Source organism: Patagioenas fasciata, chromosome 5 (genome assembly GCF_037038585.1).
Source record: "Patagioenas fasciata isolate bPatFas1 chromosome 5, bPatFas1.hap1, whole genome shotgun sequence".
In the NCBI taxonomy this organism is placed as follows: Eukaryota; Metazoa; Chordata; class Aves; order Columbiformes; family Columbidae; genus Patagioenas; species Patagioenas fasciata.
In genome coordinates, this window is record NC_092524.1 from 65355120 (window position 1) to 65423766 (window position 68647).

Sequence of the window (68647 nt, forward strand, 5' to 3'; positions counted from 1 at the left end):
GGCTTGAGGAAAACAGTATGGCAGCACAACTTGTTGGGTCAGCCTTCCCTCAGATCAGATGGGATGCTGTGTCCTCCTAAGCTGAGAACCTGGTGCCAGGGTGCCTCAAAGCCACCTGGTCTCCTACGCATGGACAAGGACAAGAGGAGACTGAGGGGAGAGCTCATAGCGATTACAGCTTCCTCACAAGGGGAGAAGGTGGGGCAGGCGCTGATATCTTCTCTTTAGTGATCAACGACAGAACCTGAGGGAATGGCAGGGAGATGTGCCAGGGGAGGTTTAGGTTGGACATTAGGAAAAGGTTATTCACCCAGAGGGTGCTGGACACTGGAACAGGCTCTCCAGGGAGGTGTCATGGCCCCAAGCCTGACAGTGTTCAAGAAGAGACTGGACAATGTCCTCAGACACACGGTGTGAACTGTGGGGTTGTCCTGTGCAAGGACAGGAGCTGGACTCGATGAGCCTTGTGGGTCCCTTCCAACTCAGGACATTTCGCAATTCTGTGACCCTAAAGGCAGCACACACCGCTGGCCTGCCTGGCTCAGGGCTGGCGCCTGGGGAGGAGAAGAGCCTGAGTCAGGCTGCAGATTGCAAGAGCTGGAGCAACCATGGTGAACTCCTCTTGACCTTTCCCTAACCTGCCGATGTTTGAGCACAAAACCTCAGGCTTTCATACGCCACACGTTTTCATTCATTTTTACACAAACATTCACACTGTGATTATTCCAGGTTTTTTCTGTTCCCACCCCCTGGGGAATGATGACCCAGGCACAGCCAAGACATCTTCTGCCGGCAGTTACGTGCTGCTCGTTGTCACCGTGCTCCAGCACTCTACCAGGAGGGACCTGCTCCTCTCAGCCTTGCTGTGCTCTTTTCATCAGCTGCGAATTTTATTTCCTGACAAAAAGGAACTGGAGCCCTCTTGTGTTGAGTTTCGAAGCCTGCAACAATCCCTTCAGAAATCCCTTCAGATTAAGTCACCCCAGCTTCACCTGGGTGCTGTGGACAAGCCACTATAAATAGGAACCTGTCTGCTCTGCTTGTCTTTGCATTAGCAGTGACATTACGTACAGTGACACTCTGAAATAGATTTCAGCTTTGAAAGCCACAGACTTAATAATAAAAAGATAAATAAAAACATTCTATGCTATAAAGCCAGCCTACTCTAATCTCAGCTGCTGAAAAACGTGTCTTTTTAATCACTGCAGTTTAATTAAGAGGGTAAAATGCATGCGAACTACATAGGAAGCATATATTAGAAAGGGCAGTGATGACTATAGGATTTGCAATTTCACTTGAATTGCAAAGCTGCATGGAATAAATCAATCTCTTTTCACACCTGCTACAGAGCTGTGCAAAATGATTGATTTCCTCTGAGTGGAAACTCAAAGTGAGTTTCTGTAAACCTGAGACCTTTCAGTATGTGGCTACGGTAGAGCAGCACACACACTTTGGAAGCAGCAGCATCTTAATTGACGAGAATTCCCGGGATTATTTGAAACGGATGTAAATTTGGTGTTATTTTTAATGATTCTATTATAAATTGTACTTTTCTGCCTCTTTTAGTGATATCAGCTTGGCAGTAAAAGCTGATGTTGAAGCCACTTTAAATACAAGTATCAGTATCTTATTTTGAGAAACTCTTATTTCTGCAACCACAATTGTGTCACATTTTCAAAGTTGGGGAAAATCTAGGATTATATTTGCCTTAAGTTTGTGTGTGGGGAGAGATTTTTATTTGCTGTAATCCCCTTCTGATATAAGTTGCTATAAGAAAAATCTAGTCAAAGACATTTAAAATTGTTTATCTTGCAGACTCCATTTAAGGCAACCTGAAATAATTGTTACCTGTGCTCTTAAGTCCTTAAGATGCAAACCTATTTAAAGGGTGGCTACAAAGATGGAGACTCCCTTTTTACAATGAGTCTCATGGAAAAGACGAGGGGTAATGGGTACAAGTTATTCCTATGGAGATTCTGGTTGGACACAAGAGGGAAATTTTTCACTGTGAGAACAATCAGCCTTTGGAATAATCTCCCTAGGGAAGTGGTGGATTCCCCAACACTGGACACTTCTAAGATGCATCTGGACAGGGTGCTGGGCCATCTTGTCTAGACCGTGCTTTTGCCAAGAAAGGTTGGACCAGGTGATCCTTGTGTTCCCTTCCAACCTGGTATTCTGTGATCCTATTAAATGTTGTGGCTTTCACTGCACATTGCCATCACCTCTATCTGTTTGTACAACCCAAGACCATGTGTTCCTTGTGTAAAAGAAAGAATCTAAGCTGTGGACCAAGATTCTCTGAGCAACTAGAACCTCCCAGCCTTCCAGCTTGTAAGACAATACAGGCACATGGCTTTTTATGAACTGCTGAGACACCCTCTCAAAATTCAGGCCTTTTAAAAATTCCTCCACTCGTTCTCTTGAAAAGCGAAAAAACCCAAACATTAATAAAAATGCCCAAAAGCGTAAATCACTTAAAAAAAATAGTCTACATTTGGTTGACAGTGTAGATATATTCAGCACAGGTGAAGGTCATGTTTGATCTTCATTTTGCTTCCTGGTTCTCACCATATGTCAAAGACCACGACTATAATCTGACACAAAGGCGTCTTCAGCAAGTGATGCATTTCCTCTGCTTGTGGTTAAACACAACACCTACAGACAGAACTATATTTTATGTTTCAGGCCTGAAGGAACAACAACTGAAAGAGATAACTTGTAGGTGTTTCAGCTTTTACTGTCTGGATTGCAGAGCACACCAGGGACTGAACAACAGCGTGCAGTTGCAGACTTTCACCCCGGCGCAGTTGAAATGGAAATAATTGATGCCGATAGTACCTTTCACTGAGAGAGAGTTCCTAATACCTCATGCAAACAGCAGCTGTGTGTCTGAGAGGTCTAACGAAGCAAAGGAGGAAGGCTCTGACAGAAGATATTATGGTAATGTACCGTAATGGGGCTTGCTGATTTGAATAAAGTAGCATGTTAAACACTCCGCAGTCTCTTTACTGTGTGCCATGGCTCTATTTACAACCCTATATTTAAGATATTTGCACTCAATGCAATCTGAGACAAGCCAACGTGCCCAGATTACAGTACTTTTCCATCTATTTTCTTTTTAAAAATTTAAAAAGGATACATAGAAACTTCGTCCCTGGTGGAAACCTGACAGCTGTGAACAAGCTTTGCAGCAGCATCCTCATCGTTTACCTCTTGGATGCATCTTTTGAAACGGAACATTTGTCCCAAGCCCAAGGTCAGCACAAAGTCACCTGTCACTTGTAGAAACACCACTGGTCTCAGAAAACAGCTAACGCTTGTCTTTGTAGTCATTAGAGTAAAGAGCATGGTTTATTACCCATTCATAATGCAAAAAAGCGCAAACATTAATAATCTTACATATTAATAGATGTAGAGCGCCATAACCCATGGTGGATGTGTGGTATTATGCCCTGGTTGAGTACACATCTTCCTCCCAACTGAATCATGCACAAGCTGTAAGAAACACAGATGGTGGATGTGATAATAATGTAGACCATTGAATGATTACAGTCTACTACTCACTTGACCTCTGCAGCGCTTTTCTTCTTTTGAAATCCAGCCTCTCCTTCTACATCCAGATTAAAGTGTCCATCGTTCCTTCTGCTGCTGTCCACCCACCTCCAGAATATCTCACTCCACCACCTTCACCTTCTCAAACTGTGGGTTGGCTTCATCACCTGTATGGAGCCACTCATAGACCAGGTTCTACCAGGATGGGCTGGGTGCTGTACGGATGCCTTGTGAGAAGCTGATGAGGCTACTCCTACTCAGCGCCCTGAGCTGCTGGTGTTGGTCAAGGGAAGTATAAGACCATAAGGGCCTGATCCTCTTCCTATCCACACCATCCACTGAGATCACAGCTTGCACAGTTCCTTTAACCTATAAATTGCATTTGTAGTTTTAGGTAATTCTTATGGTTAACTTGAAATGCAAACTTTTGGTGCTTCAAAGTTCCTTGACAACATTTTCCTTAAAATTAAGGAAACTTAAAATGGAAAATTCTCACAGAAATTGAAATGCTTAGTTTTGGTAATGGCAAAGTGGTTTTTTATGAAGAGCTTAATTAAATCTATGCAATTTACAGCTTCCTGAAATAGCTGGAATAGTGATTATTTGTTTATTTATTTGACATTTGTCTTGGTTGAGAGATTTTGCACTTAAATATTTATCCTTGTTTCACCTAGGGACCCTGCTGAGCTCTGTGGCTCAGAGATGTGTGTCCTGTGTGTTGTTCTTAACGCATCCCTTGTGTTGTCTTCCTGCTCCTCAGATGTTGGTTTTCTTGTGAAGGTGGCATCTGCTCCTTAATTATTTGACTTTGTTTTGCTTGGTACCCTGAGTTTAACACATCAGGAACTCAAGAGTGCCCATTGCTGGTGGACTGTTTCTGTATACATACTTAACATCTTCCCTATAGGCCCTCCAGTGGAGGTGTTGGTTTGGGTGGTCCACAAGAATTTGATGGCTGAGGGTTGTCTCTGGTGCCTGTAAATCAAGAACTCTTGGCTTAAGAACGTGGTGCTGAAGAACAAAGTGCTGAAACCTACTGTCCATGGCAAACTAAGAGGAGCTTTGTGTACAATTTTTCTGCCCCTTTTGAGGTGTGAAGATAATCAAGAGCCAACCCCATCGCCATGTGATATGAAGTGGAAGAGGAGGGCTAACAGCTTGGCATGCCATGGGGCAACCTTCTTGCAGCCTGAAGACCTTATTGCGGCCTTTCAGTGTTTAAAAGGGAGCCTAGAAAAAGGTGGGGACAGACGTTTTAGCAGGGCCTTTTATGACAGAACAAGGGGTGATGATTTTAATCTAAAGGAGGGGAGATTCAGGCTGGACATGAGGAAGAAATTTTCTGCAATGAGAGTGGTAAAATACTGAAACTGGTTGGCCAGAGAGGTGGTGGATGAACCATCCCTGGAGACATCCCAGGCCAGGCTGGACGGGGCTCTGAGCAACCTGAGCTGGTGAAGATGTCCCTGCTCATGGCAGGGGTGGCACTGGATGAGCTTTGAAGGTCCCTTCCAACCCAAACTACTCTATGATTCTAAGAGTTGGGCAGGACCATCAGGACCACATGGGGACCTGTGGTGTGGCAGTCCCCAGCTGCTCATGGCTTCTCCACTGCACAAGGAGCCTTCTGTGATGTGCATTGTGGAACAGGATGGCCAGGAGCATCTGGTATGGGGGCAGGGAGCAGCCTCAAAGTCGGAGCGAGCTGTGACACCGCGCTGCAATGTCATGAGCTGCTACTGCTCGTAGGGCCGTGGAGAATACATGAGAATTGACAGTGAGGTCAGGGAGATAATATGAAGGAGCTAAAGCAGCTGGAAACCTGGAGAGAAAATGACAAGTTCTTTTGCACTTTTTGAAGCTGAACCTTATTTACTTCTGGGGACAGATGATCTGAAGAACTGACATAAACTAGTGGGTACATTAGAAATTCAGGGGAACTAAGAAAAATGCGGGTAATGAGTAGCAGAGGAAAAGGGGGCAAGGATAACTTTGGATCTAAAATCAAAACTACTAGAAATTTTCGTTTTGCTTAAAGAAATATGCAGAAGAACACTAATTGGTAAAAAACCAACCAACCAACAACGGTAACACAAACAAACAAACAAACAAAACCCCCCAACAACAACACAACCACATGTATTCATGCGTGAGCAGATCTGAAGTGTAATCCTCTCAATGACACGGTGGTCACCCTGGATTTTTTTTAGCGTGTATGGGGGAGGAGGGCGACAGCAGTCAGCCAGCAGCTCCCCTGACAAGGCAAATCTTTCATCTTGCATAAACCTAACGTAATTATCTTCTTTGCCACAGGAACCATGCTGCAGCCATTGAATTCCTGGTTCATGAGCAAGCGTTAGAGGGCAGAAAGCACTTGGCACACGTTAGGTTCAATGGAGAGACGATTTTCCCATTGTCCCAAGTTTAAGTGCATCGCGTTTCATGTTCTACAAATGCAGGAATGCAAACTGGCCGACAAACTTTTGTGAATTGGACCACAAGTCATGATTAATTTATCAAGCTGTTCTAAATACATCAACTATTATAAAATAATGGAAATATAAACAAAAGTTATGTAATTCCTCCTTTTTCTCTGCTTGGGCCCTGTTTGTGATGGTGGAAATATAAACTGAACTAGAGCATATAAAAAGATTTCCTAGAAAAAGCCTTTGCTTAATGTTTCCTATGCATCAGATATTCCACTTGCCTCCCAGACGCATATATTCCAAATCATGCTTTTGCTGTCCACAGAAAATTCCTCCATCTATTTATACTTTCAAATCTGTGATCTTATACATTAATAAATAGTAATGAAGTCCTGAAGTAAATACCAATGTTACGGTTTCACTGGAGATCCTGCTGACATTTATGAATATCTGCAGCTTTCATGGTTCAGGACACTGGCAGAGCTCACAGATTCTGTTAAACTTTATCATGTAATTGTACATATGGTCTCTCTTTTGAAAGTATAATGCACGGGGTTTATGGAATATTTCTGCTAGGCAGCACAGCATGTGCTTGCCTGTTTTATGAAAAGCCACGTTTTTTGTGTGAATATGTCTCTGCTGACCTACTAAACCCACCATTTTTCATCTCAGCTGACACCAAACAGCACACATAGTCTAGACTTTCCCAAGCCATGGAAATATTGCTATCTTGTGATTACTCGCTACTCTGAATTAGTCATCCATTTATATGTCTGTCCATTTATACGCTAGGAGATAATCCAACAAGACTAATGGCCATTTCACTTCTTGTGTATGCCTTTGTCTATCAACAGGATTACAAGACTCAGTTCCCTGTGGTGGAAAGTTTAGCTCAGTGACCCAAGAAATGCTTTCCAATTGAACGCTGTCGTTGCCCTGCTCCAAAAGGTAAGAGAGAGGAATTCCACAATACAGTCTGGAATTGAACTGGGCATGGGACAATTCCAGACCAGGGATTTTGCTGCTAGAATAAGGCCAAGTTGAAGACCTGAAGAGCATCAGTAGCAATTGGTTTGAATCCGGCTTCTCCCAGAGATGTTTAAGAGATGAAGAGCAAAGGACTTGCTATAGAAATTAATTTCAGCCTCAGGTTCAGGGATAGTACAGTGACCTCTGAGCCAGTTTCTTGCCAAAAGCTGCTAATAATAGAATACTGCTTAATTGCAAAATACAGATGCCACAACATACATCCCTTCGAAAGACAGAGTCTTAATATCCAGTATCTTGTGTTTATACCAAAAGATGGGGAAGTGGGAGGGAATTCTCCACTCCGGAGATCTCTGGCACAGGATAGCTTTGCTCGTTGTGTAACAGGTAAGATCCCCTCTGTCTTTGGTCTCCCAAAGGTCCTCCCATCCAAGTAAGAATCAAATAGCTGCAGTCCCTGTTCTTTGCCAGAACTGGTAGGAAATCAGTAACTTTCAGGTAAAATAATGGTCAAAGCTCCCTTTTTACATGGTTGAACTTCCACAGTCCGAGCGAATCCCGTGCTCAATCGTCCTCCATCTAACATTAGATTTGATGGAGGCCTCGGAACAGTCAGAACGAGAAGACCTGCTCAGACAACTCTTCCTTGGTTCGATTGCAGATGTCCTACATACACAGACGTTCCCAGTAACTCTGTCCTGCCTGTGTGGGCCCCAGATGAAAGGAACTTTGTTCACTTGCTAACTGGATCCTGCAGTTCTTCTGAAGCCCGAACACTACTCTCATTTGAAGAATGTTGAAAGTATTATGTGTTATCTCTTTGGGAAACTTTTTATAGATGAACCTCTAGAAACAGCCACCTTAATCCCCCATTTGGTCACTACTGATGTAAGACCTATGGTTGTCCCTGGTACTGCTGAGGATGATACCTTGAAGAGAACGTCCAAGGCCAGTGGGATGGACTCCTATTGAGGTAGACACTAGATCTCAGAAACAGGTGAGATCTTGCTTGCAGACTACAGGGTGGCAGCTCTGAGCACAACATGTAAAACCAGCTTTTCAAGAGAATGCGTGAAGGACCTTTAGCCTCTCTCCAGATTTCCAGAGATGTATTTATACCGGTCTAAAATAAATGTAACATAGAGGAAGGGAGAACAGCCTGCTGCATATGCCACAATACAGACCAAGTCAAGCGAAAAAGCCAGTGTTGGTGGCACATGAAAAATTAGCTCCCTGGAGCAAAGTAGGCAATGACTTATTTATGCTGGCTGGAAAAACTCCTTGTTCTGTACACTTGTTCTTCTTCTACCTATAGCTCTTCCCAAGTAAGGTTAACTAGCCTGGTGATTTTGCGTATCAGATCTTTTTATTAGACACAATAATGTCTGTAGATGCTGGCTAATGTAATACATGTGAGTTAAAGCACTAGGCAGTGAATCATGGGTTAAGACATGTAACTGCATCCCCGGTTATCTTCATTCTGATAAAGGGAGGAAAAGCAGTGATGAAATAATTGTGTACCTAAAGAAAGGTTGTAAGGTCATGTTCTGATGCATATTTAGCAGCATTAAATTGCAAAACAGCACCGTGATTTCTGCTTACATTCTACAGAAAACTGGAGAAAACTGTTTGCCCTAGTGTCCAACCTCAGGGACCTGAGAAGGGTTGTACAAAGTTCTTGTGTTTGTACCAATACCAGGACCTGGCCCAGCAGTGAGTTGAGACTGAGATTAAAACAACTAAACTGCTTTCAGTATACACAGTGAGTCTGGCAGGACCTCTGCCATTGCCTCTGCTTTGCCTTCTCCGTGGCTGAAGACTTTGTCCAACATGTAAACACGGGTGTGACGCCCACCGAATGCTACATGACACCACGGTGCCCAAAGACCCCACCTGAGACCCGAGGGCTGTGCAGAGCCAGGTGCAGTCCTGGCTGGGAAAACCAACTGGTTGGTTGGGAACCAGCAGAAAAGAAACATACGGTAAGGGGAATGGGAGGGAAGGGCGAGTGCGGGTGGGTGTGTGATGTCTCTGCCCCATGAAGGGAAAGCTAGTTGAATATTGCTAAAAATCACAGCTGGAAAAGTGAATTTTAAAGATATTCATGTGAACTCACCAAATTAGTGCACTGTTTGCTTTATTGGTTGTAACATCTCCTTACTAACCCAATCATTTATTGAGCTATTTCCTTTCTAACGAGTATAATTACTGCCAGTTCAGATAAGCCCAAAAGTAACAAAATAACATCCTTTCCACTTTTTTTTTCTAAATTTTCCTTCTCCACAGATGAGGTCTTTTAAAGGTCATATCTTGACAGGATTCCATTTTTTGCCCCCCCGTTGTGCTAAAATAGATCAGTATTATTGACCTTGACAACAACGCCTGAAAGGTTTAGTGACAATCTATTCCTGTATCAATGAGCACATAAAACTGCTTTCATGGGCTGGGGCGCTCTCCGTGCATTTGATAGCAGGCAGATCGGCTTTTCTTGACAATGCATCGAGTAAAAAGATTTAATGCATCCATCTCAACGTGAATTGGATCGTACCCTCCTGACATGAGATCCCCAGCCCCAGGGAGAGCTGTGCTCAGCCTTGTGTCGCTGCATTAGTCACTTGTAATGGCTACATGAAGAAACAGAGCATGACAAGAGCTAAATAACATGGTGAGTGTGGAAACGTCCAGGTTTCCCCAGCCTCTCTGCTTTCCCAGACCAGTTGAAGATGAAAAGCAATAAAACGCTTTTAAAGGGAGCTTATTTTTCTTTTGAAACCACTTTTTTTTTTTTTGAAGCATGCTTTGCAAAGGTAGACGTTGCATGATGGCAACCATGGGTTCTGTTAAGGATCAGACAAGAACCCTACGTTGGATCTTTCAAGTGGCTTCAGATTTGGGGTGGTAAAGCAGCTGATCCGCTACCGTTCAACTGGGACCAATCCTCAAGCTGCGTGTGCTCTTACACCTGCTCTGGGGCAACAAGTCCCTCTTAATTGAATTTTTTCTTTTCCTTTGATTTATTTTTTCACTGATGTCCACTTTGGGGAAAAAAAAAATCATCAAAAATAAAGTTTAAATTCTGTATTTGGTGAAACTCTGGCCCAAATGAAGGCAATCCAAATATGTTGGTGGTGTCAGCGGGGGCAGGATTTTACTTGTTTAGTTGGAAACAGGTTTTGCCAGAATCCTGACTCTTTCCCCTTGAGTTATGGTGATTACTGGGGGAGAGGGGAAAGGGGGAGGGAGAGGGAAGCACAGTAATAGAGAAATAGATGAATAAAAAATCACAAAGTGGGAAAAACGCACAATGACTGTTGTTCTGGTGTTCTAAATTAAAGTTTGAAAAGCAAGGCACATGAGGAAAAGAAGACAAGAGAATTTTAATTTCTCTGGTTTAAGGGGTTATAAATAATCATTGCTAATGGGCTGAGTTATCTCCCATCATTATTCTTATCTACACGATGCTTGTTCTATCATGTTGTTCATTTCAGGGTTAAAATATTCATCTGGAAAAGCAGCAACACATGGCAGATTTCCCCAAACCCAAGCAGGGAGACTTGTTAACCAGCCCTTTCACTATTCCTGAGCTGGGAAGTTAAGCAAAGCCTTGTGCATTTGGCCTCAGGCTGTTCTCTGCCTTACCGTGTCCAGAGGTGGGACGGAAGCATCGTGGCAACTATTTGTGATCTGTTCTGGGGATGCAGGCTTGCAAGGCAGGCTGGAGTTGTCCACGGACCAACAGCTTCTGTATCAGTCCAGAGGCAACTGGTATAATAGAAAACAGCATTTAGAATCGTAGAATCATTTTGGTTGGAAGAGACCCTCAGGTTCATCAAGTCCAACTGTAACCTAACCTAACTCCAGCACTAAACCATGTCCCTAAGAATCTCATCTAAACATCTTTCAAACCCCTCCAGGGATGGTGACTCCACCACTTCCCTGGGCAGCCTGTTCCAATGCCTGACAACCCTTTCCGTGAAGAATTTTTTCGTAATATCCAATGTAAACCTCCCCGGTGCAACTTGAGGCCATTTCCTCTTGTCCTATCACTTGCTACTTGGGAGAAGAGACCAAACCCCTTCATGCTCCAACCTCCTTTCAGGTAGTTGTAGACAGTGATAAAGTCTCCCCTCAGCCTCCTGTTCTCCAGGTTAAACAGCCCCAGTTTTCAGATGGAGAGAAAAGGTGTAGCTCGCTGCAGCACAAACCCAGGAACATAGAAACACTGAGTACAGCTACATCATTCTTCCCACCTGTGTGGGGATGAGGGATGGAACTGAGATGACTGTTTGCCTGTGCATACACATTACTGAGAGCCAGGGCTTATGCAGAAACCCCTAAAAATCCTCCTGTTCTTCTCAAGAAAATAATACAGCATTACTCTCCCAAGAAAAGATGTGTCTGTATTTCATATTTCACCCATGTGGGCTTGTTTTATTCTTGCAGTGGCAGAAGGCACAGAGAATTGCCAAAAAAGAGATCTTTGATCATGGTAAGCTCAAGGACCACCACCATCGCTTATAACTCCAGTTGAGCGCAGTGTAGTTGCTGCAGGTCTAAGAAATCCAGCTCAGATGGCTGGTAAGGTAAAGTCACTGGCATTCAGATTCCTGTTTCAGTCCTTTAAAGGGTAGTTTGTAGATCAAAGGGGTCTTAGAAAAAAGGAAAACTCGGGTTATTTGAAATACAATCTTGGTTGGAATAAGCCACTGTGGGGTTCCTTTCCTAAGGCAGCCCCTACCTCCAGGTGCTGCTCTGGGAGTGAGAACAAAAGGGGGAGGTAGTGGAGGACGAACAAAACCCCCCAAAAGTCAAGAAAAGAATGAGAAGGAAAAGAGAAAAGATTAATCGTTCCATCACCAGCAGACTCCTGAGCAGGGCACTTGTTCTTCCTGCATGAAAACTCCTTCCTTTGCCATCCAAAACAATCACCTGGCATTTAGCTTGCCTTCAGCCCTTTTCCCCCATTTCAAGCGTGTAATTATTTACACCAGGTGCATTGCTGCAGCCCATCTCTGATGACGCCCCCATTCACAAGTAAAGGATTGTAATTTGCCAGCCTGCACTGAAGTTTCTTTGTCCAAGTCTCCTACCCCGGGTGTAATGTTACATTGACAACCCGCACGGCACAATGGAAAGGGAAATAGAATTTACCCGGCTAACAAAGGGTATTAGCGCTCCCTGCCTCTAACCCCAGGTGACTGTACAGAGCTGACTGCAGGGTCTCTGGTGACAGAAGCCTTGGGGTCATATAAAATCGGTCAGCGTGGCAGCAGCGCTGGCAGCTACACCTGCAGCAGCCCAGGGACACACGCAACCACGCTGCCTTGTGCTGTTAACTTTGGGTAAACACTGCTGGTGCTATTTAAAGTTTAAATTAATGAAAATATTGTAGCTGACAGGGTCTTCGGTGCTGATGGAAGGTGTTCAACTCAAGCAGCATTTGCCCACTCCCTTCCTGGCTTCTAACAGATATTGCCCCATCACTGCTTGATTCAGACTGCGGACTTTCGTGCATGGAGATATCAGAATTATAGAGTAGTTTGGGTTGGAAGGGACCCTCCAAGCTCACTCAGTGCCACCCCTGCCATGAGCAGGGACATCTTCACCAGCTCAGGTTGCTCAGAGCCCCGTCCAGCCTGGCCTGGGATGTCTCCAGGGATGGTTCATCCACCACCTCTCTGGCCAACCAGTTTCAGTATTTTACCACTCTCATTGCAGAAAATTTCTTCCTCATGTCCAGCCTGAATCTCCCCTCCTTTAGTTTAAAACCATCACCCCTTGACCTGTCATTGCCCTTAGGCTTTGCTGATGGCTGCATTCAGGATCAGGTGGGGTAACAGAAACGCTGTGAAAACTCCGCTCCCATGGCACCCGTGATGCTGCCTCTTTGTTTCACTGAAGCTCCTGGAATTTGCCTGTTGCACCCACATGCAGCAGGACCTGTCCCTCTGTGTGTGGCCAGGCGCTCTCCCCAGCCAGGGCTGATCCCAGACAGATGCCCCTGGGCACTGCTGTAAAACAAACAAACAGCGACAACCATAATCAGGGGAAAGTGAGGAGTGGGGTGATTTCGGTTTGATGTAGCAAGTCCTGGCAGGGATGAACCAGGGGATGAAGGGAGTCTGAGTGCTCCTGCCTTAGCCCTGGCCGTGTAGCACACATGCCACTGGACAAAGCTACTTCAAGCACAATCCCTTTTCATCCATCTAAATCAAAGGTGTCTCTTGTCTTTCCCTCCTAGAAAAATCCCGAGGTCAGAGATCACACAGAGATGCAAATAAAAGTAACGAGACAATGATGCCAGGTAATCTCTGTCTCTCCCATCACTTCTCATTGCTTCCCTTCCCTGAAAAGCGTGTGCAATGAGCTAAACGAGTCCTGGATGCTGGAGGCGAGAAATTCCTGTTTGTTCAACTTCAGCCTGCGTCCCCAGCCACTGCTGTCTCATCCAGACCTAGAGAGGAGGCAGCGGGAGCCCCGGTCACTTCTTTTCAGAAGCAATTCTGGTTCCCAGAGAATATGCTGTATACCCTGGCCATGCTTTCTTGTGATCCTGCCCCAAATTTGCCCTTTTTAAAAGGGCAGCCCACTGCTCCTAGTCTGGTCTCTAACCTGGAGGCCAGAGAAAGGTGAACAGGGGAAAGGTCACACCATGACTCAGATGTCACACCCAAAAAAGTGGTGTAACCTAGGGATCAATACAGGGGCCAACACTGTTTAACCTGTTAATTACTGACCTGTTGACAGGAAAGGATGCACCCTCAGCAAGTCTGAGAATGGTATAAAGTTTGGAGGAGTGGTTGACACACCAGAGGGTTGTGCTGCCATGCAGAGGGACCTCAGCAGGATGGAGAAGCAAGTCAACAGCAATCTCATGAAGTTCAGCAAAGCGAAATGTAAAGTCCTATGCAGGGGAGAAATAACCCTGTGCACCAGCACATGCTGGGGCTGACCAGCTGGAAAGCAGCTTTGCACAGAAGTACCTGCGCGTCCTGTTGGACACCGAGTTGCACACGGGTCAGGGACATGTCCTCATGGCACAGAGGCCAACAGCCTCCTGGGCTGCCTTGGGCAGAGCATCACCAGCAGGTCAAGGGTGGTGTCACCCCTGAAAACCTCATCAGAGTACAGGGAAATAGGTCTTGGATGGACAAACTCACTGGGAGCTGTGCAGCAGTGACCCTGCCCCAGCAGAGTGCTCTCGGTTCTGCTGCCTTACACCCCACACAGGTTTGCTGTCATAGATGCTTGAAGACTTGCTGTCCCACCACAAAACCTCAGCCCTGCTGACATCTGCCATGGGAACTCCCCGCTGTACGGCCATTCAGCCAGAAGTTACAGGCAGCAGAGATCTCCAGCGGGGAAATGAAGGGTCAGGTGTGTTCCTGTACATATAAAATTCATTTTTTATAATGTTACCTTTTTCTTTTCCCTTTCTAATCCATTTCCAAATGCACAGAGAATATTCAAGGGAGGGCAGCAGTGCAGAAGTTGCTTGCTCTGAAAATCCCTGAAGCAACAGTGAGCCCGATCCTTGCCGTGAAGCACCACCGAGGCACCTTCCTGCTCTTCTCGCAGATGCTTCTGACTCACGCTGATCTACCAAAGATTAGGGAACCCAGCTTTTGAAGTGCTCCGAAACATGTGCTTTAAAAGAAAATAATGTAATTGAAGCAACATTGGTCTGAGCCCTACGAAGGCAGAAACCAGACAGAGGCAGGAGGAATGTCCTTGAGCTTTCTTTTTTCATGGGTTCCTCTGACCCACAGGCTGGAGGAGGAAGCGGGCAGATGTTTCAAATGGAGACATTGCCTCACTGGGCTTTTATATCCTCCATCTGTATGAACTGTAAGACATAAGTGGGGCCAGGCATGATTATTCCTAAATAAATTAAAGCATAAGCAAGGCACATGCACAGCCCCAAGGTGGAGCCTGCAATCTGGGAGATGTTTGACTTCCCTCTTTCCTATCACCTCCACCTTCTCCCTAAAAACCTGTAGAACTCCCAGCACACCTGGCCATGCCCAGGACCATCTGTGCACTCACTGAGACTGCTGCTAGTGAGTTTAAACCAGGAGGACTGGAAAATAATTTCCTTGAGGGACGCTTCTCTTCAATGGCATTTGAAATAAGTCTCAGCCTTGCTGTTGGATGCAGCAGGTATTTCTCCCATGGACAAGTCATTTTAAATTGGAAAGGAATAGCATAAAAAAGTAATAAAGCCTGGCTATCTCCAAATTTGACTTGATCCCAAGCACTGTAGGAAATGGGCCCACCAGTGGGATACAGATCCTATACAATATAGAAGAGGTTTTCCTCAGCTCTTGAAAAGGACAGAAAAGGTTAAGAGGTTGCACCGGGGCATTCTTGGAGTTTTCGGATTCCCGTGGGTCCCAGACATGACAGCAGCATGTCTGTCTGTCTGTCCCACCCCACCACCTCTCACCGCCTGGCTCTCCCAGGAGAGGAGCTGCTGGTTTACAGCCAAAGAGCAGAATGAGAGATCCTCCTGTGGAAAATCTTTGATACCCCCAGGCGAAGGCTTCGGCTCAGTAGGAGCATTGCAGACCACAGGGGTAGGTTTACCAGATAACAACATCCTTATTTTCGGAGCACACTGCAAATGCAAGTGTTTTATCAGATACTACAGATTTAGTCTGTACATAAACAAGAGAACAGCAGCTTTTGATTTTCTATTAATTTTCTATTAATTATATTTGATTCTCTGTTAACTTTTTATTAATTCTATTTGATTTTCTCTACACTTTCTAATAATCTTTCTATTTTGATTTTCTATTTCTATTTGATTTCTATTTTTTTTCATCATTTGGCATTATAATCAGTTGAGATGAATAGCCAGTTCTGGCCTCTTCCCATTTGTTACGTGGCATTGTTTTGTTTTTCATTAACTTGTTTCTCTCTTTGCTGCTTTCTGTTCTGGAAAGCACACCCAGTCTATAAAGAGAAGGCAAGTGCAGCATTTTGCACCCTCAAATTTTGACTGTGGAGATGTTGGGACCTTGGCTTCATGCAGGTCTCATTTTCTACTGTGCAGTTCTGGAGCAGCCAGACTTGGTGGCACCAGCCCAGGTCCAGCATTCGCCACTAACCAGGAGAACAAGGCCACCCTATTCCAGGACGTCTCCCTGAGAACAGGCAGACAATTATTTGAAGCGCAGGAGGAAAGAGGGTGAGAAAACTTGAGCAGTGACAGCCTATTTTACAAGCATTTACAAGTCTCAGTTATAAAAAGGAGATTACTGCAGGAAAACTCGGTGTTCACAGCTGCCTGGAAAAATCCCTCAAATATAGTTTCCTTTGACTCTCCCTTCTGCAACAGTTGGGACTCAGTCTGAAATTCAAATTAACTTTCATACTCGGCCTACAATTCCATTTTGTGCCTCAAAGCAAAATTTCCTGCATAATTGTGTGTATTTAGGTCAGTTCTCCATTGTTCGCTCCTGCAAAGAAAATAGCTGATCTGCTGCCGGAGGAAATTCCTAATACAGTTTTCAAAAGCACTTTTGCAATTAGAGATTGTGCTCCTAAATGAGACTGGAATGTAGGCATGTATTTGCTCGGGTACTTCCTTGAGACTTTTTACGTCTGTTTTTGACAGCAGGGTGAATCCCTTTAAACACAGACCATATTTTACATTCATATAGGAATAAGCTGGTTTACCAAACTATATATTAAAAATGAGTTATCCTATTTTCATATTTCCATCAAATATTATATGTAAGTATGCAATATGTGCAAATAATTAACATCTAGAGAAATAACACCTTTTCCTATTCTAAAGTTCTTTTCACTGCAAGCTTTTCCTACTCTTAATCTGTGTGAATCTCTTTTGTTTCTGTATTTCTGCTGTGAGAAGTACTCTGTTAGTATCTTCTGTTTATGTTTGGCTGGAAAGCACCAGCCACACGCATGGACAGATCCATAGAAACATTTCAGCTCGTGCAGGTATCAAGTTAAAACATCCTGAGCTGAGTCTAATGAATAAGAAAGCTCTTGAACGTTAAGTTAAATGTCTTCGAACAGATCTACGCAAAGTGATGCCTTTATCTCTGTCTCTTGCAAAGGAACAAGGACCACGGCTCAAAACGTGTATTCCCTTCGCATCTTAGAGACCTGTGGTCTGATCTCATGGCTTCATAAACATTTTTGTGAATGTGCTGCCAGAACAGGTCCCAACAGTTTGAACACATCATGCAAAGGCCCCATCAGGGCTGTAACAATGACACCAAGGGCTGGGCCAAAAAGCCAAAGCTGATGCTACGTGTAGATTGCTAGGCATTAATTGAAAAATCAAATCAAATCTCTCCCCCTACCCCTCCCCAGATGCTTGTGAGGGACAACAAAGCGTGGCAGATCTACCTCAGGATGCTGGGAGTGGGGCGGGAAAAGAATCAGGTCAAAGCACACAATATACAAATCCTTGGGTTGCCGTAGGGCACAGTACGCAACGACCTCAGACTGTTTTGAAAATCGATTAGAGAAGGCCTTCAGCTGAATGGAGTCAATGACCCTGTCCATGCACGGCAAAAGGAAAACAGCTACATCTTCTCTGAGCTAATACGTATGAGGGTTCCTGGCCCGAGATCCTCCTGGTGGCGAGCGAAAGGGACCTATGGAACAGCCCCTCCCAGCTCTTCTTCTTCGGAGCAGGAAAGGAAAACATCTGCTTTCTTTTCATAAAGATTTGATTTCCATGAGATCAGAATAGACAAACCCCAGTTTTCCTCCTCCCCTGCAAAATAAAAAACCCAACCCATCACCAGCTGTGCTAGGGGTCACGATGTACTAGACAAAGAACGTGTGTAATTCAGGAACTGCAACTGCCTAATGAAATATATGTCAAAAGAGACAGCTGGCCTGAAGGCTTGGGCTGCCCAGTGTCTTTGTCTTAAGGTTTTCTCTAACTAGGAATCAGTACTAAAACTCACGGGTTCAGTTTTATGTGGCATATCCAATTGCCAGTGTCTCACTTTTTGCGCTTGAGCCCGTGTCCTTCAGGATTTGTAAAGTTAAAGCTGTTCTGCTCAGATGGCGTAAGCCATGACCGATACACGAGAAGGAAGGGGGTTTGCTCCCAATGAGCAGAGCATTCACACACAGGAGGGAACCATTGACTGCGATCTGGGTAGCAAAGAAGCGTCAATATTAAGACTCACGATGAAAAATGAGCCTTATTGTGTGACTACTCGGGAGAAACTCCGCTTTCAATGGCTGTTTCCATCATCCTTATTAGAGCAGGAGAACCAGTAAAGCTCTTGGTTCACTGACATGCATGGAGTCTGCTCTCTCAGTGCTTAAAGCAGAGAAGCTATTTATGCTAACCATATAAAGTATTTTAAAACTGATAAAGATGAAGGAATTGGGAAGAAGTTTGGAGACCACTGCTTCTAAAAAAACCTCATAAATTGGATCAGAGAAATCACATTGCTTAAAAGCATGCACTCTTAAAATGTGGAGAACACAATACACCAGCACCAGTTCTCTAGACTAAACACATTTTCCAGGCAATGGTACAAAGACCTTTTGAAGTTAAGCAATATTGAAATAAAAAAAAAAAAAGCTCAAAAGTAGCTCCATTCATTTTCTCTGCCTTTGCTAATGTGGAGGGTACAATTGTGTCTTCCTTTGTTTCTCTTTCTTCTTTCAGAAAAACCCATAGCAACGGTAGAGGAAATGAATTGTGGGTTCAGCGCTGCAAAAAACCATCTGAATGGGCTTAGCTATAAGCACGCGAGGAGCTCACTGGCTTCATCCGGGATGGAACGTTCAGCAGATGCTGCCAAGGCAGGACGTACCCAGTGGAAATGCACTAGATCTCTACACACAGTCAGGTAAGCTGAGACAAGGTATTTGCTTTAATTAGGTGCCTGTAGAGGCCATAGAATCATAGAATGTCCTGAGTTGGAAGGGACCCACAAGGATCTTCCAGTCCAACTCCTGTCCCTGCACAGGACACCCCACAGTTCACACCGTGTGTCTGAGGACCTTGTCCAGTCTCTTCTTGAACACTGTCGGACTTGGGGCCGTGACACCTCCCTGGGGAGCCTGTTCCAGTGTCCAGCACCCTCTGGGTGAAGAACCTTTTCCTCATGTCCAACCTAAACCTCCTCTGGCACATCTCCCTGCCATTCCCTTGGGTTCTGTTGTTGGTCACTATGTGGTGTCCCCGGCCACCCCTCCAGCGATCCACACCTTGTCAAACACTGGCCTTGGTGCAGACAGCCACACTGCGGTCTCAAACACCTGGGCTCAACTGATCCGGTGGACTTGGCCTCCCAACACAGCTGGCACAACAGACCACTGAAAGAGTTCAACTTTTTAGCAGCCAAGAGCCTCAAATGCCGTTAGACCACGTGTTGATGAAACCAAGTGCGCGCTATTCCTAATAGGACAAAAATTTAGCAATTAGAGGGAATATAGACTTTTACAGAATGCTCTGGAAGCTTCAGGCCAAAAAAAAGAGATGGTTTAGGACGAAAAAATCAAAGGGATTGGGTGTACGCGAGGGGTGGCAGAAGGAATGTAGTTTACTGCACGCAAAGCAAGAACCAACCGCAGAACAAGACCCAACTGATTTGTGTACACAGGGAATATAAAAATTAGGCTAAAGGTTGCACTCTACCTAGAAACAAGGTGATAAGCCCCTTATCAAATTTCAATATGAAAGCTTTGTATTAGCTACTAGATGATGAAAGCTGGGCTGTGGCCTGGAGCAGTTTCCTTCTAGCACTGAACTCGCGCCCACGCCAAAGCGTTCAGACACAGGTAGACTGAGTCCCTCGCCCTCAGAATCTGAAACCGGGGCAAGATCCAGCCCTATGAGGCAAGTCACCTACTAATGGTTCTCAACAGAACAATAAAGTTTTGATGCTGAAAGTCCTCTAAGCCTTAAGAGTGTAAAAATATTAAGGTAATATACTTCTGTAAATAAAAACGTCATTTCAATCTATTGTGTACATTTCATTGCTACTATTTGCAGTAAGAATCTTCTGAAATCGGCCTTTTTTCCCCCCAAAAAAGAGATTCCTGATATCCTGCCAGTCTCCAGTTCAGTACTGGGAGCCAACAACAAAAGAACAACCAACTGGAGGGAGACATCATTTACTTTCTTATTCCAATTGCATGCAGTCTTTGAAGACAGCCAAAGGTGAACATTAAAATCCCTCAAATAAACAAAACACTGCAACAACGGGAAAAAAATATCTGAAGTGCATACTTACGGACACTTTTAATATAAAGTAAAACATTAGGATTGAGTTAAATTGATTGTGTCACTTCATATTCCTCAGGTAACAGAGTCCTGCTATATCCATGATAGGCGTGAACAAAACCAAACCAATAAACTACTGTTCTAAAGAAATACTTCTGAAAGGCTTCTGGCCTTTTGGAAAAGGTAATTTGGATTAGTAGGAAACGGAGAAAGAAAGAGAGAAGAAAAAAAAGCAGAGTTTCAAATGACCTGGGGGCCACCCATGTCCAAATACCCTGTTCCTGCTGTCCGGATCTTAGTCTAAGGACATCACTGATTATTTTATAAGCAGACCAAAAAAGATTTTGTTTCCTTAAACGCCTTTTTTTTTTCATTCATGCTTGTAACATAGCTTGAATTATTTTGTTGAACTCAATTACGCACAGCTGCCTTATTCTTGTACCTTTTTATAGTATACGGGACAGGATTCAAGTTTCAAAGGAAGGTGACTGTTGTCACCACGTTCTACTTGGGATTCATGAGCTGGCAGCAAACTGCGTTGGACTGTTCTGGTGTAAAGGGGAAGAGCCACGACGCAGCTTCAGCAAGATGATGCTTCCTAAAGAGGTTCAGCGGGACACCGAGTAGTGTCACCGACACTTCTATTACTGAAGAGGTGAAGACAAGAAAACTCATGTAGCTACTTGTATTCACTTCATATCTGCCCTACCGTACAAATAAACTCACGGATTTAAATGCTTATTCAGCAAACTTTTAATTCACGACAAGTCTAAGTTGCTAATTGGGAAAGAAAATGAATCACACAGAATCCCAGAATGGCAGGGGTTGGAAGGGACCTCGAAAGCTCACCCAGTCCAATCCCCCCGCCGGAGCAGGAACACCCAGCTGAGGTTCCACAGGAAGGTGTCCAGGTGGGTTTGAATGTCTGCAGAGAAGGAGACTCCACAACCTCCCTGGGCAGCCTGGGCCAGGCTCTGTCACCCTCACTGAGAAGAAAATTCTTCTCAGATTTAAGTGGAACCTTTTGTGTTCCAGTTTGTACCCATTACCCCTTGTCCTATCATTGGTTGTCACCGAGAAGAGCCTGGCTCCATCCTCCTGACACTCACCCTTTAGATATCTGTAAACATTAATGAGGTCCCCCCTCAGTCTCCTCCAAGCTCCAGAGCCCCAGCTCCCTCAGCCTTTCCTCACACGGGAGATGCTCCACTCCCTTCAGCATCTTTGTTGCCCTGCACTGGACTCTCTCCAGCAGTTCCCTGTCCTTCTGGAACTGAGGGGCCCAGAACTGGACACAATATTCCAGGTGTGGTCTCACCAGGGCAGAGTAGAGGGGCAGGAGAACCTCTCTGACCTACTGACCACCCCCTTCTAATACACCCCAGGTACCGTTGGTCTTCCTGGCCACAAGGGCCCAGTGCTGGCTCATGGTCATCCTGCTGTCCCCAGGACAACAGTGAATCTGTCTCACAGCTCTAGCTCCTAAGTAGGATCTTGGAAAGGCTGCAGATAATGGGAAGTTCTCCTATTTTCAATAAAAATATTGGAGAGTTCACAATAAAATTGGTAACTACACATTAACTTAATCAATATAGGAATTGTAGTTATACTGATGAATTCCACTCCTGCAGGCTCATCAATGAGAGCACAGACCACATTCAACTCAGCTCCCAAAGATACGTATATGCGTATTTGGAGGGATAATTGTCTTAGTTATTTGTATCAGTAACTGTAAACAATTATTCTTGCTACTCTTTGCCAAATTCACCTTCATTCCTTCAGAACTACATTGCATTAGAATAAACTCTTACATTCTTAAAAATTGCTGAAATCTAAAATTTAAATAATGGTTTAAATTATTCAGCTGGGCTTCAGTGTTCTCCCTCTTTTCCATCAGCCCATGTACACGCTGATTAAATTCAGCCACAACACTTTAAGATAGCTTAAGGTTTCTATCTAAATACCTTCAGTGACATTCAAATTTATTATTACATGTCAATAAAAAAAATTAAATCAGCCAACAATGCTATTCACAGGTATATTACCCTTTGGCTTTGAGGAAAGAGACACTAAAATGTAAATTTCCAATTAGATGGGATAAAATATTCTTTTTATACACTTTGAGCTAGAAAAGAAAGGGATATGCTTCGTCTCCCATGCTTGCTCCATTAATATGCACCAAGGCAAATGGTCAGTCGTATCGTAGCAATTTTGGTCTGTAATCCATGGAAAACATTCCCTCGTTTTGCCAGACAACTCCGTAGTTCTGCTTTTTCATCCATAAAAGGCTGGGGCTGAGTCTCTAGAAGGGAGAACTCTGCTCCAGGCCGCAGGGCCAGCTGATTAACACTTGGTTTAATTGTCAGAATCCTACCAGCTCTCCGGTAAATCAACATTTCCAGGGAAGATAAACGTGAACCAACAACATACGGGCATTTCCCTCCAAATCACACAGGTTAAATCCAGTGCAAAGATTTCTTTTCTCCTTTAGCATCCTTGAACTCTTACGAATTACGTTACAAAAGTCCAGTACTGAATCAGGGCAGAAGATACAAAGAGATTTTGCTCCTGCGTGACTTGATTTTCCAAAAGTTGGGCATCTTAACTGACCCCCAGCTCTTCCAAAATCCCCAGGCCTTTGGGGAACACTGTGACTTTATCTCAGAATTTCAACATATAAGGAGAAAAACCAGTGAAAAGGGGGATTTTTATTACTATAACTAAACATGATGCAAACAAGCACTCTGATATTCCATTTTAATTCAACTAGAAAACCGAAGGAGGCCTGATAAGCTTGTAAATTTGTATCAACAGAAGAGATGTGAAAGCGGTTTACAGCACATCACTCAATACACACACACACGATGTAATTGCCTGTTTTATTTAGTGGAATCACTGTTGTAGATTAGAAATATTTCCAACTCCCGTTTATTCCAATGCAAGGCTCCACCATTGACAGGCGTAACGCGGTTTGTTCAACTGATTCCAAACCAGAACCAAGAGGAAAGAAAGAGAAAAGAATAAAGTACAATCTCAAAAGTTAAGTTAGAAACTAAGTTCACACATTTTCTTTGGGACCAGGAATCTGTACATAGTACAAAATATACATTTATTGAACTTTCTGTAAACACACAGTCTGAATTGTGTAAAACTGTAAATAGTGGGTGAACTAGGTGGAGAATAATTTATTATTTATTGTTATACATTCTACTTAAGGAAAATAGTTATGCTCTTGTATATTACTCTGTTAAATTTATAAATTCCATAATGAAGCTGTGTAATCTGCAAACGTGCTTTTCAAGCTTAAATCTCTCCATTCATAACACACATTTATACAGGTCATCAATGAAAAAAGTTACACTTTCCACAAAATAGATATAAAGAGCTCATGACTTTTCTAAAAAGACAGGCACAGCATGTCACCACAAACCAGACTCTTAGGATACGATGTGGAGTCAATTCAGCGAGCAGACAGGTGAAAACTCTCTAATGCAGCATGTTTGTACGCGGGCTTAGTAACAAGACAGATGCTAGAAACCAAAATCTCCGCTTGGAAAGATTTAGAAAGAGCCAGTTCTGGCGATCAAACCTCACTTTTCATATATCCAGTATTCCTTGGCTAGGAGGATCTAGGTTTTGTTTCATATTAACCCGCCAGTCATTCGGTTTTCCGAGTACTGAACCACCCAGCGCGATTTGTCAAGAACATTTGCCTAATTCTGCACTTATTCCAAATAAACTAGATTCCTGGCACCAAAGAGTTAGATCCAGTTAACAAATACAACTTAACTCTTGGTACTCAAGGTCACTGCGAATCACACCATCAGCAGTAATGCTGGGAAATCCCGATTTCCAGCATCAAACGGCTGCATAAGCATCAATGTGTGGCAACAGGTTTTGCCACATGTCACATATGGGACTCTTTATTATGCCCCATTTCCAGTTTAAGAGTTTGGCAGTCCAGCATCACTCAGCAACAAAACGTTCCCCTAAAGACACCGACAAAGATCCTTTTGGTCGCTCCATGACCAGACGTGGAAATCACACTGTGTTAAATTCAGCACATTTACCCCTAGATTTTTAGCGTCTCGTCGTTTTTCCATCCTGGGTAACTCATTTTGGGTTTCATCCTTTTATTTAATCTTCACACCTAAAAGCACTATATCAAAGTCTGAACCTCCTAAACTGCGTCTTTCTAATGTTTTAAAAGAAAAAAAAATGCCAACTTACGTGTTTAAAGAATTATGAAGTAGTTCTCTCCAATTAATCTAACATTTTACTTTGCTGCCTCCTTCCCTTTGGGTTTGAAAAGCTTTTTCAAATCCCAAACTGAATAAAGATTACATTTCCTTTTCATTCCGAAAGTGGGACAGTTAAGGCTTTAATGATACACGTGCAAACTTTGGATGTTGTGAGTGAAGCTCCATCAGCATCAGCAGGACGTGAAGTTAAGGACGTGCCTGATTTTCACAAGACTGTGTTAATTTGAACAAAAATACTGCGCTTCAGCCTGAAATCCCAACAGTGAAAGCAGAATCGGCTACTCCGTATTTCCATTGCTCAGACCAGGTTGAACTCAGTAATTCAGGCAAAATTAAACTCTGGACCTCAGTCTATAGGCATTGACTGAAGTAGAAGTATGTAACGTTTTATGGCCCGCCAGCCTCAATTTTCTCCTTGAAGATATTGCTCAGAAAATACAACAAACGGCACCTCCTTCAACCCTGGGGGTTTACTCACGGTGTGTAAAACCCCGCACTCCCACCGTTCTTCAGAGCCACACAGTTAACGGATGCGAAAACGAATTTCAGATTTGGCTCGATGATATTGAATGAGCCGAGAAGCGCAGACATAGCGCTCAAGGAAAACGGTGCCGTCCAACACAGCGCTCACCCTCGCAAATAAATGGCTGGTTACGCAGTCGTAAAAGCATCATTCGGTTTATTTTTCTTTTTGGGGGAGGAAAAAAAGAGCAAAAGATGTTGAGTGATATTTTAAGAAGCATTTGGCCAGGAGTCAGTACACGTGAAAATATAGCTAGGCATAAACCAATATATACTCAAGAAATCTGACCTGTCATCCCACCTCTACTGAAGATTTGACACTTTCAGAGCTACTCCATTAACTCTAGAAAAGGCATTTGTAACGTTAAGCCCACTTTCCCAAATTCTGTGGTTGCAAAGGATAGGGGGGTGGTTGTTGCATTTAAAGTAAGTCTCCCCCAAACCCCTTCCTAAGATACCATTGTCGCTCCTGTTCTCTTAGCTTGGAAGCACAGTGACTGTAGAGGAGTATCTACATGAAGGGAAAAAACCCATCAAATAATAAAACCAGTTTTGTTTTACTGCTACTCAAAAGGAACATCGAATGAAAACACAGATAAAGCAAGGAATATGCATAGGACCTAAAATCTCTATAGATCAATAACTTAAGCACAATCGGAAGATAACAGCTCCAGACATCTTTTTTTCATGTATTAACAGTAGAAATATTTGTAGATTTTTCTGGAATCAAGTTTTCAGTGGGAAATGATGTAAACTCAACATGTAGCACCCTGTATATTTACTTTTTAATCGAAAGCATTTAGTGGTCCATGAGAATAAATAAAAGCTCTATGTTTTCCTACAGCTTCTTGAACTTCTGTGAACGAATGCCATGGTCCAGCTGACTGCTACCTCATTAAAATAATTAAGCAAAATAAGGCTCCAGAGTGTTTCAGAAGGTGCACACCTGGGTCTGTACAGACCTGCAGACCACGCAGACACTCCAGAGATCTCAAAACATCGGATTCTCTGATCAATATTCCACAGACAGGTCAGTCAAAAGTACTCAGCACCAGACTGGGACTTTTATATTTTACTCAGTTTTTACAGCTTATAGCAGGAATCGTGTTCATTCCATGCACTACAGCGTCCTAGAAATTCACACGCGGAGCCTCTTTTTACCACTTAGAGAGTTAAAAAAAATCTCTCCAGCCAAGTAGTGACTTTAGAGCCTGTACTGGTACATAAAGGCTCAGGTTGCGATCTTCTTGGACACCGGGAGCTGTAGGAACAAGGAGCTACACTAGTTATCTGGGAGACATGATTTTCACACCTCGTGAAGCTTGGCACAGTGTAACAATTCCACTTTCCATGGAAAATTGTCCGGTACAGCTCTATAGCTCTACACGGTTTTGCTGTTTCTGAACCTACAGTGAGGTACATCAGGTTAGTACTAAAACACTGTATTTGCCAAACGATGAGGAAAAGGGTAACATTTGACTAAAGGTTAGCGCCTTACAGACGCGGCCAGTTTAAATATCGAGAAATGTAAATATATCAAGTCATTTGAGCATAAAAGCAATTAGAGAAGGTGCAGGTAGGGTCGAAGGTGAACATCTTGGCGTGATGAAATCCTGATGTACACTGAAATAAGGTGAACTGTTACAACTGTATCGTTAACCTAATTGTGGCAGCCACATTATCTGTCCCACAGGACAGAGCTACCTACTAGAGAAAGAACAGAAAATAAGTTTGTCAGCGTGGAACCCAGCCACAAGACAACATTAAAACCAGCCTCGCAATTCCAGTTTTAAGAAAAAGAAGAGTGTTTACCAAAGCAAAATGTTTGCCTTAAGTATAGAGAGGAGAAAGAAACATCTGCAAAGGCTTTGATACTCCCTACAGAGGTCGATCATTTATCTGCTTTTAGGGCGTTATTTCCCAAACTGAGGCAGAAGGGCTGGTGCACCCATCCCTTTGCCCCCATGTTGCCCTAAATCCAGCTGTGGGATGTGGGTACATGGACTTACCCAGCTGAAGAGCACACATCGCTTCCCTCTCTCCTGACTGCACGGCCACACAAGCACGAGTGCTGGCACAAAGAGGGCAGTAGGGCTATGGCAACTGTTTAGTCTTGATACAAGTTGATCATGGATCCGAATCATTAGTTCCTAAATTACTATAAAATCACAGAATCATTTTGGTTGGAAGAGATCCCTCAAGATCATCAAGTATAATCATAACCCAGCACTAGCACTAAACCACGTGCATAAGAACCTCATCTACACGTCTTTTAAACCCCTCCAGGGATGGTGACTCCACCACTGCCCTGGGCAGCCTGTTCCAGTGCTTCACAAACCCTTTCTATGAAGAAATTTTTCCTAATCCTGTTACTATAAACCTCCTTTTGGAGTTTCCAATTCTTGAACCGAGTAAAATGGCTCAGATTTTAATCTATGTAGAGTTGAGACAGCACCAGCTTTGCAACAAACAATTTAACGGGCTCTGAACTCAGTTTACCATAAGTACACGTTAAAATTACCAGCTTGGGCGCCCGCATGAGCTGCCATGGCAAGTGCTACCGTTACTCATTTGCCACTTCGTATTCATCAGGCACCTCGCTAATGACACAACCCGGGATTACCGCGACTCGGCACAGTTTTACGACAAACGGAGGAAATTTCTCTCTCCAATTCATCCTGCTGGACAATTAAAACAAACGACGGCCCCACACAGAGGTTTTTGCGGTGCAGACTCCTGGCTTGGTACAAGCTTCGTAATTCACACAGGACCTGCAGATTTCTATCGATACAACACATTCACAAAGCCTTGCAAATCTAGGACCCTGTTTAACGCAACTGCATTTAGCTAATCCAACATTGGTTTTAAAGCACATTTTAGAAGCCTCTGTCTTGAACATATTTCAATGCTGAATTAGTGAGAATGTTTTTGGAAACAGTTTTGTCTATAGAGCAGTACAGGTATTTTCCCAGAACAACCAGTGAAACATTTAATCTGACTATAACAAAACTCACAGAAACCAAAGCCAGTGAAGCTGTCAAAAGCAGAAGGAAAACAAAGTCGCATGGCATACGAAGCACAGTAGCTTTACAAACGTCATTTCCTTTTAAAAACAAGCAAATTTGGACCGTCCTATTTGAACACGTATTTAAAAATACATCTTTAAACATCACGCAATTTTCAGTTTTGTCACACAGGAATTCTGTTTTCCTAAGAGGGAAATAAATAGGACACAATACTTAAAAATTAAAACAATTGCTGCCTTGCCCCTGAGCTGCTAATGTTTTTAGCATTTAAAAAGAAAAAGTTTCTGGTGCAAGAAGGAGATGCACAAAGGTGCAAAAGTGCCTTTTTCTTTTCAGAGCAGTGAAAAGTACAGCTTGCCCCTTTTCTAAGATGCTTCATATACTTAACTCATCTATTTTGTAATCAAAATCAGTATCTAAAATGGCAGTGTTAATGCATACGTAATACACTCAGTGCTCTGACCTCATCGAAACGCTGAACACAGGCTGGGGGAGAAGAAAGGCCTGAAACGGGCTTTCTTGCACTGCCCTCAAACCTCCCGACATTGCCTCTAGCAACAGCAGGACTAACTTCTTCCTAACCTTTAGGAGACCTCAGCAGAAGAGCCTTCAAACGCATCATTTGTCGCTGAGACAGTTTAAGTGATTACAAAGTATGGCTTTGCACACCACAGTTTTACTTCTGGTTTGTAAAGTTTAAAAAAAACTCAAAGGTTCCACAGTCCAGTCCAAGGTTTTGCAGTTTCCAAACCTAAACTTTAGTCTCTATGAGAAAGGACAGAAAGCCATCTGCCTCGTCCTAAATTAGGTTTAGCTTTTTGCACTAATACGCCATGTATTGTTAAATACGCTCGTTAATTAAGTGCCTGTGAAGCTATAACTTAACATTATTATAGTTTTGCACTCTACAACAAAATTAGACATTTTAAGCATTTATTCATAGGTAGGTAAGGAACTGGTTCTTTAAGCAAAAATTGCTATAAATTTATAAATACAAATAGTGCTTATGTTTTCTTCATTCATGCTTGAACAGATTACAAACTGAATACAATGAAGTTACGTTTAAGCACCCCACATAGACAAGAGGGATAAAAGAAAAGTTTGCTGGTATATACTATACTTAGTTCCAAGACACTATAAGTTACTTTTTCACTGTTCAGTGTTCCCTAACTCTGCATTAGTTTTAAGGCTATATATACAAATATGTATATTTCAAAGTTAGGGAAAGACAAATATAGCAAAATGCATTGTACTACATTTTCCTATCAAAAAGTAATTATACACCAAGTTTTGATTCTGTTTAACTGCAATAAATGTTACAATCTACTTGTTTTACTGATTTTCCTTTTGGGGAATCTGCCTACTAAATGAGTAAACTACATAATAAATACAATATTCTCAACCAAAAAGACAATACAAGGTGCACAAAACAACAGTTTTGCAAACACGACTGACTTGAAAACTTAATTTTTGTATGTTCAATGGGAGAAAGCTAAGCTTAAATGAAATTAGTTTATTACCTTATAAAATTTTAAATTAGAATTTTTAAACAACGAACAGTTAAATATTGTCAACATGCTATATCTCAAATCACAAGTACTGTTTAACCACTAGTCTCTCATTCTAAGTAAGTGGGTCAATTAAAAACACACACCATAAAATGTTAAAGATTGTCAGGCTTTGACAAATGTATTTTCATCAAACAGTAGGCAAATTCAAACCAATGCACATCTTCAGTGGGGAGGGAAAGAAACCAACAAAACAGAAAGCCTGAAAGAAAAAAAACACACTTGTAAAAAAAGAGAGGGTAACAGATTAATCCCACATCATCCTCTACCATATGGCTATGTCTTGGGCAGTAATCAAAACCCTACCCATTTTAAAAATGGGCTACCAATTAATAAAAATATTCTTCCACAAGTAAAATATCATTTACAATGGCACTGACATTTAAAAAGGCAGGAAAAAAAGGAATTACACATTTATGGATAAATGTCTTGTTTGTTAAATCAAGCTTTATTGATAAAATGGAATTCAAAGTATTTTACTTGGAACAGCAGCAGACCCAGCCCCTCAGGATTGTAAAAATGCTGCAGACTCCTACTGCACGTAGAAAGCTGCCTGTTCGTGCTCAGTGATTAGTAGTTGCAGGTAAGGGTTAATGAAAAAAGAGGTGCAAAGAATCAAGGCATTCTAATCCCACGGTTCCATCTGCGTATGAACACGTTACTATTAATAGGGGGTGATTTAACTCCCACTGAAGTCAAGATCAGAACTCCCTTTAACTCAATGTGAGAGCAGGAGTACGTCCAAGGAACCAATATACACGTCTGAAGAATGTGCACTACTCTTTTAAGTTATTTTTCCATTGCCAAACAAATTTACACACTGTAGTTTCTGGGAAGTCGCCCACAAGTTCAGCTTTCATATAAAACCAAGTTCTCTCTACAGTTTTGTGCACCTCTTGAGCACCTAGCTGGCTAGGCTGCTGCTCCTTGCAATCCAAAACCACAACATGAATTTAAAGGGATATATATTGTTGCATCACACAAGCCAAACATTTCTCCTAACCTTTATAGTGATTTAAAGCGGTTCATAATTAAATATGAGCATTTTGTACAAAGACAATTGCACTTTACAAAAACAAAAATCATACAACATAAATTGCTGGAGTCTGATTTACAACATGAATTATGGTTTGAAATCACGTTTACAGAAGTCTGTTTTACAAAAAAAGATCAGTTCCTGGGCTAGATGTCATACTGCTGTAGTCACTCTCACCAACTCATCGTACTCCCTTCTTTAATTAAGGTCGAGGATGGATCTTAAGAAGGGTCACTGAGGTTGGGCTGCACTTTCATTTGAAGGATGAAACGTGAACTCCGCAGCTAGATGAGCAGTTTTACCACATGTCATCGGCTGACGCAGAATCCTTAAAGAAAAAAGAAGGAGCCCTTTAAAGTCTGGAGTGCCCATAGTTACAGCAGTTTCTGGATGATCCAGACTGAAAAGGGTAAAGACTTGAATTATTTTAGGAGTCTGTTTTCTCTCCCCTTTCAGAAACAGCATTTTAGAAGCATTTAAAAAACACATACGCTTAAGTAATGAAGCATTAGTACCAAGACATTTCAAAATCTGACCAAGTGTTTTATAACAGCCTTATCACTCCTACAAATAATATCCTAGGAACATTATTCAAAAGCATTCCCAGAGGAGTTAGAAGTAATACAAAATGGATACTTACTACACAAGCATGTTAAAAAGAGCAGGATTTGTCACTATCATCACCATCTTTAGTGTTCTCAGCCCTCCCTCACTGCACAGGCTGATACGCTCATCAATGGACACCTTGTTATAATCCAGATCAGTTTTAACACTTATAATTTAAGGTTACAGAAGTCTAGTTTGGGTAACTGCGTGAAACCCTAATTTTGGATGGTAATAAAACCGCAAGGAGAAAAAAAAATATGTATATACGGAAAAACTGGAACCAGAGACATGTCGTGCTCTAAATCATAACCATGCAGCCACAGTACATGGCATTACAACCACACATCCAGTGCTCGAGTAACCCCAAAATTTGATCCTTTAGACCCACATGCAACAGTGGGTTTTGTGTAACTAACAACTCAGGCTGTTTCAGCATTACCTGCTACCCTGCCCTATGTAATTAGGGGCTACAATGAGCTTTAATAAAAGTCTATGCTGGTGCTTCCACAGCTATACTTCCCTACCATTACTAGGGCTGCAGGAGGTAGAAATGTTACTCCCCTGTAGAAGCCCTGCCTTAATTATTCCTTCAAGAAAAGAGGCTCATTAAGTCTCCAGCAACGCCACACACGACAATTTCTTAGCACTAAAGTTCTGCACCTTTCATTCAAACTTGCATACGGAATTAATTACAAACCATAAAGAACAGTTGGCACGGAGGTGTAGTATAAAAAAAGAAAAAAAATCCAAATCACTAAAATTACCCTTTGCAAAAGTACCACCTCCAGTTTTTTCTCGAAGACCAGAAGTAGCAAAGGAGAACAATTTTCTATGAAAGACCAAAATGGTTGTATTCGTTCCAAGTGCAAGGATGAACAATAAAAACATAGCAAGTAAAACCGCAGGAGCTGCATGCCAGCCATCCAGCATGTAAATGTCTCTATACAAGTTGTCAACATATCCATGAAGAGAAGTTTGCGTACTGCTTGTCTGTAGAACAGTAACATACTATAGGATGTATTTTGAAGGTAAAGAATTCTCTTTCAGCCACTATTTAGGAAATTTTATGCTAAAGATATAATGAGAACTGCCAAATAAACTAGCATCCAGCTTTAAAGCCAGCACACCATTCTTTATGTCTGGACGCATTTCACCTGTGTGACATCTAAGCACGTAAATAATTTGTGCTGGTAAGGATCAACGTAACTACTTCAGGAAATACAGCACTTTTGGTGACAGAACGTTGTTTCGAGTGATCTAAGTGCAACTGGGATCCCTGTTCATATTTTAGAGTTTGTTGTGGTTTATTTTGTTGGTGGTGGGTTTGTATGGGTGTTTTTCAGTGGATTCTTGTCACTCTGATCACAGACACATAAGAATGTAAAGTGCATGCTTGCTGTAAGATGCTCTATGCCTAAGAATAGAAGTGCTTACAGTCCATTTGGATCATTAATATATTCTTAAAACTGACAGCCACAAATCTGTTTAACCTACCAGTATAGCTTTTTTTCTTCTTTGTATCTGGGGGAAAATGTCTCCCATAAGAGGTGAAATACATATATATATATATATATATATATATACATACACACCTGACTCTCTGCGCCATTTGGCAGGAACACATTTGGAAGCCCAGGCAGAATTCAAATGATGAAATTACAGAGGACAAATAATCAACCATACCAGAGTTTTGAGACTACGATCAACAGAAGACAGCAGAAAACTGTTACAAAACACAGCCCAAAGAGCATAACGCTGCTATTGCTTTTTTTGGGAAGGAGTCTTAACAAGTACTGGCAATAGGTTTCTTTACAAAACAGCTAAAATTAATCAGGTGGGGGGAAAGATAACGTAAGAGAAAGGATACTTACAGTATCATCATTCCTGTAGGGGTTCAGTCTGTTATAAACGGCTTCAATCACACTCCGTCTAGAGCAAAAAAAAGAAACAAGATTTTAAGGCTGTGTCTTTTTTTTTTTTTTAAGTCAAATTCCCTAAGTACAATTTTAATTTAAAATTCAAACTTTAAAAGGTTATAAATTCACAGAACCAACATTAAGTTAGCAATGTCATTAAACACTGAATACAATCATCGTTTTCTTTAAAATCGTCAGGGTCAAGGAAGAAGCAGGATACCGCTCAGAGCTCAATCTGACACAGAGATGAGGCTGTGACGCTGTTTGGTTTGGTGCAAAGTCTCTTGATTTTGGAAAAATGCATCAGAAAACTCGATGGACGTTGAACGCCCTGGTCACTTGTGTGTCTGATGAAGCCCCGCAGTTCTACGGCACTTTCATAGGGGAATAGTGTTATTTTATTTTACAGATGCACAAAAATTGTATTCCGAAGTACATTTTTGTTTGTGTTGCAATTCTGAAATGGACTTGTCATGTGCAAGCCTGGAAACATTTCTACTCTTTTGTAAATTACTTCTTTTACTTTGTAAAATCCTCTTTTACAATAATATGTCCAATACTCTCCATCAACTTTTCTCAAAAAAAAAATCAAAATGCAAAAAGCAGTTCTATGTATAATATCTTCAGACCACAAATTTTGTTTGGTAAAAAGTATTCATTAATCCAAGCATCTTGACAGTTTCCTCCTTTAAAGAAGAAAAATATTTGCTCAGCATATTTAAGATAGGTTGTAAGTAACTTTCATCTCTGTGATTCTCGTTTTTTTTTTCTACTATTGATAGGAAATGTATTGATAAAATATTAAAAGAAATATTGCAAAAAACATGTAAATGAGTAACCTGATTTTTTTGGTGAAAAGGTTTGCTCCAATAGTGATACTCAAAAAATCAAGTGAGGCTGAAGGAAGAGGAAGCCTTTGCCTTACCCAACAAGCAAGGAAACAACTTTGGATGGGGAGTAAGAAGGAAAGAGGGGAGTTAAAGACAAGAATTATAGATCAGATTTAAAAAGCAACTTTCTTCCAGACCCCCTTGCTGCAGAACTCAGTGTGACAGAGTATCAGACTACAACTGTGGTACAGAACAAACTTCAAAGAACAACCTTTTAGCTGCTGATGGATGCATGCAGAGCAATCACAAAGGAGTGTATTAGAAGAAAAAAAAGCAGACAACAGGCTTTATAATCATCTCATCACACCGAAAAGTCAGAACTACCATGCAGCAGCATATATGTCACAATGAATCTAGTGAATGATTACAGGGCATGGAAGAAGAGGCTGAATTTAAAGCGATGAAAACAAGCAATTACACCCAAAGTATACTGCACGTAAGAACGGTAAAGCTTCCCTGATCATTCAAGAAATTGGTATATTTGATTCAAAATAAAGGCAGGTTTCTTCAAAAGTATTATTTTTCCTTTACAATTGGCAGCAGTGCTTTGAGTTATGCTAACGTCCAATTAAATCCATCCCTCTACCACTCCCTAATCAAACCATAATCATCACTAAGACACAAAATCCCACAGAAGTCGGTCACTTCAGCACTTCCTCACAACCATGATGCTACTGCGAGCCAAAGGAGACTGCAAAAAATCAACGTGTGTGCCACATTTCATGTGTAACTGACTCATTGATACTTGAGACTACAGCAACACATCCTAAATATACGCTGTTCTATATAAAAATGCCATCTCTGCTCTTCCTATTCAAACAGTTCATATAAGAGCAATTATATTTTGTAGAAGTCATCTTTACAGTTCAGTTAGCATTTATTCAACTACATACCTAGGGCCTTCACCTTTTGGTGTAACAATACAAAAAATCACACTCTGAAGGGTTAAAAATATCGCCTGGACCATATGTGCCCAGTCCATTTTAAGTCAGCGCAGGTTCATGAACAATCTTTTGAAGCTAAAAGCACTTAGTCTGGGGTGTGAACGACCTAAGCTCATTGCCCCATTGAAGACTCAACATCAATTTGAAAAGCTGCAGAGCGACAACACTGAACTCTTCAAGGACAAATCCAACCTATATAGGAAGCTCTAAATTCAACTTCCCACTTCTCTTTTTTGATAGATTTCTATCTAGTTTTCAGATTTATCACAAGCAGAGAGATACAAAAGCAAATTTGTAAGCAATTACAATATTGCTTTAGCTGCAGACAAGGAAAGAAAGCTGCCAAGCAAAACATACAATATCGCTTCTTGTCAAGGTGTAGAACTAGATACCCAAGTAACTATTAAAGTCAATGCATTATTTTTGCATCTTCAGGTGTACCCTCCCACCCAGAAAACAGAGTTAATTACAATAAACAGATACACTCAGGCCACCCTTAAAAAAACCCCTCAGCCCTTCCCCAAAAGTTGCTTTTGGAATTCAGTTTTAGTAGCGATTCGTAGTTAACTATGGTCTTCCGCTTGAGCTTTTCGCTCAGAACGACTGAGTAATAAAAAACGGAGAACAGATCATCACCCTTCTTCCCTCCCCCCTCACTTTTAAGAGTGGCCTTACAGTTAAATTTTGATTTAAAGCAAAACCCACATTGACACCCATGTGCACTCACTTGCTCGCCAATTCACCCCCCGGCGGGAGGTTTGGGATGCTCTCAGTTGCTAACGTACGCATCACGTGGACTAAGTCTGGGACTCCTTCACCCTGCTTCTTTATGATCTCTGGGAATCAGAAGTACTTTTTTTGTAAGTGCAGTCCAAATTTAACTTCAAAAGATTGAAACACTCAGTTTTATAAAAAGGCAGCTTAACTTCTCTTAATATTTTTATATATATATATAAAATACGACCAACCATATTCAACATGGTAATTGTTAACTTTGGTTCCATAAAGAAAAGAACCTGTAACAGATTTGACAAACTGTTAACATGCACACTGGTTTTAGAAATACACAGTTATCTAATAAAAGTGGGGAAAAAAAAATCTTTAATGGCTTTCCTGCTATACATTAAATATCATAGAAGATGCAATATCTTTCCAACAAAATGCCCTGGGCATGAGGCAGATATTAACACCAGCCTTATTGCTGCAACAGAAGATAAAAGATTATCACCATCACAGAAAACATAATAATTTCAAGAAATAAAAGGTTAAACATATAAAAAACTCCCATGGACGTATGTATATCAGGCAACACTTTTACCTCACTGCATTACAACACCATGCACATTTTCAGAACTATTTCGTAGAAATTAAAAGTCAGGGACATCACATCTAAGACATAGTTCCATCCTCAACTCACTTAGGGAATACGTGAATATTGGGCAGTTATTTAAAGCTGATCCACTCCAACTTCTGGGTGAAGAGAATTTGTATGGTGTGTCACATTTTCTAAGAAATTAATTCTTTAACTTTATTCTTAGGCCTGTTTTTTGTTTGGTTTGGGTTTTTTTTTGCAAGTCAGAAGCACACAATTTTATTTGAACTCTAGAGATTTCAGACCATACCACCGCTGACGAGTCGCCCCTTAAACAGGGATTTTAGGAAATTTAAAGAACAAGCACATTGTTAACATGCATCTCAGCAGTTTCTCTCTAAGCATGAGCTCTTAGAAATTATAAGAGATATGAATTATTAAATCTTGTCGCTGTTGATCTTCGAGTGAATACTGCAGCACACACAATGTGTACATACATATATATACATGCACGTATGTACACGCACACTATTCTTCACGTAATAAAGCATTTACACAGCTTGAAGAGTAGTTGGAATTCACCAGCATCACTTTTGGAAAACACTCTAGCATTCCGTTTTTGCCCTACGTGATAATTCCAGAAACGCATACCAAGTTTCCATTTTATAATTAATTAGTGAAATAAGGCACAAGAAAAGCTTTTAAAACCAACAAGTATCCAGTCCTTTTCAGTTAAAAATAGTAAAAACATCAATTGTGAATTACTTTTGGTGCATGTAACAGTTTTTCAGGGCTGTGTGTGTTTACAGAAAGCATCAGCTGTATCTTGCAGTCAGGCTGTGTAAATTATTTGCAAGGGATGGTGGAAACAGTCTAACCCTCAACCAGTGCCAAACTCTGCAACACAAAAGCTTTAAGCTGTTTACTTCCAAACCTACGTTTTAAATACATGACACCACACACCACAGACACCTCAAAAGCTTGCCATTTCCTGAAAATCTACAGCCAAAAATTCACATTACCCTCTAGTGTTTAGTAAATAGCAAATCTAACACTCTTAAATCTGAATAAGAAGCAAAGATCTCGGATTTGGTTTGCCAAGTTCCTTTATTGTGCAATTTTGAACAGCTAGTTTATTCTACATTGTGCTAGTGCTAAAGTTCTGCTGTACAAAAATAAGGAATTTATAGTTTACCTATGCTACACAGTTTCACAACCTGTAACTGCAGTACATTTAACATACAGTCTCCACTAAATGAATACATTTGTATTTTGATCAAACTATAGATACAGACTGAATGAACACTGAAGACATAACAAATGGAGTCGGTCTGCTATCTGTGTTTAATTTATTGGAATTCTCTTCTTTCGATACATCTTACAATCCTCCCCCCAATCTTTAATTTACTTTTAAACCTTCTACACATTTTCATGGCATCAAGTACTAGAAAAATGTACTTACAACCCTAAAATAAAGGATTTAAAACATTCTGCTTTTTCAGATTCTGAATGAGAATTCCACACCAAGTTTAAGAAAAAGCAAGAACTTTGATTTTGTGAAAATATGGGAAGGAACATATAACAGCTAACTTAAAATGATTTATCTCTAGATAGGTATAAATATTGCAAAGATTATCTATTACGGAATGTTTTTATGTAAAAAATTGAGAACAGGAAAAAAGCTTAGACAAGTTTCTTTTGAGAGTCAACACATCGATAACACATATTAGTGCAAATAATAGCAACACATTTTGGAATGACTGATTATTTCTACCATGAAGTTCACAAAATATTTGGGGAGTAACACTGATTTATTGCAAGTAATGGCACAAAGATGATTCTCCACACTTGCTGCTTCTTCCATTACTATTTATTGTAGCTGTGAATCTGGACCACAAGCACACAAATATTAGTAAAAGGAGAGTTCTAGGTGGCATGGTAAGTAGAAAACTTTCTAAGTTTTGAAAAATCAGAATCACCTCTCCTTATTCAAGATGACCATTGTACTAAACCCTATTCGGTCTAAAAATCTGCACTACTTCTTAACAATGTAAAGATATATCATGGGCTGAGGGAATAAAAGTTCAACCACCAAAAAATGCACATTAATCAGCATCAAATCTCCTTACTTGTTGGACTACGCTGAGTACTGAAGTGCATAAAAACACACAATATGCATTTTGACCAAGTTTCCATTTCACTGAATTTTAACTTTAAGTTGATATTACAGATTAGTAAGATAATTCTAAAAGTACTCCTTATATTTTCTAGTTCTTTCAGCTGAAGATTAGGCTTTTAAAGTTAAGCACTGCCATTCTTAAGGTATCCTAGGATAACAGCAAGATTATTCACTGTAGTGTTGAAAGTTTTAGATGCTGTAGCAGTCCTACCTTACTAGCCAACACTGCTTTATCCATTTATACCAGGAAACAACTTAACTGCACAAGAATTATGAAGTTAAATTTAACAAAGTTAATTGGCACCTGTTCTCAATGTTCTGCTTTAGTTCAGCCTCTCAACTTCCCCCGTATGCAAGACCTAAAAGGCCCAATTCTGCACACAGCTGATACAAACCACTGCTGGGTTGAATAGTGTTTACTACATATTAATAAGTTAAATAATATCTTTGTGCAACAACAGACAAAATATTGAAGACAACTCTAAAGAAGACGGAAAGACCCTTGAGGGGAAGTACAATGTATTTCCTCAAGTTGTTCAGACATCATCCCATTAAGTTAGTATTAAAGTGCTTTGTAACTACATACAGAATCCTTCTGCCTCTACACACTTTGCTCATTCCTGAAATGTCGCGTTTGTATAAACACAAAGTACTGGCAGCCAAATTCACTGTATGTACCATAATCACATACAGTTCCAGTGTTTAGGTTCTTCATTTACGAAACGTTCGTACAAAAGTGTCAGCTTTCCTCATGGTAATATTCCTGGGGTACAATGAGGCCAGCTGAAGATGCAGCCTTAACTTGAACATATTTTCATGTTCTAGGTCATGGGCTTGTCTGAACTCAGACAAAAAGATACAAGGCAATACTTGCCCAAATTAGGAGAGTTAGCATGCTGTGAATTAATGTGTGAATTTACAGCATACTTGTTCTTCACCAATTCTGTGAGTGGGCATACGTAGTAAGCTCTTCAAATGCCTGGTGCAAAACTGCTCGCTGCTCTGAAATGGAGAAGCCATCTGACACTTAACTCATGCACTTGGATATTCCTGCTACGCTGTCAAAAAGATTCACACTACTGCTTACTATGCACCAACTTCTATTAGGCAAGTGTTAGATTAAAACACAGAAATGCCCGTCTGGACGTTTATTTGGGGGCAGAACAGATGCAGTTTGCCAAGACCCTGCAAATGAGGCCTTTGAAAAAGGTGGTATTTTCTGAAGGAGCACCTGCAGAGGTAGTAAGTGCTTTGAAATGGCACATTGATTTGTCTGAACCCAGAATTCCCACGTAGGCAAGGACTCTGTGAAGTTTCTCAAGCTGCACCGTTATATTTGTGCAAGTTAAGGAGGAGAAAAGTGCACAATATGTTCCTCTAACTTACTAATCACTGACACCACAGTTGTGAAGAACTCTGTGTATCGTGCCCTGTGTACTATTAAGGATCCTTGGAGTACATACACGTAACTAGACTTGTAACATATAGGTCTAGAGGAGTCCACTTCAAAAATAGACTTAACCTATGCAAATAATGCATACAGTGTGTCTTATATTTCAGAAACAAACTCCAAGCTGCATTTGCATTTAAATACCAAAAGGCACTGTAAATTTAGTTTTAATGAGAAATCTTTTAAATCAAATTGACTTCAAATATCATTTTTAGTTAGGTGATCCAAAACCCCTAAGACATGCAGTTGCAGTTTAAAGTTTAAGAACTCCCGAAATACAAATTTAACACAAAATTTTGAAGTTACTATCAGAGTAAGATGAGCCCCCAGCTTCTGTTCATCATGAATGCTTAAAGATTATCTTTGACAAATTTCTGAAGTACTTTCAAGTAAATATGTTAGCAGGTGCCTTTAAGAGGACAGTAATCAAGCTGTAACCCTATCATAATTCAATAATAAAATATTATGGCTAATTTGTACATAACTATACGGAAAAATGGCACTCAAATTACCATCTTCAAGACACTCTGTGAGATACTGTGCTCACTTCATTTAATGCCACAACACAGGAACCAGGATTTACTGGTCAGAAGTCAGCAGTGGCAATGGACTCATGAAGAACACTGAGCACAAACGAATTCTTTCTCTGCCATCCTAATTTTCAAGGCTATAGGCTGCTGCACTTTCACAGCAGAATGTTTTCAGGACATAGAGCAGGACTATACGAGTGCCTTTTTCAATGATGTACACTAGATGGCCAATGGCACTTGAAGGTCTATTAAAAAGCCAGTATGTGTTAACAGTTTAGTTGCTGGAAGGGAAAAGGGGCCAGGGGGTCTGTTTAGAAACAAAGTTACTTATTTTTTTTTAAATGATCCACCTTCTACTCTGCTTTCCAGGTACTTGTCCAACTCTGCCTCTCTTTTCACCGCCTCTGGCGATACCTTTGGTGCATTCGGAAAACAGATCAATATCACACTCATGTTGTCTCGACTTCCCTGGTGGAAAAGAAAAAATTATTTGAGAATGTATACTACACCAGGCTAAATACACATCAAAGCATTTTACAAACAGAAATTCACAAATCATACAATATTAGAATACAACTTCTACTATAGATTAATATTATCATTAGTCTTAATTTTCCCCCGCCCCCTTACAGAATTCCAGAAGTCTGCAGTACAACCTTTTAAGCAATTTTGTTCTTTACTCTTTCCCGGTCTGAAGACTGCACGGAGGCATTTACAGACAGCCCATTGTCTTTTAGAAACCAACATTACTAATGAGTGACGTGTAATTACAAAGCTGCGTTCCATCTTATTTTAAATACTACCCAATCATTTCGGGAAAACAGGTATTAGATGGGTAAACAAAACCATTACTGCCTGAAAGCACTAAGTAGGGAGGTACTGAATTCAGACACTGCTTCTACCTAAAATCACATCTATTAGGGTTTTTTTTTTTTTCCTCTTTTCTTTTAAAACAAGAAAAGTTACAAGTGTGAGAATCTGTTAAAAGACGAGCTGGAAGGGTCCCAGGCCTTTACAGAAGTATTCTTTGAAATGGAAACATTTAGAAACTAAACAGAACCCTAATACCTGAACAGGTGAAAATACAAACACTTTGCTTATGAAAAGTAACCGCTTAGTTTACTTTCAACACTCTTTGCTTTGGTCTGCAAACACGCATCCATACACTCGATTTTTAACACCAATTAAATCCACTGAAGTCAGCAAGATCGAGAACAAGCCAGCATTTAAAAAGAGAGTATGGGCGTATGGGGGGGTGCTGACAGTTCGCTACTGCAAAGCTTACAGCATCCACCAGCCACTGTTCTTTCCCTGGCATTTGTTTTTGGGATTACCGGACAAAAATCGTAAACAAAAATATACGCATTATAAATCTGCCAAAGTGTTTCAAAGCAATTCCATCTTTCCAAAACGGAAACAATGACCTTGTTAGTCATGTTGTCTTGTCTCTTTCGTACCAAAAAAGCTGGCTTTTTTACATTATGACTTACAGCTTGCTTCTGGAAAAGGAAGTGTCAAGTTATCAAATTAAATATTTCAAATCTCTTCCATAACTATATCATCCTGCCACTTACTAATACAAAGTAGAAGTTATTGCAGACAAAATTACACAGATCTGTTAAACAAAACAGTCCCATCTTCTTTCTACTTGAGCTAGTTTCAGAGCTGTATTGCAAAACGCTGAATAAGAAATATAGTAATTGGACCAGAATAAAAATGAACTTAGGAAGTCAGATCTTCATACAGCCAAGAAGAAAACTTAAACTGCAAAATACAAAGTCAAGTTTCAATCATTCTGCATTTATCTTGGTGCAATTATAACAGTAATGTCAGTATTATATGCCCAGGAAAGGAGAGGAAGATTAGGAAAGAATATTCTCTAGCCTGATTTAAGTCTTAGGAGGTAAAGTTTTTAAGGTATATTGTGTAACAGAAGAGATCAGTTACTGTCCTTGGCTTGTCTATAAATTGCCATCAGCTTCTACTTTCCCAGGGATCACAATGCATCTGCATGCGATTTTAAACTCCTCATTAACCAAAACCACCCAGAAAGCCATACTGTTTCTGTTGCATGTTCATTCCCCTCCATCACCATTTTTGTGGGAATCATGGTAATTACTGTCAAAGTCTCGTTAATGCAAACCAACAGACACTTATAGACTGGAATCAAAACTTATTCTTAACTTGTTTCTAAACTTCTAACAGTAAAACAATAAACTTCTTCTCTCAAGTCTGGCTACCTTGTACAAGCAGGTGTCAACTATCTCATTGCAAACTTTCTCAAGGTCATCAGTGACTTCAAGTCTGGATCTTACAAAGTCACACAGCTCTTCGTTTCCCATAACATCCCAGATACCATCGCAAGCCAGTATGATGAACTGATCATCTTCTTCTGATCTCTCAATTTCATAAACTTCAGGCTCGGGTGAGACTAGCTGTTCTGTAGGACCCTTCCCATGGACACATTTGTAATCGAAGTCCCCAAGTGCCCGTGAAACAGCAAGAGAGCCATTCACACGCTGAATCATTACAGAGCCACCGGCGTTCTGTATACGCTCTTTCTCCAGTGGATTGCTTGGTTTGTGATCCTGCGTGAAGAAGTGAACCTTCCTGTTTCTACAAAGTAAACCTCTCGAGTCTCCACAGTTGATGAAGTATGTATGTTGGGGAGAAATCATGACACCCACAGCTGTTGACCCACTTCTGTCTGCACCATGTTTCTTCTCGGAGATGACTCTCATGTGTTCATCAATTTGCAGAAAACCTGTTCTGATGCCGCTCTTTACACTTTCCACAGATGGTGGCCCATCTGGCCCTTTAAAATCCTGGTTGCTTGTGATGTGATCTAATAAATGCTCACAGCAGTACTTGGCAACCTGTGATCCAGCGTGCCCATCATATACAGCAAAAAACGACCATCCGTCAAGTCCATTTGGCAAACCGATCACAGCCGTATGTGCATCCTCCATTTCAACTCGCCAGCCTTGCATACTACTCAGACCATAACGAAGCCCATTCCCTTGCCCCTGGGCATTATGCTTCTCCATCTTTGGCTTGTCTAAAAATGCTCCCATGATGACTTTCCTTCAGTTCTAAAAAGAAAGAAAGGATTATTAAGGTATTTCTTCAACATCTCGTTTAAACATCCTATTGGAAACCATTAAATAACAGCCAAAATCATGGTAAGATGACAAAGATACAAAGCTGGCTTTTCTGTGACTCTCTCAAGTGAGATTTGCATTGCTTTCATCTCATTTAAACAAGGACATTGCTACCAGCTGAACTGCACTTTTCACATGCCTGTATTTTCAGCTGCTTTACTTGAAGAACTCACATGCCACCATCATTCATGATTCTGACAAAAGCCTCTAGTACAAGCATGTATAATATTAGTTTGAAAGAGGACTTAACTGGCACACATCTGAATACCAACACTCCCTGCGATTCCTGGGCCAATGAAACAGTTCAGTGTTCCCAGGACAGTGGCATTCCCTGCATCCCTACCTGCTGGCCACAAAGTCCTGCTCACATTCTGCTCTTCTGATGGTGGTGGAGAAATGAAAGCAAACTGATGAAGTTTTCTTTAGGGGGAGGAGGATTTTTGTTTGGTTGGCTTTTTTTTTTTTCCTTAAAAAAACAAAACAAAAAAAACCAACAACAAACCAAAAACCAACAGATAAAGCGGTCTGAATGAGCAAGATGAATGCCAGAGGCTGCGTAAAGGAAGACGTAACGCTGGGTAAGTAGGAGCAGGACTCTGAACGGAGCAGCTGTCCCTTTAGGCAGCACAAGCCATTTAGTTTGGCTCAGCCATCTTGTGAAAGCTCATCCTTTGATTTTCAGTTAAATTACGCAGCAAGCTCCTTCATATGTCTGCGCTGCAGATTTACTTAAAACCTTAATGTATTCATGCTTCACTGAAAGGCAACTGTCCCTGACAAGTCTAAGGAAATCTCTTTGGAAATAAAATCACAAGTATTGTAAATTCATGCTTCCTTATTCAAGCCAGACAATACAATGCACATCCTACCCTCCTCCACCCCTCACCATTGGGATGTGATGCAGTAAATATTCATGCTTAAGAGAATAAGAATGATATTGGTGGGCAGTGTAAACTGACTGGTTTATCTTCATGGCTTTCACACCCTAACCATCCAACCCACCCTTCTAATCCACATCAGTTTATTTGTGCATTCATTATTAAAAATTCATACAAAATGGGTCACACATTTTACATACTTGCAAATTCTCCCTGGGAATCATCAAAGAGTGTGCAAATCACTGTTATACAAGGTAATGGAATAAGACTACAAGCTTTTTTATTTGAAGACAGTGGACCAAAATTAACTGTGAGAAGAGTCTCTGAAACAGATTTTACCTGAGGCCCCAACTAGGGAGCTGCACTGAAAGAAAAGTTAGTATACTACGGATTTTTGAAGATTTAAACTTATATGTGGAATATATTTTATCAGTTTTCTAAGCAATGATATCACTTTTTGAGAACAGGCTTTTATTGCAATACAGCTCCAGCTATAAGTGACAACAAAACATTTCACACTGCCTCTTCCAGCCACTATCAACCTTTCTAAAACATCTGTATGTGTTAGAATAAACAGTCAAGAAATGTTTATATTTGATCTCCACCACAACAGTGATTCAAATGTGAGGCACGGGGACTGGATACACACTCCTTGGCTCACGTGCTTTGTTAACAAAACCAAAAGCCGCACATACTTCAGCTGTATGGAGAGAGATGTCAGTGGCAGTGCACACCTCCGCTTCCTCTCATCCCAATCCCTGCTTCTCCAGTTCTGTCTCCTTTCAAAAGCAAAACCAAAATATTGATGCCCACACAAACTGTAACTAGTCAACAAAGTATAGTATACACTGGGTCTTGTATCCTAAGTACATGCATGAGGTTCACATTACTGCAGTTGCTAGGAAAAAAATACAACTTAGACTTTTTTATCTTCACATGCAACTCTAGTGAAGTCAGAGTGATCAAAATAATTACAGAATGCTGCCGTAAATCAAACAGGGAATTATTTTGCAGAACAGGCTTTTTATTCATTCCGTTATAGCAGCAGAATTTACGCTAAAGCCTAACACTTTCTTCTTGTCAAAGAGATCACAAAACAGAATGCAGATATTCAGTTACTTCACCTTAATTTAGAGCTCAAAAAACAGAAATTGCCCTGGCAAATACCACATTTTTGTAAAGCATTTTACAGTATTGCTGTGGTCAAAACAAAGCATTACAAACAAGATATAGTTAAACTGACCACAAGGACGGTCATTTTGGACTGAAAAAGGCCATTTTCCTTCTAACCTCTCACATTATGAGGTATACAATATGCAGAGTTGTGCTTTGTAAGAGGTTCTTCCCTCTCAGTAGCTTGTGATGTAAACCATGATTAAAAATACATACAGACAGGTCATGTGCAGTTCTAGCAACTCACACAGAACTGATAGCATACTGCAAAAATTAATAAATCCACTCTCCATTTAAAACCCAGTTGCCTCATCCCTCCCCAGAAGGTAAACTGAAAGCTGCTGCTATTCTAAATTAAGCCTTGTAGGTGAGATGTTGACACATTCTTCAAGGGTGCGAGTTACCCCACCGTAGATGCGAATACAACCAGGCAGAAGGAAAACCACAATGCGGTCACGTAACTTCTGCTTAGGAAATTACTCACAGCCCATAGCACAAAGTAGTCACCTCCTGAAAACTGCAACAACAGACAGCAGTTGCCTTCCTTGCAACACTCCAGTTAATCATTCTTCCACCAGAACGCCAGCCTAAACCTGCAGGAGAGTAGGCCAGGTTTTCAAAATCCTCGCTGTAGCTGAATGGAAGGCACAGTTTACTTGGGGATAGGATGAATATGCCAAGCCTTTAGTCTTTCCAGAACTTCAATTCTTGCTTAAAAAAAAAAAGTGAATATTACTAATCCGTGAATTGTTATGAATCAGAGGCTACCTGCTACTTCTCCCCTCACATCTTTATGTGTGGCTAAAACCTGAAAAATTTAAAGAGCCTTAGTTATAAAAAAAGAATAACAATCTTGGTTTTAAAAGATGGGATACACACAAAAAGGCTGACATAAGCATGTGCCTACTTCCTACTAAAAACATCTTCTAAATCTGTTTTTGAGTCCGTATCAACGGAAACACCTTTCACACATCAGTGTCTACCTCAACCACGAGCACATTCTTCATTCTTTCACGAGGTGGTTTTGCACTGTACTAAGTCGGAATGACACCTTTAGTTAAGCATGTAACACTGTATGCAAATCAGATTAACCTACAGCAGTGCAAACATCCAAGTTACAGCATAACTTTGTTATGTAATAATACTACAGAGATAAGTCAGACCCAGAACAGTCTGTGTGCATGATCTGCAATAAAGCAACAGATTCTAAATACAGTTTAAATTAATCCTCTCTTATATTTTTGAGTTGTCTTCCTAAACAGCAGTCCTCACCTCAGAACCCTTATTCTCCAAATAATTTTACTACCCTTCCCCTTGCCCTTCTCAACCCAGCCACACATTTCTGCAATCATGTTAGAAAACTGGAGTTTTATAGCAACAAACAGAACCAGCCCCTCTACTCTGGAAGCCTCCACTTTCAGGATGCTTCAACAACGCACATGTGCACTGAAGGACACAGACATTATCCCTATCCCTATTCCTATTAAAGCCAAAGTAAGAGAAAACGCACTTTGAAATTTAGTGGCAAATGTACACCACCTCCTGCTTTTTTCTTAATGAAGGACAATTCTGAACAGTTCTATAGCAGCAGTGCCCTGTAAAAAGATCAGAGGTGGAATATTTTCTTCAGAAATAGTAACTCTAAAATATCATCTGGCACTGCAACTGCCATGATTAGTCAAGCAAACTTCCATTTTAGCCTACGATGATTCTGGATTCACCATCTCCATATCCATGACTTCCATTAGTTTCTCCTAAAAGAGAAGAGCTTTCTGCAGCCAAAGTTTCCAGGTTTTGGCTCTGGAGAATAGAGAGGCTTCTGAACAAAACTAAAAGTGAAAATGGATCCCTATGCACAAAAACGAATATGCAGGGGACACAACTATGCATCTACGAGTGCATCTAAACCATTACTTCTGAAATGTGAATTTAGCGCAGGTCAAACTGCAGGACAGCCTCTACAGCAAGTGCACAAAAAACTCAAGTTGCAGTTTGCAGATAGAAAAGCAAGAATACCGTACAGAGCCTATTTAAAAAAAAAAAAACAAAACAAAACAACACAACACAAGTAACAAGATCTTGGATAAAACACAAGAGGACCAGAATTCAAAGGACTGCAGCATTAGAAACAAAACTGAAATAATGAATGGAGCATGCCAAAGAGTCAGTAGCTGAACTCCTCGAAAATAGACGCAACTAGAGAACAGAGGGGCAAAGAAAAGGAGGTTAATTAGTATCCCGGACCATGGACAACCATGGACAACCACAGATACATCACTGGAATGCATGAAATCACTTTGCCCCTTCATTTGGCCCTCAAATTGTGCTATCCAGAGAGCACAACTATATTGCCTTCTGATACACAGGAAAATAAATTTTACTGTTTTGCTATTTGCCTATTCATTTGCTTGAAGGTTCAAACGAAGGTAAGTCTTAAGCTGTTCACAACGGACAGCTAATGTAACTCCACATATCCATGTAAAAAGACAATTTATTTTTCCAGGGAATTCAGACAAGGATTTGGTTGTCTTTTCCAAGAAAACCAACCACCCCCATCTGAAACTTGTACTTCAGCAATATGTAATTTAATAATTCTTTTTCAAACAATGTTCGGGTTGTATTCCTTACACTAGGATAAGCTGCTTATATGAACCACACTGAAGTCACAGGCTCTTATCCAAACTAAGCCAAGAAATGTCCCCATATTCTAATTTCCTGGAACAATTCTCCAAGTGACATTACGCCCTGTGCGTTGTAATGAGCACCATAAAGAGTGATTACAACCTTTACTTGAACTACAGGACACAGAGTAACTCACCAAATTATACAGACTGCTACTGAACAGAAAAAGGACATTTGATCACTTCAGTCTGATCCATGGTACTTTTCCCCCGCCTTAAGTAACCAGTCCGCATGCAATGGTGCAAATGTGGAAACATTTTCAGAAGTTAGCGTCTGTTGAATGAAAAACTGACGGTACATATTGGATGCCCCAAATCAATTAACGTTAACAAACAACATGTTAGAGATCATCCCAGGGATCAGAAGAATGACTAAAATAAAACAGAACACGCAGATGAGGAGACATAATTACACCACAGTCATGGGCTGAATGAAGTCATGAAAAAGCTCCTTGCCAATGAAACTATTTTGAAACTATCGGAGGCTATAGGATTGAGTTCCGGCACTCACGGTTCAACAACGTCAATAAAGTACTGAAAATTATAGTTGATGTAGACACAGGACTACATGGCCAACTAGGAAACGCAAAGTGCCCACAAAAAATAAGGAAAAGAAATAAAATACAGAAATGGGGTTGTTTTAATAAGCATGGACTAACACCCAATTTCCCCACCAGAGCACTTCGCTTCTCAGACATGTTACTGTAATCTGTGTTATATTTCAGTACAACAATTGCAAATAGAAGAACATAAGAAGAAACCACCCATAAGGGTAAGAAATTTTATTACAATATTAACCAATTTTTTGTTTTAGGACAGATGTAGGAGCTATGGCCTGCAACAGATAAAGGGAATAGGAAAAGGCAGACAGTTGGAAGGGTTAGTTTAAAGAGAATAAAGGGAGAAATATCAAAGTCCTCAGAAACAGGCCTTCAGACAGGCAAGAGTATCTACACATCGGCACAAGCAAGACAAGGGGCAAAAGAACCCCAAACGTAAGCAAGTTAATGACTCTGTATGTACAAGGGAAAGTATGAATCGTTTAACCTTTCCCCACACACCCTCCCACTCTCCCTGTAATACGTAACAGTGATTACAACTTCATAGCACAGCAGAAAGCCCTAAATCACTGCACCCCTGATACAGACACCTATGAGCTCTGATCTGTTGATCGCTTGGCCGCAGGCACTGCCATTTCACTTAGTTAGATTGTTTTGCGAGGAGTTTTTGTTTTTTTTTTTTTTAAAAACATCTGCTTAAAATCCTCTCTCATTCTCAGGAGCTAACGGCCTTTCTGAATGTCTCTCTGTAATAAGCAGCAAAATATTTTATCCTACTTGTCTTCCTATGTCAATTTATTTTTCGTGTGTGTGTATGGTGGGGTGGACAGGATTCAGGTGAGGATTGCTAAAGCCTCCAAGTCTCCTAGAACACAGAAGGTAACCATTTCTAAGTTAACACCCTCCCTCCAACAACATGTTTCATCTTTTTCTTAAAACACCTTTTTCTGCTCCTGCCTACCTTTCTGCAGACCAGAAAACCTGTTCCAAGGTTAAACTAGGAGCTGCTATTCTCAATCTGAATGTATATTGGCTGAGGTTCAAGCTCCCTCCAAAGGAGATGTATGTAATCTGATTTGTGAAAAAGCCCTGGACATTGAAGAAAGAGAATTCATCTCTCTAACAAATTGCTCCTGCAGAAATCTGAAAGATGGTGATGTAGTTTCAAGATTTCTTTATGGAGTTATTTTCGTTTTGTTCTATGGTCAGTTACTGAAGAAGTAACTTCTTTCCAGACTCACTAGGACCACTTCTGCAAATAGAAAAATCACTACATTGATTTTGACAGGAGATACGACCAGCATCCACAACCAGCAGTCACTCATCAGGATCCTAACATGACTGGCACTCTCAGAACACAATTAAGGTAATATTTCTTGGCCCAAAGAGAATTCTTGCTTCTTTCTAAATATTTGTATTACAAATTAGAGATGGGAAAGAATAAGAAAAAAAACCACCACACCAGGCAGGAGTATCAAAGTACAAGCAGCCCAATCACCACATAAAACTGTGTCGACAACCAAGATGGGATTAACAAGTACTATGAAAATCAATGAGGTAGCTCTGCATAAATTCATATGCTGCTGTCTGAACAGTATGAGAACGAAAAAGCCAAGGTCCTTGCTTGAAAGCATTAATAAGCAGAAAACATGCCCATGCTGGTGTTCAGTTCAGCACCTTTCTGGTTATACTTCATTTTCCAAAGATTTCTTACTTAAAAGTGTTGGAAGAGAAACAAAAAGACACCCATTTTAGACAAAGAGATTAGACAACTGCTTTGTTAACAGCACACAAATTCCTGCAGACTCCAGCCAAAATTCAAATCCCCATTGAAGCAAGCTCTGTAAAAAGGAGCTGGAAGATCCAAGGAAGCTGCAGTCTATGCAGACAGAAGTCGGAGAAAGAAAGGTCTTGCTTCATTTTCCATATCAATGAGATGCAGTGAGATCCAATTTTTTTGAAAGAGCAAGGCAAACAAGCGAAAATAAGAATGCCATCCAAAGTGCTCATGTCAGAAAGAGTACAGAGTGCTACGCAGCTATTCCAGCCGAACTATGCACAGCAATAGTATCACCAAAAAGAAAATAGGGGAAATAAAAGAAACTGAAAAAAGACAACACAGGAGACTAGAGTTACAATAAGTCATAAAAGCTGAATTACCATTTTCTCCAGTATTTGTAATACCAAGAGTGCTCTGCCACTCTTACCTACCATCATAACAGAATATTACCCAACTCCTAGACATCATGACCTTAGTTCACAATTCTTACTTGAGTAGAAGCCACTGAAAGTCCAAGAATTGAACAGATCTGAACATATCAATGGCTCAACAGCTTAATAATCCTGTTCTTTAATTTTTTTTGATCTCTCGTTTACAGCTTGAAGCCTCAACATCTTTGTTCACTGCTAGTATTATCAATCAAACAATACCTGCCATAAAAAGAGAGTTGAAGACTCATAGACAGATGTTTTCTTTAGTGGAAGAATCACACTATTCCACTGCTGTTTCTGTGTAAGAAAAACAAATCAACCAACCAACTACATGACCAAAAACCAAAAAGCATTTACCTTTTTCCCAAGTTCAGATAAACCTATTCAGAAAAATCAAGACAGAGTTGGAGTCCTAGCCCATCCTGCCACTACTCAGAAGAGGAAAGAGAAGTTATTGGGTAAAAAGCCTCTAGACAGAATAACTTATTGGAATGATCAGGACTGTTCAGGTGGTTCAAAAGCCACTGGATTGGAATGAAGCTACTGCCAATTCATCTTTGTCAGGGTTTTAGCTGAAGTGTTAAAATAAACTAGAAAAAAGATGTTAAATGGAAAGAAGTCCCAATGGGATTATTCACTGAGACTCCAAAAGCAAAGGGAGGTCTGAATAACAGTAATTTAAAAAACAACAGAACACCAAGCGCAATAATTGAACCACTCCTGAAATATAGCAAAAAAATTACACTCACACACACACACACACTTTCTCTCATTTGTGGTGATGAAGCTCGGGAAACTGCTACTTCTTTACAGTTAACATAATTTGGTATTGTCGCCTGTGGTAGTGTGTACAAATTCTTGTAGAATCCCACCATCCTTCTGTCACACTCTTTCACCGATAACCTCACCACGAACACCTTGAAATCCCAGTTAACACAGTCTCTTATACCTTAAAGAAAACTGAACACAGGAATCCTCACACTATACCCTCTTCCATTTTTAGTCACTGTTTCTCCAGGTGCTCACCAAGGTCACTGCTCTTTTTCTAAAGTAATTATTTAAAGCTTTCAAACATCACATCTTCCTAACTTCAACAATAAGCATCACCCACCTATTTCTGATTTGTTTCATGAGCAATTTATTTATCAATATGGAAATAAAAAATCCAAGTGAAAATAAACTTTATACAGATAGTGCTTGAGAGTAAAATAAAAATAAACTGTTTAGAGAAAACACAGCCAGTATGCATGTGCCCAATGATTACATGATATTTGCATGAAGACCCCAAAATTTCCTGTTTAGCCAAGTACCCAATATTATGAAATAATTCCAAGTAAGTACATCAGAAATTTTCCAGACCTTTCATTTTACATGAAAATATTTGTGGGTTCTAATCTCAGCAACACTACCACTATACAGGAAAAGCAGAATAGAGGAGACTTCAGACCTCATGACTACACATGGGAATAAATTGGGAATAAAATAGGAAATGTTCTGAAGTGTACAGCTATAACCTGGCTTTGCTTGCAAGGAAATGACATCAAAACTATGCCAGAAGCACATTAAGACCTGGAAATCAAATCCTCAAAGCTTAGGAAAAGCCCAAGTTCAGTCATTGGTACACACACAGAGCTTTAATTTACAAAGCTATTTTGCCCTCACATCCTCAGCATTCCTATCTTATTAAAAGAACAAGGATAGAGAATGACTGCCGCTATAAAGTAGATTCTTCCCCCAAGACTACATAAAAATAGAAGAGAAAAAAAAAAGAAACTAAAGGAAAGCCCCTATTGTTTTAGCCTTTTATGCAAACAATAACTTTGAGGACAGAAGGCTTTCTTCGAAGGGTCACACTGGTTACCAAGTTCACCATCAGTCCAGAGCTGGCAGGTTTGCCTATGATGAATGAGGCAGGAAGGTGCTGAGTCCAAACTTGAGGACACTGTCAAATTCACCTGTTCTTCAAAATCCAGGCAGTGCTAATGCCAGCATCTCCTAAACTCACAAGGCCTCAATGTGCAGCCTCAGAATGGTTCTTTACAGAGAGAAGCAGCACAAGATTTTTATGTAGCGTCTGTCCAAATACTTAATATAATTGATTGGAGCAACAAAAAAAATATTTACCGATAGAAATTGATGCTTTCTTCATCAGATTAGTTAGTACAATTTAGTACTAACCACCTACCTGCCCACATTTTTCCACATTCTGCACACCTTTCCAAAGACTGGGTTTTACTTAACTTAAGCTGGAGAATTCCTCAGGTAGTTTACACAATTCTTGTGGCTATTGCATTTTAGGGTAGTTCACAAGCAAAAAAACCAGCACAATTTTATGCACAAATAGCAATGATACATGGTCAAGAAGAACACAGGCTACTATCCAAATTCCAGAACGAAAGTAGAGTTGGCAATTAATTGTATGTATAGATACAGCAAATCCCTTCAAGTTACAGCTGAGGTCCAAACACAAAAGCATGTTTCATCCTCTAGGTCACAATCCAGCAAGGCGTTTAAACAGGAGAGCAACATCACCCACCTGAGCTGCCTCACAGAACTCAGCTGCACGTGCCCTATCAGTATAGGTACAGGTACATTTAGGTGCTTTGCTTTATTGAAACTCCAACTATCAGAACACAAGTCATGCTACACTTGAGCTTATTGAGTTTGTCAACTGTTTTCTTAGAAGACTTCAGAGACCATTTTATTTATTAAAATATTCTTACCTGAACTGAGAATTAAGATGTTAGCAATAAAGAGGCTACTGTACTTTTTCTTCTATGGGTAAACTGCTAGCACTTCTCTACATTTCAATATTGAAACCTGATTAGCAAGTTGTCTTTTTTCCTTTGTATCACTCTTAGATGCTCTTTTGCCAGTATACTGCCAGAAAATTTACACTCCAAACAGCAGAAGTGTACTTCATTGGAACTATCTGTAGATGAAGGAAGTTTTATTCTGTTGTTTTAGTCACATAGAAACACCTTGTTAGATGAGCTGTTAGAAAAACCTGAGCAACTGTTTCACATATTTATAAATACACTATTTTTCAGACTTCAGTAGCAAGCTGAAATATCCATTAGTTACTTTTATGGGTACATGAAAGCAAAAAGAATAAAGCAAACACACAGTAAAACAAAGGTCTGTTCAGTTTAAACACAAAGAGAAATGAAATTTAAAAAAATAAAAGAAAAATATGTAGACCTAACAGACATGTGTAACTTAGTATGTGGTTTAACACAGAGCAGAGTCTGGCAGATAGAAACACAAAAAAGCAGACTTTACAGCCTTGGTTTAACACCAGTAACAGTCAGCTGGATAGTTTAATACCCGTATCCAGGAAAAAACAAAAACACCCACAACCAACAACCACCGAAAAGTTTACTCACTTCCATGGTATCACAGTTGCTTGCTTCCCCTGCCCTGATTACAATCTCCTTGGTCTAAACGTTCTCCCTAGTCTTAAGATTTAAATTATTTACTCTAGCAATATTAAATCTTAATAAATCCTGAATTGTTCCTTCACAGACAGAGAACAGAAGAAATATAAAGAAGCTATCTTCACTGTGATCCACACCACATCATGGCTCACACACACAAATCCTTCTTAAACAACATTTTTATACATTGGCTAATGAAATATATATATAATGTCATAAAAATCACATTCTGTATATCCCTTGGATCTTTTAAATAGCCTAAGAATAACAGCATCTTTTCAGGGATTACGTATCATCTACATGGACTTCATACTTTGCAATGTGCCATTCTTTCAATGAAGATCATTGTAGTTCAGCATGTTTAAATTTTACATAAGTTTATTTCTTATCCTAGTATTTTTAACTGAAATTTGGATCATCTGACAAAAACCAGAGAGATCAGGAAGCATTCAGCAACAAAGTAGTATCCAAATAGGGCTTAATTATCAAAAGAACAAATGAGACTACAGGTTGCATAATCTAAAACCAGTTACAGATGATGCATCTATGTTTCAAAAAAGTAAAAGTGATGTATGATTTCTGAGAAAAGAGCAAAAATTAGGAAGGGACACATGCAATAGTAAGAATAAATGTTGTCTGGTTCAGGTGTAACTATGCTAAGCCATTATTAACTTCAAACATTGTTACTATTCTGGCCTTTAAAATGAGTTGCAGGCTTTCAGAGATGAAATGAACACAATTATTTTACAGTACTTCCCATTCCAAAACTTGCTTATTTAATAGCACAATCTGCATTATTCAATCACTTAATTGCAATGCAGTTCTGCTTAGCCAATTGGGCAAAAAAAGTATATTTACATCAGAATACACCTGAACACGTAAAAATTAGGTCAATAGTAATGTCAATATTTTAGTAAGAAATACATGACTGTTAAATTACTTATCTCTAGGTCATCTTGTGAAAGCAGCTGCTTTATATTCCCTGCTTTCACTAGGAAGGAAAAGTGCAGTAAGATCTCTTATTGACAGCTGCATTCAAAAACATACCAGTTACATAAGTTTGCAAATTATACTGTGTCAGAGTTAAATATCTAAGCATTTTAACGACGGTTTTTAAAATGCTATCTCAGCAAGAATGACTCAACTTCACTGCATAAGCTGCACTCCAGATAAGAAGCGACTAGCTTGATTTTACAGAAAAACTTTTTTGTATTCTGCTTTAATTCAAATTGCACTAAGTGAGTTCTGCTTGTTTAGACCTGCAAGCTTCACCAGTCATTTGGCATTTCCATCTCTCCTCCTCAGTTTCAACAAAAGTATCTCAAGCTCACCCATAGACAGTTAAATAAATACTTGGAAAACAGGTATAGTTTTCTACTGCACCTCAAGGGGAGAGATTTACCAGACAATCGCCAACCAAAGGAGTAAACCTATAAACCAGAATTAGGCCTTGTCTCTATAAAAGAAAAACATGAATATGCCAGAAACGTGAGAGTACAGACCAGGTCTCTCCAGTACAAGCTGCATTTATCAGAGGGTTTTATCAGGTATCTACGTCTGCAAGGAAAACATTAATAACTGGCACGATGCATCAGCAAGTCTCTTACTCTTAGCCCAGTCCCACATACAAAAGGTAGACCCAGAAAGGCCTGGAAGAGAAAGCTTTGGGAACAGCTGTCCCTTCCTCAGGGAAAATGCTGGTGCCCCCATCAAACTGCTCTCCTTCAACACCTTCCCTTTGACTGTTACTCTGATTCGATAGGTAAGATGTAAAACTGCCCTAACACGTGCTTTTCCACCCCCCACCTCTTACGTTATTCATAGGAAAACTATGAATAGTAACAGAAGGGAAGCTATCAGAGAAGAAATGTGCGTAGAACTTGCACAATTCTTGGCCATTTGGCAATTCACACAAGGTCCTGAGTAACAACAGTCATCTCGCTTCAGTTTCACTAGTCCTTCACAAATCCTGCTTCAGCCACCAAGCCTCTGAAACAGCACACGTACAGGCTCAGGAAAATGCTACAGTGGCTCATACTGGGAAAGTAATTTCTTAGAATCATAAGAGTTAGAACTTCTACTTTATAAAATGATTCTACTTGCTCTGATGCTAAACATCACAATCTAAGGAAAACATATAACCTGTCTTCAAACCTACTGCTCTCAGGATCTAAAACTGCCTTCTACTTAAAACAAATAAAAATAAATAGGACATACAGGACCTCAAACGTTAAGGTTACCACACAAGCCATCGGAGTGACCAGCACTTTCTCATTTGACAAAAAGCACCACTCCGAGAAAATGAGTTCTTTGCAAGTACTACTGTAAACTTAAACATTAGTTTTGCAACCAACAAAATTTTGCCATATACATGGCAACACTAAAATATTTTAATTGTGCTAAATAAATATATACACATACACACAAAATCAAAACTATTAACCTGCACCCAGTCTTAAAGCTGTATTATATCTCCTATAATACAAGCTAATGTAATAAAAAGGTTAGATTTATGCTCAGAATCTCTGGCATTTAACATGCAAGTCCAATTCGATTATCCAGTACATCACTGGATACCTCTGTAATCGGGGAGAGCATTTTCTTCTGTCTACTTCTAACACGCATGTTATGACAGATCATTGGTGTAACCTTTACTCACGACACTGTTTTCAAAGGCAGCGAGATCTCCCTCAAAACTTTAAACGCCCGAAAGGCGTTGGCAAGGGAAAACCACCCGCTGCATAATAATGTCACTATGTGGGGAGTGCTTGATGCTCCGACCCTCGCCAGGGTGGGGTGCTTTATAAATAGATATAAATAGATTTTTTTTTTTTTCTCAGTGCCGTGCCCCAAGCGTTTGGGTGGCGATGGGAGAGGAGGCTGTTTATAGCCATTATTAAATGAACTCTGAATAGGCCAAGGAAGGGGGAGGCGTGGGGGCGAAGAGAGAAAGGGAAAGCTGCTGTTACCTGAGCCAGGCCCCAAACCCTCAGCTCACCCTCCTCCTCCTCTCCTTCTCCCCCCATGCCCAGTCCGGGGGCTGCCATGCCACCCCCATCCCGCAATGCAGGGGCTGCGCAGCGGGGCCACCCCCAGCCCCGAGGAGGGGAAGGGGCTCCCGTCAGCAGCATCCCAGGCGAGATCGCACCCCCTTTCCCATTTCCCTCCCTCCCGCCGCCCCGGCACCAGCTGCTGCCGCTGGGGATGGCGCCTCGCTCCTCAGCCGGGAGGGAGGAACAGCCTTCCCGCCACCCTCCCGCGGAGCCCACAGGGAGAGCGGCCCCCGCGCAGGCCGCCCCCGCTTGTTTACAGGCCCCGGGGCCCAGGCGTTGCGGACGCGGCGCTCCAGCGCAGCCCGGGCCCGCCACCACCGCCCCCTCACCCGCCCGGGCCCGGCCCGCCGGAGGCCCCGCACCGCGCTGCGCCACTTACCGCCCCGGCCGCGGCGGACGGTGCCGGCTGTGGCGGGCAGGGCCGCGCTCCGCGCAGCCGAAGGTGCGTGAGGGCAGGGAGGCCGGGGGCAGGCGGGGACGTCCGCGGTGGGACCGGCGGCGGGCGGGCCGGCCCGGGGACAAGGGGAAGGAGGAGGGGGGCACCCGGCTGGCGGCCTCGCCTCAGTTCATTCACAGGCGGCGGCTGCGGAGGGCGGCTCTCTGCCCAGGGGGAGCCCAGCGCTCATCTCGCCCCCGCTGCTCTCCCCCCCTCCTCGCTCGCCGCTCGGCCGCCGCCGGTCCCCCCCTCCCCGGCCCCCTCCCGCCCGCCCGAGCTCCGCGCCCACTCGCGCAGCCCCGCGGACCGTCGTCCGCGCCCCCGCCGCTCGCGCAGTCACACACGCGCGCACTGCGCCGCCGCCTCCTCCCCTCTGCGCAGGCGCACGTGGGGCGCCGCCGCGCGCGCGCCTGCTGCTGCTGCTGCCGCCGCCGCTCCCCTCCCCCTCCCGCCGCCGGGGCCACCGCGCGCGCGCGCCTCAGGAGGAGAGGCGGGAGCGAGCGAGCGCGCGCGCGTCCCCTCGCCCGTTCCCTCCCCCCTAACCTCGCCGGCAGCGCGTGCGCACGCGCCGGCCACCCTTCCCCCCCCCCCCCCGTTAAAAAAGAATCACAACACCAAACGCCGCTTTTTAGGACAAAAACCCGCCCCTGGCGTAACAGGCGGGGTACCCGGATGTTGGGGGGGGGCTCTAAAGGAGGGAGGGGGGAGGCCCGCGCGCGGCCGTTACAGGTATTACATCATCCTCCGTCCTGTCGTCACACACAGCCCCCTCAGGCCGCACTGAGCATGCGCAGAGCGCGTGGGAGAAGCACGAGCTCGGGGGGGAGCGAAGACGTCATCGGCCCCGCCCTCTTCGCTGAGGGGAGAAGCGGGGACGCGGGGATCTGTCCCGTCGCAGGGGGGTCAGCAGCGGATCCCGCGTCCCTGCGGAGGCGACCTCTGCGGGACAGGCTGAGGAGGAGCCGCCCCGCTCGTGTCCCGTCCCCAAAGCAGCGGGCAGGGCCCAAGGGACGCGCTGGGATAACCCCCGAGCCGCCTCAGCCTGAGCCCCGCGGGCTTCCCTGCTGAAAGCACAACTGCTGGCAAAATCCGCTGCGGGTTGCAAGCAATGAGCGCGTAATAGGTTTAGTAATCCCATGATTTTCAGCTGCCCTTTGATGAAGGATGGTCTGTCGACAAAAGGAATAGGAGCATGTTTGGGGAGTGACTCCCCCCAAATCTTCAGGGAACAGATTTAGGGGACAAGCTCTATTTGCCCAGAGAGGTGGTGGATGCCCCATCCCTGGAGACATCCCAGGCCAGGCTGGACAGGGCTCTGAGCAACTTGAGCTGGTGAAGATGTCCCTGCTCATGGCAGGGGTGGCACTGGATGAGCTTTCAAGGTGCCTTCCAACCCAAACCATTCTATGATTCTAACAAGATGCTGAAGGAGGCCATGGTGAGACAGGGCCTGGCTGGGAGAAGGTGACTTGGGGCTGGGGGGGTGGACACACCATGCGGCTGATTCCGGCAAACCAGGGTTACATCAGCAGGGCTTTGGGATTTTTTTGAAGGTGGAGTGGATGCGATAAGGAGTGCTTTTAGAGGCTTGGGGATGCATGGTAGTTGGGAGGCTGTGAAGAAGGAATTCATAGAATTCAGTCCTGAGGTGGAAGGGACCCACAAGGATCATTGAGTCCAACTCCTGTCCCTGCACATGACAACCCCACAGGTCACACCATGTGTCTGAGGGTGTTGTTCAGTCTCTTCTTGAACACTGCCAGGCTTGGGGCTGTGACACCTCCCTGGGGAGCCTGTTCCAGTGTCCAGCACCCTCTGGGTGAAGAATTGACCACGGAGGGAGAGATACTGAAGAGAGCAGGGAAAGGTGAAGTGGGTACTTAGCTAAAGAGTCGGGAAGGTTGTCGACTTTAAACAGTTTCCATCTTAAACAGCAATCAGAGCAAGCAGCGATATGTTAAGGTTTCCCTAAAGTCAGTGTTCGTCAAGTGCTCAAATTGCTGGTTGTGTTCCCCCAGCTATTGCAGATAACAATCGGTGCAGCCCCAACCCAAGGGTGCCAACGACCCAGGGCACTTAATTGAGGGCTCTTGCACAGATAAGACCTACAAAACCAGCAAAGCCCTACCCAGAGATAGCTAAAAAAGCTGTAAAAAATACAACAAAACCCTTGTTGTAGGGCTTTCCCATGATAGATAAACTCGGCTGTGTTTCACTGTGATTACAAAATCTCCAGTTTCAGTGCTGACTGTGTTTGAATGGTATGTTTGGAGCCGATCTCGCTGTGTTCACCCTAATCGTGTTTGTTAGCATGACACTGAACACCACCAGTGGTGCTGGGTGTGTGTTAACTGTTTCAGGCCTTTGAATTGTAATTAGATGCAGCCAAATCTGCTAGTGGAAATAAACCTTTAGGGGATTTAAATGCAAAATGTTCAGAAAATATGTTGGGGGCAGGGGGGAGCCAAATATATGATTTGACTTGATGATCTTGAGGGTCTCTTCCAACCAAAATGATTCTATTTGCAGCATGTTCCACAATGAAAGGGAGGTTTTGGAAGTAATTGGAGTGTCTTTTGTCCGTCTCAACCCATAATCTTCCTCAATGCAATTTAGAATTTCCTCTTGGTATCCAAAGACAATTAGTTACAATCTTGATGCAGTTCAGATTTTTAAAACTGCATTTTTTTTTCCCCCAAAAAAGCATCTGCAATGTACAGGCAAGGTAGAGATTACACGGAATTGTTCCTGCATGTGCCATGCTGCTTTAACCTCTACACTTATACATAAATTTAATTTTTCACCCTCCTTTTCCACTTCAATAAATCTCTCCTAACGCTTCGAATTATATACAACTGTAGATTTCCTTTAGATTCTATGTCACCTACAGCTGCAGTTTTGTGTGTGTTTTCTTTTTAATAAATGTGAATGAAAACATGGCCCAGCTTTTTCTTTTTTGTGTGTGTGTGTGATGCCCTAGTTTTAAGCTGCAGGAATGTAATGACAGCAGAGAGTTTGCTGCTGTCATTTTCTATTTATATGTTTTTCTTGGGAGATTGGATGGAGTCAAATTACCACAGTGTTTTCTTAAAGTGTAACTTTTAGTTAGTTTGCTAGTTTTGCCTGGCCTGTTGTACTGACAATGGTGATAAATATTTATAAGAAATTCAAACATCACATTTAATTAGGATGAAACAGCTGTGTGGAACATATGTCTCTGCTATGCATATTTGTAGCGGATGAGACTACATCTCCCAGCATACAACTCTTTATTTTCCCTTTAGCTGTAGTTCAAATGGGGTATAGTTGGTGGGGACAGTCAAGGAGGCACAAACAAGAACCATCGCAAAACTCTTTCCACTCTGCATCATAAACCATAACTGAATTATTGACAAGAATCATCTTTCACTGTTTGGAAAAAGAAGTTCCTATTAGCATAATAAAGCATATTTAGAGTGATGTGCTGTTCTACAGGATATTTTTAGATAATATTATTTTTAGGGGATTTTTTTCTGCTTCCTGTTACAACTTAAAACAACAAAAGTCTTTAGATGGATGGTATTTGCCAAGAGTATTTCTAAAAAAATCTATGTATCTAAATAGATATTTACCACCTATGTGCACTTGGTTATTGCAGGCAGGAGGGTGTTTTTGTCCGATGTATTCATTGAAACCATCAATTTAGAAAATTCCACACTTTGTCTAGTGTTCCCAGTGACATCATTTCCCATATAAAGAGTTGCTACAGGGATCACATGGCAATTTAACTGTACTTTGGAACCAGTTTCCATTGTAAAGGCCATATTCTGTGTGAATCTGCTATAATCTCTGTGTGTTCTTGTTGCGTAGTGCTCCTCTTAGCTCTTTCAATTTTAAGACCAGGTGGTTAAACTTCTTTTATTACCAGGTATGTCATGAAGCAAGGGAATTTTGGCTGTGTATTCTTTAAAGAGACAAATATCAACTGTTGTGTTGCATCATTTGGATTTCTTGATCCCCAAGCCATCCTCCTTTCAGTGTCTCACGTGTGGTTTATTCAAAAGGTCAGGAAAAGCAGATCATTTTGGTTTCAGCTTCCCTTACTTACCGTCCCCGTTTCTCTTACTGTCTACCACAAATATTTGATCTAGGTGGGAAATAATGTATTTGGAGTTTCTCTGCAGCCTAACAAGCTGGCAGACTATGGGGTTTTGTTTTGTTTGGAATAGGATTTGTATCACCTGATAATACTCATTTAAATGTTTAATGTATAATCAAGCTCTGTCCAGGCTGTCTTGGTTGAGTGGAGAGAGACCGGCACCTTCAGATGATGGTTACTCCCATGTTGGTGTCCCAAGCAGGTTGGGTGACATGCCATCTGAAGGTGAAGTCTTCCCTCCTGTAGTTTCTGTGGCTACACAAGGAGCCCAGATGACCACCTAGACTAGACTCTTAATTTTAGTGTGGCTAAAATTAATTAATTCCCTGTGGCGCTTAGAGGTTATCTAATAGAAATCTTTGTATTAATCACACCTGTGGCCTGTAATAGTGTGATCTTGAACTTGCCGAGGACTTTATCTGTGGCTTGCGAAGTGCTGATGCCCTGCCCTGTCTCCTCCAGTGGGCTGTGCCTATTTTTGGCATCTAAAAGCCGGCTGGATGACTGTGCTGCAGGCTTCACGTCTTCTCGGTCCTATTCCTGCAACACCCTGCTGCGATGACGTCTGTGGGGATCTGCTCAGGCAGCTGTGCCATCGGGAACTCCACAAAATGCCAGGACTGTAGCTGTGAATAATAATCACATGATGTTTAAATCATCAAAAGCGCACACCTAGAGTGGATCCTGTCTCCAAACTGAACTTATCTGAAAGATGTCACAAAGACTCTGGACTTTTGAAGAACATGTTATGCCAACGTCCCTCATTCTGGAAATGCAGCAGCTCTGATAATATTTGCTTTCTGCTCGAGTCTTGAAAAGCGCTACGCAAACTGCCACACTTCAGCTCCTCTGAGATGGGATTTATTCTCTCCTGATAGCTTTTTAAAACAACATTCGAACAGTTAGGACATTTATTAAAAACAAATGCTATTAACTTTCAATCTACAAAATTATTAGGGCATCACAATGTGGTTTTCTTATTACAGCTGTAAGAAACAGCAATGTTCAGTTGCGAGTTTTATTTTTCCTGTGAGAATTTACTGATGGAAGAAGACTGCAATTCAGGAAAATCAACAAAAGCAAAGTACAATAAAGACCTAAATATCAATAAAGGGAAAAATCATTTTTATGCTGGGAATCAATATAAAGCTTTATTATATAATATTGTTATTATTTTTGTCCTGCCATTTTTATTTTACTTTTTTTTGCATGTGAAAGATGGGAAAAGCATGGCACCTCCCAATTTCTCCAGAAGTCCAAAGTTAACACAAAAGACGGTAAAAATTCAGGTAGCTGGGGAAGATAAATGCAGTTTGTCAAGGTTTTCAGAGCTCACCTGCAAATCACCTTTATTTCACATGGTTCCTTCTATCTGTAGCAAAATGTCATCGAAGACCTAGTGGCCAGAAAAGTTTGCTTTTTATGTGAGATGAGGACATTAAAAAATAATGTCAATATAGTCTTTAAGCATTTTAAAGAAAATTAACAGTGGGGGGGGGGGGGGAAGAGAACTATTTAACTATTGTTCTTATATTTTTATCTCTTCTCCCTTTAGAATGTCAGCTGCCTCAGTGGCTGAAATGGAAAAGTCTTGCTAGAAAGACAGTGTGTCCTGAACCTGTTATATAAAAAGGGACAAACCAGCCATTTTTGGTGTCTGAAGAAGTGCTGGCATGGCGTGCCGCGATCTGCCAGTTCTCTTTGGCCCTTCTGCTGTCCACCAGGTTTGTGATGGTACCATGTAAATGGTCTTGCTGGGACCACCTGCATTACTCTTCAGCACAGAAACCATGAAACAGCTTAAAGCACCATTAGTAGAGAAGGTAATTTGATTTGAAATATTCCAGTGGCTGGGTTGAATTCACACAGGACAGGGCTGCAGCACCTTTCTATGGTTCTTTCCAACCCAAAGCGGATGCACTTAGTTATTGACTCTTTCTCTGTCAGTGGTGAATACTTACAAAGTCTTTGCGTTCCATTGCTGAAAGTTTAATTTTCTTGACCAGATCTTTTGCTATAAGACAAGCTGCGCAGGAGAAAACAACCAAAATATTTTATCAGGAAGGCTTTAGCTTATTCCGTTTATTAGATGGTTCTTGTGTTTTAAAAATGCGTGGGTATACGTAAGTTGCTTTTTCACTTGCTATTAATAGTCCATGCGTGAGGGCCTGTATCTTCACTGCGGTCAGTGACAAAGCTTCCATTGACCTCAGCATTGCAGGATCAAACCCTTCGTCTTCAGCATGGCCTAAAAACATGTTATCCCAGCCAGTTTTAATGGGCCTGCCTACAGTTGTCAGTTGTTTAACCTAAAAATTAGCCTAGCAATCACAGCTGAAATTACATGTCAGGCTGTTGATGCATAAGAATACTTAATACTGAGTCATCAAGAGTCTTATGATGCTCTTATAATTTTATAATTATTAACATTCAAGCAAGAGATTCTGAAATTCAATAAAGATTGGAATCTCCAGATGTGAAGGAGATTAATTCTGCTGAGAGTATAACAGTTATATTCTGTAAACTCTGTTTTTGGTGATCCTAGTCCTCTTCTTCTTTACATAGCCATATCTAGTTGCTTTCTTTGTACACTCAAACACAATTTACTTTTTGCTACATTCATTCACAGAAAGCTGCTCAACCAGTTGGCTCTTTTAACAAGCCTGTTAGCTGGGACACAGCTGAGGAGATAATTTTTTGTGTATCTGTGGTGGGTTGACCCAGGATGGACACCAGGTGCCCACCAAACCACTCTATTCCTCCCCTCCTCAACTGAACAGGGGAGAGAAAATAGGATGAAAGTCTCGTGGGTCAAGATAAGGACAGAGAGAGGTCAATCAACAATTGCCATCACAGGCAAAACAGACTTGACTTGGGGAAATTAGTTTAATTTATTGCTAGTCATAACAGAGTAGGGTAATGAGAAGTAAAAACTAAATGTTAAAACACCTTCCCCCCGCCTCTCCCTTCTTCTCAGGCTTAACTTTACTCCGGAATTTTCGAACTCCTCCTGCTGAGCGGTGCAGGGGGATGGGAAATGGGGCTTGTGGTCAGTTCATCACACGTTGTCTCTGCTGCTCCTTCCTCCTCGCAGGGAGGATGCCTCACCCTCTTCCTCTGCTTCAGCATGGGGTCCTTTCCACAGGACACAGCCCTCCATGACTTTCTTCAATGTGTGTCCTTCCCAAGGGGTGCAGTTCTTCTTGAATGCTCCAACGTGGGTCTCTTCCATGGGGTGCGGTCCTTTAGGAGCAGACTGCTCCAGCCTTGGTCCCCACAAGATCGTTAAGTCCTGCCAGCAAACCTCTGTCCATGGGGCCACAGGTCCTGCCAGGAGCCTGTTCCAGCATGGGCTTCCTATGGGGTCACAACATCCTTCGGGCATCCACCTGCTCCAGCATGGGGTCCTCCCTGGGCTGCAGGTGGATCTCTGCTCCACCATGGACCTCCATGAGCATAAGAGGATAATCTGCTCCACCATGGACTTCCTTGGGCAGCAGATGGATCTCTGCTCCACCATGGACCTCCATGGGCACAAGGGGCACAGCCAGCCTCACCATGGGCTGCAGGGGAACCTCTGCTCCAGCACCTGGAGCACCTCCTCTCCCTCCTTCACTGGCCATGGTGTCTGCAGAGTTGTTTCTCTCACATGTTCTTATTCCTCTTTTCGGCTGCAGTTGCGCAGGTTTTTTTTCCCCTCCCTAACTATGTTATCCCAGAGGTGCTACCACCATCACTGATGGGCTCATCCTTGGCCAGCAGTCTTGGAGCTGGTGGCACTGGCTCTATCAAATGTATGGGAAGCTTCTAGTAGCTTCTCATAGAAGCCACCCCTGTAGCCCCTCTGCCTCCAAAACCTTGCCATGCAAGCCCAAAATAGTGTCAATTAAGTAGCTAAATTAAACTAAAAGCAACATGTTCAGTCAAATAGCCAAGGTGAGATGTTTGAAGTCTGAACATTGCTTATTATTTTGCAAAACAGGTTTTACACAGTACCAAGGACTCTGCAGAGCCCAGTTGATTTTGCCACTTACACCTTTTTTTAGTTGACAACAGAACTGAAGTTTAAATTTAGTTTCATTACGTAGGTGCTGATGTGGTATGAGTGTAAGAAGTAAAGACATTGCTTCATGTTTAGTGGTGCAAGGAGCACAATAAAAATGGGTATGAGATCACAAGCTATATGTGATGGTTTTCTTAGGAAAGCAAAACAAGTAGTAATTTAGGTTTTTAACATTTTTATGACAACCATAGCCCCTCCACAACAGTGCTGTGTTTCTTTAGGGATGGTGCAGAACAAAATATGAGCAAAGCAATAATGGCCATTATGAACGTAAACTGCTTGTTGTGTGGTTTAAGCTTGGAGTTTCAGGCGGAGGAATCGATCGGGGAAAGAAAATCTCACATTGCAGGTCACATTAGCATAAGATCTTTTACAGAACATTTAAGTGAAAGCAAAGTGGTGCAGCTGCATATCAGAGTATTAACTCAAAACATGGATGCTGCTTGGAGACAATCTGAATCTCCACCCTAAACAGAAAGGTATCCTTCCTTCTCAGGAAATTTCAGTTAATCCAGCGGATTAGGAGTTCAACTACTTCTCGAGAGATTTGGGAATGTGATTTCTTTTAAGGATTTGAAACCTGTTTTCTTACTTGTTTTCATTCACTGTACTGTATCACTCGTATTTATTAAGATAAATCTATGTTTTCTATTATATTTGTGTGTGTAATGGCATACATTATATTTTTACAAACACTTTTTTGTTTTTTTTTTTTTTTTTTACTTTTTAACCTTTATGGGAATAATTAAAATAATTGGTTAGTTCTTGACATTTATCATGTCATATTCTAATTTCTTGTGTTGTTTTACTCTGTTTTATGTTCAAAATAAATAATATAATCTCTTGTAAGAGACAAGATAATGAAGCTTGTCTTACAAAGATGAGCAAAACGATGAGGTGAAAAAGGGAAAGCATTGGTGATGCTAATTCACAGCAGCTTCCTGAAAACGGGATGGGAATCATTAGCTCACCATACAGAGGTCACAAGATTGCCATTCTATGACATAAATTTCAATTAATATAGACAGTGTCTCAACATGAAAGGAGCAGTTGACCTGAGCTGAACCCAAGTTAGAGGAGGGCTCATTACCAGTCACAGCAAATGGGAATTTTCCTGCAAGTGCAAACTGAAAGCAAAGTTTGGTACCTTCCGAGCACCGAGCAAACCCTTCATTCTGCTGCTGACGCTCTAGGTAGAACTTGTGAATACTCAAAGACAGCAGTTGTAGAATTCTTCATTCTCATCTCACTGCAAAAGTAACCTGCTGGGAAACCCACAGGAAAAAACACCACTACCCTGATGCAATTTCTAGTGCTGTTGACAAAAATGAAATTTAGGGTCTTTTCTGAACAAGAATCCTAAAAGTGTTGAAGTTGACCCAATGCCTTTCAAGTTAAACTCAAGCTTCCCACTGGGTTTAAATTTCTTGTTTGCTTGGGGAAGCATTAATACTGTCAAAATGACTTTCATCAGTTTAAGCTGGATTAATGATACAGTAGTCATTTATCATAAAATCATAGAATAATTTTGGTTGGATGGGACTTCTGGAGGTCATCTAGTTCAACCTCTGGCTCAAAGCAGGTCCAACAAGATGGGGTTGCTCAGGTCTTAGTCCACATGAGTTTTGAATGTCTTTGAGGATGGAAATTTCACCTCTGTGGTCACCAACGTCAGTGTTTCCAATCAGAATTTCTTGTGTTGCGATTTGTGTCTCTTGTCTTGTCTTGTCTTATCAGTACATACCTCTGAAAAGAGTCCGCAGTTGAAGACAGCAATAGAATATCCCCTTATCCTTCTCTTCTTCCAGCTGATTCTCTGTGTCTGTCTTCACTACACAGGAGAATTTACACACCCAGGAAAGGAAACAAGAGGCTGCTTACATAGTTTTGATTTAAATACCTGTAGCTAGTATCTTGCTGGTTGCTGTGGCATAGAAAATGCTTTTTAACATCATTAAAAAACTCAGCTATGCAAAATAAAATGTTGCTGTGTTTTGTGACTCTCCTGAACCTCTCTGGGTTGACACCTGTGCTACCATACACAGAAAGCTGATGGATCCTCAACAAAGCACCTGGTCATTTGCACTGAGGTGTAATGCCAAGTAAAAGTTGACTTCAGAAAGTGGAATAGGTGAAATGCTCATCAGATCATGGCCACATCGTGGATTTGTGTTCTGGTAGATTTTAAACACAACTTCTTGCAGCATACCATCCTGTACGCTTCAGAAGAGGGAACAGCGCCAGCCTCCCGGACCCACGACTGCCCAACACTGGGCAGCGAAGGGACCTTTTTTAGATGTTGGTAGTAGTTAGAGCACTCCGAGTGCCACTTTTTCTTGGTTTTGGTTACCAGAAAGGGACTGTTAGAGTACCAGGTGCACCAAACTTGCCCTCTACCAACACCAGCATGTCCTGT

At 41.6% G+C, this 68647-nt stretch overlaps 1 protein-coding gene across 3 annotated transcripts; it reads right to left on the bottom strand.

Moving 5' to 3' along the window:
* Window positions 1-25123: 25123 nt before the first annotated feature.
* Window positions 25124-58366, bottom strand: PPM1A (protein phosphatase, Mg2+/Mn2+ dependent 1A). Of its 3 annotated transcripts, none has more exons than XM_065839976.2 (6): window positions 57974-58363; window positions 42681-43532; window positions 40791-40908; window positions 35697-35805; window positions 33091-33148; window positions 25124-30941 (listed from the first exon to the last, which is right to left on the bottom strand). In XM_065839976.2, exons 2-6 carry the CDS (start codon window positions 43512-43514, stop codon window positions 30912-30914), a joined length of 1149 nt encoding a protein of 382 aa, XP_065696048.1. In that variant the 5' UTR covers window positions 43515-43532; window positions 57974-58363; the 3' UTR covers window positions 25124-30911. The 3 variants fall into 3 exon arrangements, with proteins under 3 accessions (XP_065696048.1, XP_071665857.1, XP_071665856.1); XM_071809755.1 differs by having other exon boundaries at window positions 30922-31013; window positions 57974-58365; XM_071809756.1 differs by lacking the exon at window positions 35697-35805 and having other exon boundaries at window positions 57974-58366.
* Window positions 58367-68647: the final 10281 nt, after the last annotated feature.

What these genes read in the sequence shown, in the direction of transcription:
- PPM1A (XM_071809755.1), bottom strand. Translation starts at nt 43,514, where the DNA reads ATGGGAGCATTTTTAGACAAGCCAAAGATGGAGAAGCATAATGCCCAG. An exon ending in TTGACACCTGCTTGTACAAG is followed by an intron (nt 40,909 to 42,680) that starts GTAGCCAGACTT and finishes CTTTTCCACCAG; the next exon opens with GGAAGTCGAGACAACATGAG. An exon ending in CCTGGAAAGCAGAGTAGAAG is followed by an intron (nt 35,806 to 40,790) that starts GTGGATCATTTA and finishes TCTGATTCCCAG; the next exon opens with AGATCATAAAGAAGCAGGGT.